This window comes from Trematomus bernacchii, unplaced genomic scaffold, assembly GCF_902827165.1.
Source record: "Trematomus bernacchii unplaced genomic scaffold, fTreBer1.1, whole genome shotgun sequence".
NCBI lineage: Eukaryota > Metazoa > Chordata > Actinopteri > Perciformes > Nototheniidae > Trematomus > Trematomus bernacchii.
Window position 1 is genome coordinate 1353140 of NW_022987567.1, and position 71623 is coordinate 1424762.

General features: G+C 38.7%; 7 protein-coding genes across 7 annotated transcripts; 6 read left to right on the forward strand and 1 right to left on the reverse strand.

Annotated features, from left to right (window-relative positions):
• Positions 1–3385: 3385 nt before the first annotated feature.
• Positions 3386–10163, forward strand: prkab1a (protein kinase, AMP-activated, beta 1 non-catalytic subunit, a). The gene is made up of 8 exons (XM_034126062.1): positions 3386–3490; positions 5281–5465; positions 6046–6215; positions 6513–6606; positions 6827–6941; positions 7642–7775; positions 8264–8332; positions 8853–10163. Exons 2-8 carry the CDS (start codon positions 5316–5318, stop codon positions 8928–8930), a joined length of 810 nt encoding a protein of 269 aa, XP_033981953.1. The 5' UTR covers positions 3386–3490; positions 5281–5315; the 3' UTR covers positions 8931–10163.
• A 3203-nt stretch (positions 10164–13366) lies between these two features.
• On the forward strand, positions 13367–14280 carry LOC117478949 (phospholipase A2, minor isoenzyme-like). Its single transcript, XM_034125924.1, has 4 exons — positions 13367–13458; positions 13552–13699; positions 13792–13919; positions 14162–14280. Exons 1-4 carry the CDS (start codon positions 13410–13412, stop codon positions 14278–14280), a joined length of 444 nt encoding a protein of 147 aa, XP_033981815.1. The 5' UTR covers positions 13367–13409.
• Positions 14281–19809: 5529 nt separating this feature from the next.
• Positions 19810–20742, forward strand: LOC117478948 (phospholipase A2-like). The gene is made up of 4 exons (XM_034125923.1): positions 19810–19878; positions 19973–20120; positions 20203–20336; positions 20444–20742. Exons 1-4 carry the CDS (start codon positions 19830–19832, stop codon positions 20560–20562), a joined length of 450 nt encoding a protein of 149 aa, XP_033981814.1. The 5' UTR covers positions 19810–19829; the 3' UTR covers positions 20563–20742.
• A 2870-nt stretch (positions 20743–23612) lies between these two features.
• LOC117478946 (phospholipase A2-like) lies at positions 23613–24820 on the forward strand. The gene is made up of 4 exons (XM_034125922.1): positions 23613–23804; positions 23898–24045; positions 24137–24264; positions 24507–24820. Exons 1-4 carry the CDS (start codon positions 23756–23758, stop codon positions 24656–24658), a joined length of 477 nt encoding a protein of 158 aa, XP_033981813.1. The 5' UTR covers positions 23613–23755; the 3' UTR covers positions 24659–24820.
• Positions 24821–29312: 4492 nt separating this feature from the next.
• LOC117478987 (phospholipase A2, minor isoenzyme-like) lies at positions 29313–30254 on the forward strand. Its single transcript, XM_034125980.1, has 4 exons — positions 29313–29373; positions 29468–29615; positions 29698–29831; positions 29942–30254. Exons 1-4 carry the CDS (start codon positions 29325–29327, stop codon positions 30067–30069), a joined length of 459 nt encoding a protein of 152 aa, XP_033981871.1. The 5' UTR covers positions 29313–29324; the 3' UTR covers positions 30070–30254.
• Positions 30255–34668: 4414 nt separating this feature from the next.
• si:dkey-242g16.2 (uncharacterized protein LOC336380 homolog) lies at positions 34669–36648 on the reverse strand. The gene is made up of 3 exons (XM_034125883.1): positions 36565–36648; positions 36364–36454; positions 34669–36246 (listed from the first exon to the last, which is right to left on the reverse strand). The coding sequence occupies exons 2-3, from the start codon at positions 36375–36377 to the stop codon at positions 35208–35210; spliced, it is 1053 nt and encodes a 350-aa protein (XP_033981774.1). The 5' UTR covers positions 36378–36454; positions 36565–36648; the 3' UTR covers positions 34669–35207.
• Positions 36649–46132: 9484 nt separating this feature from the next.
• On the forward strand, positions 46133–47586 carry LOC117478944. Its single transcript, XM_034125920.1, has 3 exons — positions 46133–46213; positions 46325–46414; positions 46538–47586. The coding sequence occupies exons 2-3, from the start codon at positions 46401–46403 to the stop codon at positions 47127–47129; spliced, it is 606 nt and encodes a 201-aa protein (XP_033981811.1). The 5' UTR covers positions 46133–46213; positions 46325–46400; the 3' UTR covers positions 47130–47586.
• The last annotated feature ends 24037 nt before the right edge of the window (positions 47587–71623 follow it).

Genomic DNA, 71623 nt, shown 5'->3' on the forward strand with positions numbered 1-71623 from the left:
GAATGTCTGCAGTCTCACACACGGAATACTCATACAGTATACTGTACTGTGATTTACCGTACATTGTGACCGTACATATACTGCATGTAGCTAACGAGGCTAGCTGTATGCTAGCGCAAAACAATGTATTCATGCAAGTTACATTGTATGACCGAACGTAGCAGAATACCCGTATACGATTGCAATTATAAACACGTTATTGCTAGCCTAATATGAACCACTAGCTTTTGTTCATAGTAGTTTTATTACACTGCATTATAGTTGCCTTTCCTCCAAGCTAACGTTCATATCGTGTTAGCTACCAAGGTAAACAAAGCTAGGTTAGCATATTAGCAGGCAAGCTGTTCATTACACAACTACTACTAACGAATCTAAAACAACTAAGTTTCTCTAATATTTTGTGATTTGCATTTGATTTCGTCCAGCCAGATCCTGGCGGACAATCCATGACGGGGAAGGGATTCTACTACTACTGAGGGTGCTAAAAGGCACCGCACCGACTGTGCGCAGGCAAGATGCGAGGAGGAGGAATGGATGATATACCGTGTATATATGTATATTTATGTTCATTTTGTACATTTCTAAAAATAAAGTTTAATGGAAATACTTAGTAGGCCTATCCTTTCTTCCCTGAATTCATATATAGCAAACCATGATTTGATTTCTCATCAAACAGTAGTAGTTTATAACGGGTAAAAATAACTTACTCTTTGTTATGAGAGTAGCTCGTAGGCCACAACGGAAAGGCAAGGAGACATACACGAGTTTACAAAACCATGGCACATTTATTGTAGTAAATGCAGAGACAGGTGGTCGAGGGGAGAGGGTCGCTCAGTTCGTCCTTCTGCAGCCGCTTTGGAGAGAGACTCCGGGCCGCTGGGATTAATAGCACCGGCTACGGAGGTGTCCGTGATCGCGCTGATTACCCTCTTCAGCTCCACCCCACCGTAAGACAAAGGCCCTGAGGCCGTCACACTCTTCTATAACAACAGTTAAAAATATATATGTATATAAAATATACCGCTGTACCGACGCCATGATAAGACTGATGTTACGCTGAGAGCAGCCGGGAAAAGCACTGACATGGGCGCAGCCTCTCTGGTGGTTGACTAATCAGAACGAGTGGCCGAGCTGACCAATCGGAGCACACTAGGCTCACAGGGAGGGGGGGGCAAGAGCTCCAACGAGTCGTTTAGTGGAGAAAGTGAATACTGCTGAATACACATGCTTGACAGAGATGCTGTATGCGAAACCAATGTGAGTTTGGAAAATTGCACAGTATAAATCTATTTTAGTATACCTCAACAATGTAATTATGATCAGTGGAAATGGCCATGACATGGGCCCTTTAACACAACTAATACGTTTTTTCAAGCCTTTACAAAGAGTTCACTTTCACAACGATAAATAGAACAGTGTTATACATGTGTTGTTTTGGGAGTCAGTGTCAATTTATTTATTCTAATAGATAGGTGGAATGTTAATGGGGGCTCTATTCACAATCCATTAAAACCCAAGAAAAGACAGCTTTTGAAGTAATAAACTAATCCAAGACAGGGTTAACGCACTCCCACCTCAGTCCTTGTTCTACCATTACCAACTGTTTATCAACATGCCTTACCATCTTGCCAATACATTTTTAGATCCACCTCCACATGCAAGCAAAAAACATCACATCCCACCTCCACCAGCCAGGCTGACTTCATTCTTAAAGCCCACTCTCTTCTGCTGTCGTGACCCAAACACAGCCGTCTGGTTTGTTGATGGCCGTCTACCATGCCTTGCTCTCGCAATACCTAAGGGCCCTTGTTAAAGTTCATACTCATATACAACATGCACATATACATTTGTATCAAACATAAACTGACCTCTTGATTGCATATATGTCATAAAAGTGCTTTTTTATCCCAGATAAGAAGCCATCTGAGGTGAGGCTATTACTAAGCATAACGGCTGTGGAGGGAAAAATTAAACCTCTATAATTGAACAGCTGTCGTGGTATAACATTTGCGCACTGCAATCGACTGTGACCATGCCCATAATTTGGGTCTGTGTTTGCTCTGACACAATAGATAATAGGGCCTTCTGAAATGTAGTTTCTTCTGTTTTCAAATGGTCCAGTGAAATCCAACGGCCATGCAGTGCACATATCTCTGCTGGACACATTTTAATTTAGCTCCTCATTATGTGCCAGAAGCTAGCTGTGCCTGGAGGTTGTTGGAGTGCCGTTTGGGGGGTGAACATCATTAGTTGAATAAAATCTGTGGCAAAGTTAGAGGAATGGAGAATCGGCGCAGTTAGTAAGCGAATGGTGAGGGGACAAAACAAAGATAAAAAAATACATTGCTGCCGCTCAACACGACTCTGCAAGCTGAAAACACAGTTCACACGTTCCCAATAAGCTGTTAAGAGAACATGCTGGTGGCTAAGCATTTAAATAGAGCAACAGCTACGTGTTGTGTGCTGTCTTGCACTTGACTTAGGATCAGATTTTGCTTCCTGACATAAGACTAAATAATGTGCTTCATCATCTTGTCTCTAGAGTGTGATATTTCAGGAACTCATAGTGTGGCCTTATAACCTTATAAGGCATTGTTACAGCTGGACCTCCACAGTTTAAAGGCCACGTAGAGACCTTTTATGTGAATGGCAAGATGCACTCATGCTAAATGTCAAGACTGACGCAAAGCTGTTGTTTTTTCTTTGTCCATCTGAAGCCTTAATTAGGATAAAAATACTATCGGTAGCTCAAATAAATCATTAATGAGTGGCATGACATTAAGAACTACAGACCCTAATATCAAATAATTGTTCAACATTACTAACGATCCATTGTGTACAATGTTATAGGCCTACATAACACACAATAACCTATAATATGTACAGTATGGGTATAAATGGATATTTACAGGCATACCATTATCTCAATTTTCCTATGTTCTTCATCCTATGCCAACATTTTCTTAGCAGAATTGACACATTTCCTGACTGATTTTTTGTGGCTGTGTATGTAGATCACATTAAGAAAGTGTGCCAATGTATCATATACATTTGTTTGGATGCTATTTGTAACAATGGCATTTTTACATTTTCTTTGAAGTATCTACATTAGAAATTAAGGCTTTTATCTTCACCAAACACAAAGAGCTGTACATGATCACTCTACCTATCCCATGCATCCACCTAGTGGCCAATATATGCAATTACATGTCAGTGCTACAGCCCTTCAAATATAATCATCATTAAAATACTACAGCCAGATAGGTTAGCTGTTTAAACAAAAACAAGTGCATATGGTGAAAAAATATATTGTGTGAGAATTCAGAAGTCACATGTTAAAGTGTACCATGTTTATTTATTGTCAATCCACTGCGCCTGCGCACACCAGGGGGAGGGGTTAGGGTTATTCAGTGTGACACATGTTTTGTTTTCTACCCATAATAAAATGGGACAGTTAAGCTAACAAGGATACTCTCGAAAAGCTTCTCAGGTAAAAAGCTCACCGAATACGAGTATTTATCATTGTGCATTCGTTGTTTTCGTTTGTCAAATGAGAATTAGGCCTATGTCGCAGCTAGTATCAGCAGCTTGTATGTTTGCGTTAGCAGGACGTCCAGCCGCCTGCAGAACACACTGAGGCTAGCTGCTAGCTGTTGTTAGCTTTAGTAAACAACACGGTACCTCCTATTGCCTCAGATATGAGTCAAACTAAACAACCTACCGTTTAGTAGTTACATGCTAATAAAGCTATTATTCCCAACCAGGTAGTAAAATAGGTTATTTTCTTTAATATAAGGTTTAAAGATGAGCAAATGTAACGTTAGCCATCCGGGGGTCCCTACCTTTAGGGGCTAACGTCAACATCATTTTGCGTTGCATGTTCAATTGAAATGCAGTCCACCAAAGCACTATAAAGGTAGATAATAACAGTAATTTAAAGGCTGCATAATACAACATGTGGTTATATATTATCGTCTCACTCACTAAGATTGTTATTACACCATTACTAGTGGTTAAAACAGTACTCACAGATTATATCAGCAGTGGAAAGTAGCCTTCAACAACAGGAATGCAATTAAAGCAACACCGTTACATATTCTTAAATTTGACTATTGCCTCAATGTTAAACCTTTAATTGACTTAACGCCAAGGGCAAAAGAACATTACAGGAGGAACTAAAAAAGGATAATTAAAGGCAGAACTGTTTTTGATTGTACTAAATTGTACATATGCACCTTATAAAGTGGCCACTAAGTGTTATACTGTATGCATACAGTGTTTGAGCCAGATTAAGACACTGAACTCCATTTAGGCTCACATTTAACTGATTTCATGTAGTGACACATTGATCACATGTTAACCTATAACTGAACAAAATATATCTCAACAAGTGTGTGTAAATATGCTGTTGCTGTTAAACAGTGCACCTTCCAGTGAGTTTTCAATGTCACCTACTTGGTGTCGGTATGAAACTGAATTCCGCTGACTTGAAACGTCCTGGAAATAGGTAATCCATTACTTTAAAAACCATGTCTGCCTTTTTTTTGTCAAGGTCATGTTACCATTGCTTAGTACCGCAGCTGGTAGTGCAGCAAGACGTTTTACATGGAGCTGTAACACATAGAATACAAATATAAGCAATATAAGAATAATAAAGCCAATTCCCAGTAGGAGTTGATTGTGAGATATGTTTTTTTTGCTCAAAAAAGGTGTTTAGTATAGAGATATATGTCTAAAGTGTAAATCACTTCAAACTTATTCTCTGTCTTATTTATCTTTTATGTATATCATTCTATGCTGAAAATAAATGATATGTGAGGATAATCTTGAGCCTTACACAACCAAACAAAAACACATGTCCACACTACTTTTCAGTTTCCTGTTGCAGAGATTGTTTTATGAAATGCAGTATTTTCTGTTTATAAAGCCCCATCCTGCAAACACGTTTTAAAGGTAGCTGTCAGATGATGTAGGGTAGTAAAACGGGCCACGTCTCCTCTGAAGTGGAGTAAATCATAAACCTGTCAAGTCCATTTTACATGGTTCCGACCCACTGCTGCTTGTAATTTGCTATCCACTCATTTGACTGAACCTATTCTGCTGTTCCACATTGTAAATCACTCTAAATAGTGCCCAAGGTGTAACACTTTTTTTATCTTTCTTACGTGAGTGATGAGGTCTTAAAAAGAAGCGTTTGTAGCTGGTTCTCCAGCAGCAGCTATTAATGATTAATGACCTTATTTAAAAAAAGAATGTGTTCTCTGTTTTTTCCCCACACAGTGACCTTGCTCCAGCCTCCTAGAAGACACATCGCCATGGGGAATACAAGCAGCGAGAGGGCGGCCATGGGCCATGGGGAGAAGGCTCAGCAGAGGGACAGCCGGGGAAACAAGGAGGGAGGCGGGCCAAAGATCCTGATGGACAGCCCGGAAGACGCAGATATTTTTCATGGTGAAGATATGAAAGTAAGTTGTCTGAATAACCTGTTGTGAGGACTTTAGAAAAGGTCATAGAGCGGCGCAGTGTTGCCGTGTTTTTGTAAACGAAGCCGGAAGTTAGCATTGCAAGAAAACAACAAAAAGCCAATAGGATTTTGGACTATTGCAGAAAATAAGATCTATGGCAAACACACATTTATGAGTCTTACACATTTTGTTCAGCAGGAAAATCTCCACATATTAACACCTCTTTTATAGTTGTTAAAGCATAAATGCAATAGCCAGAAGAAAAGAGCTAAAGTCATGATATTAAAGAACTACGTCACCACTGCTAAGATAAAGGAGTGTAATGTTCAGCGTTATTACAGTTAGTAAACATCTCATTTGGTCACTTTTTAGCATCTGCCTTTTTTATGACACTTAAAGGCTTCAGGTAAAAAATCTTGTATTTAACTACTTTCATGCATCTGATAAAAAAACATTGTTAAAAAACACATTGACTTCAATACATGGGAACCCGGAAGTACAACAATGCTAACTCAGGTCCAGGTTAAGGACTCATTCCTGCACCACTCTATTAACAATGGTGGTTTTATGGGTATTTTAGGCTCCGTTAGAGAAAGAGGAGTTCCTTGCATGGCAGCAAGACTTAGAAGCAGATGACAAAGGGCCAACTTTAGACCGACCGACAGTGTTTCGCTGGACCGGAGACGGCAGGGAGGTGTACATCTCTGGATCCTTCAACAACTGGTCCAACAAGATTCCCCTCATCAGAAGGTGAGGGGGGCGTCATAAACTCCATAGTGTAGTGTACTTGGGATGTGGTTGAAATATGTGTTACATTTCCTATATTGTAGTCTATATTCATTACTAGTTAATCAATGGAAAGATCTTTACAGTTTTTAGAATACAGGCTAGCTCAGATTTTGTTGGTGCCCAAAATAGCACATTGTATTGTTACTAGATTAAGTTTGTTGTATTAATAGCACCTTTATAGTGCTTATGAGGTTGATGTTTTAAAGAGAAGTACTGTGTTACCTCACTAAATGTTCCCTCCTGTCATCTGTGTCAAAGTCAGAACACCTTTGTGACTATTGTTGATCTACCTGAAGGGGAGCATCAGTACAAGTTTTATGTGGATGGCCAGTGGACCCACGACCCGACCGAGGTCAGCATTACATAAGAAACTATAATGGACTTGGTGATCATTTTTTACAGTCATCAAATAAGAAATTGCGGAGTAGGAGACAGTTAAATGCCCTGCTTATTTATCTGCTATTGTTCAATGTTAACATGTTATTTGCATGTAAACATGTTTTTTTGTTTGTATTAAACTAGTTTTTCATCATAGAAATGATATTGTGTCTGGTCGTTGTGTTTCCTCACAGCCTGTTGTAACCAGTCAGCTTGGGACAGTGAACAACCTCATCCAGGTGAAGAAAACAGACTTTGAGGTGTTCGACGCTCTAATGGTGGACTCGCAGAAATGCTCCGACATGTCAGGTGAGTGCTGAAAAAAACACATGTTGAAATTATTATCTAGTTATTACAGTAAAGAGGATTCCAATATTTGTTTATATGTATTTCTCTCTAAATACATGATCTATTCTATCATTCAAGAATATATTTTAAATAGTCATAGTACTTATAATGAATTGTTTATGATTTGTAGGCTGGAAAATCTATGCAGCATCACAATAGTTATTTTAGAACAGCCCTACCAGCCACTATAAAAAAAAGCTTTTGACACAGTGGATCATGCCTTACTGTCACAAAGACTCTTTAGTATCGATCTTTCGGATAGTTGGTTCGAGAACTATTTATCAGGCACACAGTGTGTGTGGGCAGAAGGTATAACTTCTACATCTCTTCATGTATCCCAAGGGTGTGCCACAGGGATCAGTTTTAGGACCATTGTTATTTATTATTCATATAAAGAGTCTTAATAACATTATTTGAAATGCAAATTGTAATTTTTATGCTGATGGTACACTAATTTACTGTTCTGCGGCATCCCCAAATCAGTCTCTTTGTCAGCTCCAGACTGCTTTTAACATTGTACAATCTAACCTCTAAACCTCATAGTTAACTATTTTACCATGATCCTGGAGTTCTATAGAGATTAAACGTTTTCTAATAGGAGTGTGGAAATGTTTGAAAGTTATTATCTTCGGTCTCATTTAAACTTTTCCCCCCTCATTAGACCTCTCCAGCTCTCCTCCCGGGCCCTACCATCAGGACGCGTATGTTCCTAAACAGGAAGAGAAGTTTAAGTCTCCACCCATACTCCCCCCCCACCTGCTGCAGGTCATCCTCAACAAAGACACTGGCATTTCTGTGAGTAACTGTAAAAAAAAAAAGAAGCTTATTCCACTCTGGTACTTTTAGAAATACGTGTTCTCTATTTTGTGCTGTTACTGTTAAATCCTTTTAGATCTATAATCTTCAAATATGAACCTTTCCTTTGTTGTTTGCCAAGCACAAATACATTTGTATATTAATGGTCAAGTGCCAAAATGATAACAAAAAGCATCTATGGCAATTATTATGATTACATTTAATTCATTATAATAAGTGCAAACATTAGATAGACAATAGACAATTGCTAAGCATCAAACAGTGTTTATACTTGAGCCACAGGCTACAACAACCAGTATTCAATTAAAAAATAAACAAATATCTGCGACATCTACAACATCAGAAAAATATCTACAGAATATAAAATAAATTCAAAAATAGCTAACATAAATTTGACAAGTGTATAATATGAAAATCACACATAAAGATGAACAAATATGTTTTCCTTTGTTTTTTCTCATATCCAGTGTGACCCTGCATTACTCCCAGAACCCAACCATGTCATGCTGAATCACCTCTACGCTCTCTCCATTAAGGTACGTTATAAAAAAAAGATATCGCTATCTTCCAGCATTATGTTCAAATGTGGCACAACCTTCTGCGGTGACTCAGCTTTGCTGATTGGATTGGAAACTGTGAGCGGCTGCAGCTGTTTGCTTACACAGCAGATTGTATCTACGGAATTTCAAGAATGATAACGATAACGAGATGAAGGACAGATAAATTACCCTTTTTTCCACATTGTGTCAGGAAAAACAAACAGAACATGCACGTAAGGATATAAATACCAACATCACTGTCAGACTTCATGGGGGAAAAAAACAAACATGCATATATGTAATACTTGTAACCGACCACACTAGAATCTAGTAGCGTTGGATATTCATTTTCCTCCTTGTTGTTGAGATAAGTGAGTGCTCGTTAGTGTTCCTCCCACTTATTTATGTGGTTTACAGCTCTGCACATAGTATGATTGATACCACTCTTCCCGTATTTGTCTGTCGTAAATGTATGCATTGCATTGTTTGAATTTTCCCTTGTCTGCTTATGTTACAGGATGGAGTGATGGTGCTCAGTGCGACACATCGCTACAAGAAGAAATACGTCACCACCTTATTATACAAGCCCATCTGACCGCGCTTCAAATCCTTTTAAAGAGTGTACAAAATATTAGCTCCGTAACATAGAGAGCAGGGAAATCCAGGACTTATCACCTGGATGAGAATCTCCCATTTAGCTAATAAGAGGCTAACAGCTCTGAGATGATATTTTGTACACTCCGTTATTGTACACTCCAATCCTACATAATCTGCCTATATTTGTTCACTGATAACCCTCTCTAGGTTTCATTTTTGCTATAAGACATTTAGAGAAAGGTTGTTTGTGGTAAAAAGAGACAGAAATGACACGAGGAGGAGTGGTAATGGTTCGAAAATGTGACTGAAAGTCCTCAATTACACGAGGTCGCTGTAGCGTTTCCCATGATTGAGACAACAAAGGTACAATCAAGAATGTGAATGTCGAGGTCAAAGAAGAATTAAATGCACTGCAGTAGTTTTCCACTGTTTATCATAGCGTTTTGTTCAGTGTTAATCATAAAGCACACAGTAGATATTTTCTATCATTTGTGAAGTTTTTTTTGATGATGTGGTTTGTTTTTGACTTGCGGTGGTAAGTTAGTTTTTGACCAAAACGTAACACTTTTTTAATTTTTAAAATTAGCTTTCCACTACAAGAAGGTTCATTTCTAATGTAGAATATGCATACAGTGTATGTACACTTGCAGGACAACGATGTATCAGAAGAAGAATGCTAACCCTTTTTAATTTATTTAGTGGTATTTACACTAAAAAACATCATTTTCATTCATTTTATAAAAGTGCATTCCAGAAATCAATTGTCAAAACAGCTTTGAAACTGTTTCAGAATGTGATGAAACAGACATATAAAACAGGAAAACAAAGATATATTATTAGAAATAGCAGAAAAAAGACTTGATGAAGGGACCAGCATTGGATCATGTGACAGTCGTACCGTTAGTGAAGTTAATAATTATTTTTTTATAGTTAACATGTTTGTAATGTTCATGTATTCCATGAAGTTTGAAGGTCCTGAATGTGTTTTAAGTTTAAGATAGGATTTGTAGCATCTATTTGCATCAATGTATCATAAACAGGCCAGTACAGACTGACAATCTCCTTTGTTTTTGTTACTTCTGCTTTTGTTTTAGATCTAACATGGTGATCATTTATTCATTTCAAATGCTAGGTTTTGAAATCATTTTATATCATTTAAAAAAAGTGTTGCTTACCCTTTGAACCAAGCTGATGTGTACACTTTTGTATTAAATATTCCGTTACAAATTCATAAGCAGTTTGTTGTGTTTTTGAATGTTGCAGTAGCTATTTAGGTTAAAAGATCTCTACATAAGTCATGATTACAAATAAAGTATACATTAGAATTAAGTAAATGTCAGACAGTTCCATGTGAAGAAGGTCATGTTTTTTTTTTTATTCAGTCCACTTTTATGATGGACTAGACCAAGGTTTTTTAACACACATCATCCATAACTGTTAAGTGCCGTAGTGTTTGTGTGTCTTTCTCTCTCTCCCTCTGATTCCCCAGGTGCAGCCTGATTGTCCCCAGGTGCAGCCTCTCCCCAGGTGCTCCAAATTCCCAATCAGGGCCTCCTTAAAGGACCTGAGGAAGGCTGCAGTGGCCTCTCTCTTTCTCCTCTGGCTGCACGGGTGCAGCACGGCGTTTTCGTCTTTGTGTGGGACCTGTTTGTCTATCATTGGTGGATTAAATCTCATTTTGGTGACTTCAGAGATCAGTTTCCTCTCTTTTTTCTCGTGCTGGTCGTTCTGTGTTTTGTTACTCCCCTTCGTACCCCTAGATTTTTGGAGGGAACGTAACAATAACAAATGGCATTATCCCCAAGTGCTCAAAATTAAAACAAGTAACTGAAATAAAAAGATAAGACAATGAAAACACACACTATACTAAATGGTCATTATGAAGATGTAATTGAATCCTTTGGAATGATGTTCAAAGCAGCTTTTTGCCAATAAGTTGAACATTAAAATCAAGTTGTTGCCACTTAAAGCATTTATTTGAAATATGCCTGGCAATAAAGTACTAAAACACCATGTGGTGCTTGAGTTTATTGCTAGAGTGAGTGGGGATTGGATCATAACGCAGTTGCCGATATAAAGTTAAAATGGCGATAAAAAAAACAAAACACTTTCAGTAGGTGTATCGCCTAGAGTCCTCTGCAAACTAATGCTCAGGTAAAAACTTCTCAACACACAGGCCTGCCTCAATTTTGTTGCAGAGTGACAAACAGATCACCCTTTTACTTCCTGTTACCTGATGATTGTGGCCAATCAGGGAAGACCTCTGGAATTAGTGACACAGGTGGCATCAATCAGTCCTCGTTTGGTTATCATTTGAAGTCGATTATGCTTGGCCTCTCAAAAATACATCCATGTTGTTAGTACAGTTTAAAAAAAAAAAAACATTCCCTTATTTTGGAATGGTTAACATTTTAGCAGAATAAATACCTATAAAATACATATTTAGTGTGTGGTCTTTCTTTTTAAATATTCATACCAACGTTGATTCAAGGAGAGTCCATTAATTGAGTAGAGAAAATATGCTCCATTAAAGACCGTAAAATATTCAATATTCAAATGCTTTATTGTCATATTTACTCGGCTTCAGAGTAGTTTGGCAATACAAAGCTTAAAGGTCCCATGTCATGCTTTTCCGGTTATTACCCGTCCCCTTGTGTGTTATGAAGGTTTTTCTGCATGTAAACGGTCTGCAGAGTCACAAACCCTCAAAGTACACCCTGTAGCGAGTAAAACTCTAACACAAAAAATACCTGTCTATGCTGCCCCAGAACGCCTTGTTGTAGATTTATCTTTTTCCATTTGTTTCTTCCGGGAACCGCATGACGTCATGCGGTTCCCGGAACCAAAATGGACCAATCCGCGGAGCTCCTCACACATCAGGACCTTTAGCGTAAATGTTCAACTAACAGGGAGTCCCATTGACTTGCATATAGCTCCCTGGTTGGTAATAGACGAGTTGGGAGAAATGCTCTCCGCAGACCCATTCTCACAGCGTTTATAAACCTTTTTCTAACTCAATATCAAGCCACACTTATTGTTTTTACTTCGGCTGTGAGTGTTTGTGTGTGCTCAGGATGAGTTTCGCTGTGTCTCGCTGTATCGCCGACCCGGAAACCACACCAGTAAGCCAGCTCACTGAGCAGCGAGCCTCGCAACGTCCCGACCAATCAGAGCACACTGGGCTGACAGGGAGGGTGGGGGCAGGAGCTCCAACAAGCCGTTTAGGACAGAGAGTGAATAGCTGGTGAATACACATACTTTACAGAGATGCTGTATGAGAAACCAATGTGAGTTTGGAAAATTGCACAATATAAATCTATTTTAGTATACCTCAACAATGGAATTATGATCAGTAGAAATGGCCATGACATTGGACCTTTAAGTCCCATGCTCCTCCGACAGTCCAACATACAATTTACTTAAGACATCAAAAGAAAAAAATAGTGCAAGAAATAGTGCAAGTGGCACAATGGTAAACATTAAGTAACATTACATGAGATGTAAAAATAAATACTTTACTGTTGAATAAATGACTACTAATATATAAAAATGTGGACTATAAACAAAATGTTCAGTACAGTCCCAGATTTAAAGTTTCATTGTGATTGTGGCTGATAAATAAAAATAGAAGATTACCTAATGTGAATTCACAGATGTGCTGGGACACTTTCTCCTGCCTCTGTACAGTACATGTACTTCTGAACACTCTGATCCCAGTGCTCATCATATCATCAGCGTTCATATCACCAACGCTTTTAACTCTGGGATTTCCCACGTCTCTGTACATATGTCAACTTGCAGACCGGTCCCATGATTATCTCTATATTGGACATTAGGTCCGGGGTACATGCTGCTTGCTGTGTAAAATAAGACATTCAGTGACATAATAATGTTAACACATGTTAAGAAAAAATTGCCGAAAAAAATTGCCGAAAAAATTGTTGGTTTTGCATACAGAAGAATTATCAAAATAGTTTTTCAATAAATGTATTGTCAATCAGTTAATCTGCTTATTGTTTCAGCTGTTCATTTTAATAGGTTTTATACAGTGGCATGAGAGGAAAATACTAAAGTTAATGACAACCTCCAATCCTTACATTCCTTTATATTGTGAGTACCAGTCACATCCTACCAATGACTCATCATGTAGAGACACAAATACCTTTTATAAAACACAGCCCTCACGAGAAGCTGTTGATATATTTCAAGCCTTTAAAACATAACTAAAACTCCTATTGCCATATCTACTGTTCAGCCCTGCACATGGATCCATAAGCCCATGCTGAGGAACTCTAGTATAGACAAATCACCAACAAACCAAACATGGGTCAGGGTTCAATAAGTGTGAGAATTGTACATGCTTTAACATATGCTGTGTAGATTAGGGGAGGAGACAGGCCCTATTTACTATATATATACGAAGAAGGCCCAATGCAAGAGTAAGTGTTACTCTGTGACCTTCCTGCTGACTGACAGGATGAATACCCTCCAGGTTCTGTTTCTCGTGGCGGCCGGCCTCTCTGTCGGTGAGTACGACTCGACATAAGCTGTTCATCTCGTGGTTGTGAATAGATGTCTCTTGAAGTTGAGTATTAAGGGGTCTGCTTGTTTTACTTCAGTCACCTCAATGGACTACAAGGCCTTGAACCAGTTCAGAAGGATGATCCTGTGTGTGATGCCCGATAGCTCTCCAATTTTCGACTACGCTGACTACGGTTGCTACTGTGGAAAGGGAGGCTCCGGCACACCTGTGGATGATCTGGACAGGTCATTATTCACTTTGCTTTTGAGTCAGACAACACTTAAAAAAGACTAGTTTTGTTCAGTCTGTTTCAACTTCATCTCGTATGATTTTTTAGGTGCTGTAAAGTGCATGACAAGTGTTACAGAGATGCTAGGCAACACCCTGAGTGCTGGCCCATCCTTGACAATCCCTTCATCGAATTATACAGCTACAGCTGTGACAACAAGAAGGTCTCCTGCGGCAGTGAGTACACCCAAACAATGTGAATTATCTTCTCACGTGATCTTTTAAAATTGTACATTTACTATTAAACCTGCAGAAATATGACTTCCCCCACCAATTGTATCACTATACTATATGTTAATTTCTTGGGTAATTCTAACAGGGGTGACATATTTAAATGTCAATGAGAATACATTTTTTTAATTCAATACTTTTTTAATTATTAGTTGGCTTTTTGATAACCTTTTCTTTATTGTCCATAGGCAACAACGACGAATGTGAGATGTTCATCTGTGAGTGCGACAGGAAGGCCGCAGAGTGTTTTGGCAGAAGCCCCTGGCTCCCGGAGAACGAGCACCTTCCTAGCGACCGTTGTCAGTGACAACAAACAACTGGAAAATGTTTGGATTATTCTCTTTGTTTAAGCCCATCTTCTTCTTCTTCGATATATATATGTAGAAAGTACATTGAAAGGGGTTGTGACCGCAAAAATGAAAATGGCAAATGAAATAAAGGCATGTTATATTGTTTTTGTGATTTATGTGTACGTCAGTAGGTGTTAGATGTTTTTTAGGTTTAGAGTTTGGGTCCTTATCAAGTATTTAAAAAAGGTTGATGAAGTTATATCACTCATTTTAGATGATACATGACATGTACTAGTACTACGATTGCAACTTATAACTGTAACGGCTTGGCTAATGTCTCTAAAATATATTAAGTTTTTACTTGGTTGAAAGATAAAAACAATATTCAAATTATTTGTGTGCAGGAAACGCATTCTAATTTGGAAAACGAGTTGAAATGGAAATCAGAACGGGGTGGAGATATGTATTTCAGTCATGGCACTACTAATAGTAGGGGTGTTATGATTATGTTTAAAAAAGAAATTCAACACTTAGTTCATTCTGTACAAATTGATGAGGATGGAAGGTGGATTATGTTAGAGGTGACAGTGGATGACTTGCACGTAAATATCATTAATATCTATGGACCAAATGATGATAATCCAAACTTTTTTGAGTAGATCCATAAAGTTATACGGTGTTAAACATAAGTAAGGATCGTACAGGTACTCATTCTTTTAATAATCACCCACAGGCCTTAAATGAAATCCAACAACTCAAGGCATCCTTAGATTTAGTGGATATTTGGAGACAAACAAATCCAAATTCAAGCAGGTATACATGGCGTAGGGAACAACAAGCTAGTCGCATTGACTACTTTCTTATCACCTTTTCCCTGGTTCACAAAGTATTAAAATGTAGTATTGGTGACCGATTAAGATCTGACCATGCCATCGTAACACTGCAAATTATTACAGCAGAATATCCCAGAGGGCGGGGGTATTGGAAATTCAACCTATCACTTTTACATGATACAGATTTTATTGAAAAAACGAAAGAACTAATTAAAGATTTTTTTCAAATTAATAATAATAATTCATCGGACCCTCACAACGTCTGGGAAGCCTTTAAGTGTGTTTTTAGAGGACACGCTGTTAAGATGGGGTCATGGAAACAAAAACAATATTTGATAAAGGAGAAGAGTCTAATAGAGGAGGTAAATGAATTGACTAAAACGTTGGATGAAAAGCAATCGTTATGCATAGAAACAACTTATTTGATAAAAAATAAACAACTTGAACTGGAACATTTATACTCTGAGCGTGTGAATGGTATAATTTATAGATCCCGTGCCACATGGATGGAAAAAGGGGAAACGTTTTTTAAGACTCAACCAAAGAAATTCTGCCAAAAAAAACCTTATGAGCCTGTATACTCCAAATGGTATTCTACTTACATCTCCACAGGAAATATTAGCTGAAGAGGTGGATTATTTTAAAACCTTATATGCTCTGGCTCCAGAGTCTCTTGTAGGATCCAATATTGAGTTATTTTTTCAAAAGAATTATGATCAGATACTGTCAGTAGATCAGCAACTAAGTTGTGAAGGAAACATTTTAGAAGAAGAGTTACTGGATGCTATTAATTCCTTCGCTCCTGGTAAATCACCAGGGATTGACGGTATACCTGTTGAAGTTTATAAAACCTTCTACACAGACATTAAAAAACCTCTATTGGCATCCTTTAACTACTCCTTTACACAAGGAATATTATCAGATACACAGAAAGAAGGCATCATCACATTGTTACTGAAGCAAGACCCAGAGGGGCATTACAAGAATCCTGTTCATATGAAGCATTGGAGACCACTGACTTTACTTTGTTGCGATACCCGCATTCTGTCCAAATGTATTGCACGGAGAATCAAAATAGTTATTGGGAATATAATAAAACATGATCAAACAGGTTTTATAAAAGGGCGTTTTATTGGAGATAATATTCACCATCTGCTTGATATGATAGATAATCATGAAGAGGATGGAAAGCCAGGGCTTTTATTTATTGCTGACTTTGAAAAAGCCTTTGATACAGTAAAATGGGATTTCATTCAAAAAATATATAAATTCTTTAATTTTGGGGAAACCATTATACAGTGGGTGAAGGTTTTATAACCTACCAGTAAAATAGTTAATAATGGATATTTATCAAAAAGCTTCAGCCTGTCCAGAGGCATACGTCAAGGGTGTCTACTGTCTCCATATCTGTTTCTATTATGCATTGAAATTCTTGCTATCAGAATTATAAACAATTCATGTATAACAGGCTTAAGATCAAATGGTATTGAAACAAAAGTGACATTATATGCAGATGATGCAACTTTCTTTCTACAGCCTGAAAAAACTGCATTAGATGCCCTCATAGTTGATTTAAATAACTTTTCAAAATTAGCTGGGCTAAGGCCTAACTTTGATACTGTAAATGCTGTATTATGAGAATAGGAACATTAAGAGGCACAGATTTCAAGCTACAATGCTCAGCTCCAGTCAAATGGTGTAATGGTTCAGTAAATGTTCTGGGAATTCATATTCCAGAAAATCAAAAAGATCTAGTTAAGGTCAATTTTGAGCGAAAAATGCAGAAAACTGAGAAAATAATTCAACCTTGGAAAGGGAAAGCTCTCTCATTACAGGGAAAGATTACATTAATTAATGCTCTTGTGATTCCACAGTTTGTTTATCTCTTAATTTCACTTCCCTCCCCCTTCTTTAAAAGCTTTGAACAACGAATGTTTAAGTTCATCTGGAATAATAAGCCTGACAAGATAAAAAGGCAATACATATATAATACACTTGAAAATGGTGGACTAAACTTAAAACATTTGGCAGCAATGAATTCATCCTTAAAAGCATCTTGGATTAATAAGATGTATCATAATAGTCTTTGGAGAACAAGTCAGAACTTATTTTCAGGGCACTTCTTTTTTGACTGTAAACTGTTTCCCTTTTTCCAATTAGAATCTCACCACTGTGAATGGTTATTCAAAGAAATATTAGTAGAAATCTCACCATTTGTTAAAGATGCATTGAAGGCTTGGTTGAGTTTCCAGTATTACCCCCCATACACCAGAAGAAATCCAAAATCAATTAATATGGTTGAACTGAGAAGTTTTAATAGATGGAAAACCACTATTATGGGAAAGTCTCCTGAGAAAAGGAATTATTTTCATGAATGATTTACTAGATAGCACAGGTAATTTAATTTCATATCAGTGTTTTCGCTGTATGTATGGTCAGATATGTGATTTCCTTCACTTTAACCAGCTGCTTTCAGCTATTCCAACTAACTGGAAACGTAAATAAAAAAAAGATGGAAACCGACAACAGGTCTGTACACCTCATACAAGAAGTCAGAAATGGCTATCAAAAATGAAAATAAATAAAATAATTTATAATCACTGTTTACAGAGCAAGGGCCTTACTGCTTTTCCTCATGCGGTCTGTTCTTTCTGGGAAGAAGAATTTAATATTCTGATACAATATTGTCTGATACAAAACAACAATTGATTCCTATTCAAGAATCTTCCAACTGAAGATCTTTTACAAGATTATCGCTACAAAAAAACAACTCAACACTTTTAATATCGAACCGTCACCACTTTGTAGATTCTGTGAGGAGGAAGAGGAAGACCAGATGCATTTATTTTTTTATTGTCCATACGTTGCAAGACTGTGGACTGAGATTCAAAATTGGCTTAAGACACTTTATATTGATTTTGTATTTACTCCCTTTGGTCTTTTGTTTTGGCTTTTGGATGAGGATAATACACAGTTGATGAATACAATTATTCTTCTGGCAAAAATACTTATTTTTAAAGCTCAATCAAGGAACAATCTGAATTTAAGGTGTGTGAAAAGTAGATTCAAAACACAATTTATTTTGGAAAGGATGATTGCCACAAAGAATCAAAGGGTGGGTCAACACACCATGAAATGGGAAACAATCAGCTCTAGCGCAGAGTGGGATAAAAAGGAATAATAAATGCTTTTGATGATATTGGACTGTCAACCTATTTTTTTGTTTATGAAATGTTGAAGTGACAAACTGACTGTATTTTATTTTTTTCTGTTTGTTTTTTATTTAGTTTTTTTGTCTGAGATAGGAATGTCTCATTTTGTTATTGTAATGTCCATGTTTTGTGTCTGTAGCCTGTACAATAAATACATTTAAAAAAAAAAAAAAATGGAAAATCAGGAATTCATGCTTCATCATGAAATATCAACATTTCAGTTTTCACAGGTCACAGATCAACTTGCTGAGGAGACTTAGCTAATTAGAAAATGATGAATATAACCTTTATGCATTCACAGATGCATGTATCATGATTTCTGTATATACATTTGACTTTGGTTACTTATAGACATCCATCATTACCTCAATGTACTGAAATGCTGTTGTTTGTTTCTTAAATGTAAAGTTATCCTCTAATAAACACAGTTTGAGCTGCATCTCTTATTTTAAATGCTGTTTACTGATGGCCACTTATAAAAAGGACTATAATCAAGAGTCACCCTCTGGGTCTGAAAAGTGAAACCAAAGGGAAAGTGTATTCTCTCTCAAAGCCAGCAGGGGGCAACTTCTCTAGATCAGTAGTCTGATTGTAGAGAGTCTATGAGGAAATGACCCTAATTGGTATGACCTCAGTAAGCGTTGTTAACAATCGCTTGTTGAAAGCCTCTTAACTACATAATGATGTTCATTATATAAATGATGGTGCCATTGAGAGTACAATAGACAATAAAGCAATAAATGCTTTTAGGGTTCGGCAGCCTTGTGTTTGACAGGTCGTTACCATGGTGCCGTCCAGTTTGGGTGCTCTCCGTGGTTTCGTGTTAGAAATTTGAATTTCAGTTTGTAGTATATGAAATGTAATAGTACATTAATGGACACCTTAACGTTTTTAGTTCACTGTTCGTTTGGTGATATTTATTCTCACTCCCTTTTGACGCATCTGGTTCCAAAATAAACACACTGTTATCACCAAGATTAAGAAGAAAAATGACAAAGCAAAACATACAATATATGTTAACCCTAACCCTAACCCTAACCCTAGAAACACAATTTACAGATTTCTAAACCTTTTCCGACCCACGACCCCATGTTTAGGGCGGAAGTTGAAATTAAAGTTGTCAAGTGTTTTATGAAGCAAAGCATTGATTTAAAGCATGGAGGCAGAGCAAATATATTACATAAGGGACAAGAACGTTCTCAAAGAGCACATTTTTCAACCAAGATGTATTTAGAAACCTTTTTTTGAATGAGTCTTGAAGATCACAACAACTAGCATCCCTATACTGTAGGTTATACAAGCTCCCCATGGATCCCTCACCCCAAGGCCGAGCAACTCTAGTTACATAACACAGGCTCAGAGTCCAAGGTTTAGAGGGTGTGAGAATTTTACCTGCCTTCGTGTTTGAAGGCGTGAGACCCTGCGTAATATAAACAGCTGACAGAGCAGCCCCCGAGGTCCCATACTTGATATAAAAAGAGGCACTGATGTAAGAGCGAGAGTTTATCTGTGACTTACAGGATGAATACCTTCCAGGTTCTGTTTATCTTGGCTGCAGGCCTCTCTGTTGGTGAGTACAACTCCACAAAAGTTGTTCATCTTGGTGGTTGTGAACAGATAGAGCTTGTAGTTGAGTAAAACTGTGTCTTTTTGTTACGATTCAGCCCACTCACTGGACTACAGGGCTCTGAATCAGTTCAGGAATATGATCCTGTGTGTGCTGCCTGATAGCTGGCCTATTTTCGACTACGCTGACTACGGCTGCTTCTGTGGAAAGGGAGGCTCCGGCACACCTGTGGATGATCTCGATAGGTCACGATTCACTCTGTGGTATAGTCAAGATATTGAAAAAACTACGTTGTCCAGTCTGTTTAATATTCAACTTGACCCATAGGTGCTGCCAAGTGCACGATCTGTGTTACAACGACGCAATGCAACACCCTGAGTGCTGGGCCATCGTCGATAACCCGTACTCCGAGTTCTACAGCTACAGCTGCGACGAGCCAAACAATAAGGTCTCCTGCGGCAGTGAGTACACCAAAACAACAAGAATGAAATGACTCTCTTGTACTTTAACCTTAGACTGTTTGTCTGCCTTGTGATACTCAGAATGCTCTCTGTTTCATTATCCTTAGGCGACAACAACGAATGTGAGATATTCATCTGCGAGTGCGACAGGAAGGCCGCCGAGTGTTTTCGCGTATCGCCTTGGAACCCTGAGCATGAGCACCTGCCCAACGACCGCTGTCACTGAACAGAAAAAGTGATCCATTTGTTAATTTGTTGATTTCTTACTATAAATATTCACCTTATACATTTTCACGTAAAGTATATGGTGATGTATACCAATCCATTTATCCCAACCTTTGCTGATTACTGTAATTGTGTATGCAATTGTAAGGATATCCTAAAAATAAAGACACATTCATCTGGATCTCTCATTATAACATCACATGGTATTTAGGGCACTATAGTCTACCTTTGGTTTTCAGCATTTAAACAGCAGTACAGTACAGCATAGACTCAGAACGTTTGACATCTTTCTGTAAAAGTCCCAAAATGTTATATTGGCTTGTATATATATATATATATATATATATATATATATATATATATATATATAATATATATATATACAAAAAAACAGTATTTTTTGTTGCAGAGTGACAAACAGATCACCCTTTTACTTCCTGTTACCTGATGATTGTGGCCAATCAGAGAAGACCTCTGGAATTAGTGACACAGGTGGCATCAATCAGTCCTCGTTTGGTTATAATTTGAAGTCGATTATGCTTGGCCTCTCAAAAATACATCCATATTGTTAGTACAGTTTAAAAAAATAAGAACATTCCCTTATTTTGGAATGGTTAACATTTTAGCAGAATAAATACCTATAAAATACATTTTTAAGGGAAAGTGTGGTCTTTCTTTTTAAATATTCATACCAACGTTGATTCAAGGAGAGTCCATTAATTGAGTAGAAAAAATATGCTCCATCAAAGACCGTAAAATATTCAATATTCAAATGCTTTATTGTCATATTTACTCAGCTTCAGAGTATAGTTTGGCAATACAAAGCTTAAGTCCCATGCTCCTCCGACAGTCCAACATACAATTTACTTAAGACATCAAAAGACAAAAATAGTGCAAGAAATAGTGCAAGTGGCACAATGGTGCAAGTGAAATGCAGCGACAAAAACATTAAGTAACATTAAATGAGATGTAAAAATAAATACTTTACTGTTGAATAAATGACTGTACTAATATATAAAAATGTGGACTATAAACAGAAGTATGTTCTACAAGCAAAACAAAAGTATATATATTCTTACAACTAATACTAAATACAGTCCCACATTTAAAGTTACATTGTGATAGTGGCTGATAAATAAAAATAGAAGATTACCTGATGTGAATTCACAGATGTGCTGGTACACTTTCTCCTGCCTCTGTACAGTACATGTACTTCTGAACACTCTGATCCCAGTGCTCATCATATCATCAGCGTTCATATCACCAACGCTTTTAACTCTGGGATTTCCCACGTCTCTGTACATATGTCAACTTGCAGACCGGTCCCATGATTATCTCTATATTGGACATTAGGGTACATGCTGCTTGCTGTGTAAAATAAGACATTCAGTGACATAATAATGTTAACACATGTTTGAACAGGATTTCTCAACATTTCCTGACCTATGACCCCATGTTTAAGCTACAACCAGCTTTTGAGTGGTTATGTGAATTTAAGCATTGTAAACATTTATATTTTCCAGAGCATTAAAGCAGATCATATACATACCAAATTTCAGACAGCTAAAACCTGAACTAATGATATTAACTTTGAATGCTAGTTTTTTTAACTCTTAGATGCACGAGTGACTGGACCCTACACTCTTCCATAAGTGGGTCTAAAAGGACCCGTATTAGAATAATATGTGTTTTTATGCAATTTTTGTCCTTTTGGTTAAGAAAAATCTCTTGTATAATATTTAGTATTATATTTTGGTTCACACTAGAAATATTTTATATTTAATTTTTCACTATTTATAATTTTAGAAATGTCTTTTACATTTTGAAAAAAAACGTTTTCCCATAGGATTCCATAGAAAATGCATGCGGGTCAGTATTGACCCACTTATGGAAGCTTGGGGTACTAATACAAAAACTACAACTTCTTAAAATGTAAATTAAAAATGTGAATGGCATGATATCCAAAACATGTTTTTTGAGGAATAGCTGGAATATGAAATGATAGATTTTTTTAATTACAAAGATACTTCAAGAAAACCACCTCACCGGGTCCAAAAAGACCCACTAAAGCTTGGGGTAGTAATACAAAAACTACAATTTCTTAAAATGTATAAAATGTAAATTTAAAATTAGAATGGCATGATATCCAAAACATGTTTTTTGAGGAATAGCTGGAATATGAAATGATAAAAAAATGTAATTACAAAGATACTTCAAGAAAACCACCTCACCGGGTCCAAAAAGACCCACTTATGCATCTAAGGGTTAAGTATTAAAATCTAATAATGAAAACTGTATTTAAATACTTAAAAGTAGAAGTACCCAATGCAGAGAAATGCCCCCTGTGAATAATCATTATTACTAATAAATGCATGTCTATAAGGGATTTTATATTTGATTTGGCATTGGTTGAGGCTGGGCTCATTTTAACAATGCATTTCCACTCATTTTGCACAAAGAACTGCAACCAATGTTAACCTGAATTAAGGCTTAGTCTGTTTATTTTAATGTTTATCAAATGTACAATAGTGAGACATTATATCATAATTAGCTACAGACCAAAGTTACAATGCATATGTATGTCTGCTTGCTTAAAGACCTACTATGGTTGCAGAAAAAATTGTTGGTTTTGCATACAGAAGAATTATCAAAATAGTTTTTCAATAAATGTATTGTCAATCGGTTAATCTGCTTATTGTTTCAGCTGTTCATTTTAATAGGTTTTATACAGTGGCATGAGAGGAAAATACTAAAGTTAATGACAACCTCCAATCCTTACATTCCTTTATATTGTGCGGTACCAATCACATCCTACCAATGACTCATCATGTAGAGACACAAATACCTTTTATAAAACACAGCCCTCACGAGAAGCTGTTGATATATTTCAAGCCTTTAAAACATAACTAAAACTCCTATTGCCATATCTACTGTTCAGCCCTGCACATGGATCCATAAGCCCATGCTGTGGAACCCTGGTATAGACAAATCACCAACAAACCAAACATGGGTCAGGGTTCAATAAGTGTGAGAATTGTACATGGTTTAACATATGCTGTTGGAATCCTAGAGTCCATACATTGCAGGGCCCCTGTGTAGATTAGGGGAGGAGACAGGCCCTATTTACTATATATACGAAGAAGGCCCAATGCAAGAGTAAGTGTTACTCTGTGACCTTCCTGCTGACTGACAGGATGAATACCCTCCAGGTTCTGTTTCTCGTGGCGGCCGGCCTCTCTGTCGGTGAGTACGACTCGACATAAGCTGTTCATCTCGCGGTTGTGAATAGATGTCTCTTGAAGTTGAGTATTAAGGGGTCTGCTTGTTTTACTTCAGTCACCTCAATGGACTACAAGGCCTTGAACCAGTTCAGGAGTATGATCCTGTGTGTGATGGCCGATAGCTCTCCAATTTTCGACTATGCTGACTACGGTTGCTACTGTGGAAAGGGAGGCTCCGGCACACCTGTGGATGATCTGGACAGGTCATTATTCACTTTGCTTTTGAGTCAGACAACACTTAAAAAAAACTAGTTGGTTCAGTCTGTTTCAACTTCATCTCGTATGATTTTTTAGGTGCTGTAAAGTGCATGACAAGTGTTACAGCGATGCTATGCAACACTCTGAGTGCTGGCCCATCCTTGACAATCCCTTCATCGAATTATACAGCTACAGCTGTGACAACAAGAAGGTCTCCTGCGGCAGTGAGTACACCCAAACAATGTGAATTATCTTCTCACGTGATCTTTTAAAATTGTACATTTACTATTAAACCTGCAGAAATATGACTTCCCCCACCAATTGTATCACTATACTATATGTTAATGTCTTGGGTAATTCTAACAGGGGTGAAATATTTAAATGTCAATGAGAATACATTTTTTTAATTCAATACTTTTTTAATTATTAGTTGGCTTTTTGATAACCTTTTCTTTATTGTCCATAGGCAACAACGACGAATGTGAGATGTTCATCTGTGAGTGCGACAGGAAGGCCGCAGAGTGTTTTGGCAGAAGCCCCTGGCTCCCGGAGAACGAGCACCTGCCTAGCGACCGTTGTCAAACAACTGGAAAATCAGGAATTCATGCTTCATCATGAAATATGAAAATGTCAGTTTTCACAGGTCACAGATCAACTTGCTGAGGAGACTTGGCTAATTAGAAAATGATGAATATAACCTTTATGGATTCACGGATGCATGTATCATCATTTCTGTATATACATTTGACTTTGGTTACTTATAGACATCCATCATTACCTCAATGTACTCAAATACTGTTGTTTGTTTCTTAAATGTTATCCTCTAATAAACACAGTTTGAGCTGCATCTCTTATTTTAAATGCTGTTTACTGATGGCCACTTATAAAAAGGACTATAATCAAGAGTCACCCTCTGGGTCTGAAAAGTGAAACCAAAGGGAAAGTGCCCTAAACCTGTATTCTCTCTCAAAGCCAGCAGGGGGCAACTTCTCTAGATCAGTAGTCTGATTGTAGAGAGTCTATGAGGAAATGACCCTAATTGGTATGACCTCAGTAAGCGTTGTTAACAATCGCTTGTTGAAAGCCTCTTAACTACATAATGATGTTCATTATATAAATGATGGTGCCATTGAGAGTACAATAGACAATAAAGCAATAAATGCTTTTAGGGTTCGGCAGCCTTGTGTTTGACAGGTCGTTACCATGGTGCCGTCCAGTTTGGGTGCTCTCCGTGGTTTCGTGTTAGAAATTTGAATTTCAGTTTGTAGTATATGAAATGTAATAGTACATTAATGGACACCTTAACGTTTTTAGTTCACTGTTCGTTTGGTGATATTTATTCTCACTCCCTTTTGACGCATCTGGTTCCAAAATAAACACACTGTCATCACCAAGATTAAGAAGAAAAATGACAAAGAAAAACATACAATATATGTCATATCAAGGATTACAAAACTAATGTCACAACAGGACTTAGAAAAGCTTGTCCATGCTTTTATCTTTAGTAGACTCGACTACTGCAATAGTGTATTCACAGGGCTGACAAAAAAATCCATCAGAAAGATGCAGCTGATTCAGAACGCCGCTGCACGTGTCCTCACTAACATTAAAAGAGTGGATCACATCAGTCCGGTTCTGAAATCTTTACATTGGCTTCCAGTCGGCCAAAGAATTGATTTTAAATCATTACATGGTTTAGGACCAAAGTATATTGCTGATCTCCTACATAATTACGAACCATCAAGGTGCCTCAGGTCTTCTGGGACGGGTCTGCTAACGGTTCAGAGAGTAAAAACAAAACATGGAGAGGCAGCATTTAGCTATTATGCCCCGACACTCTGGAACAAACTACCCAAATCATGCACGTCTGCAGAAACGCTTACTATTTTTAAATCGAGACTGAAAACATATCTCTTTGCCGCTGCTTTTAATTGAGCTGCTCATATTCGCACTACAGTATGCCATTTAAACATATATTGTATAACTGTGGTGTTTATTTTATTATCTTTGCTTTTTAATGCCTGTTGTAAAATGCCATAATATAATGTGTTTTTACTGTATTTATTCCCAAAAAGTATTTTTATTTGTTTTGTAAAGCACTTTGAATTGTCGCGTGCTGAAAAGTGCTATATAAATAAACTTGCCTTGCCTTGCCTAAAGGTCCCATGTTTTGGCCATTTCTACTAACCTATTCCCATCAGCGGCGGTATTTGACGCTCATGGAAGCACCGCATCCGTTTATGTCGGCGGCTGTTTAAAGGCAATGTGAGCGTCCATTCCCATTGGATAACGGAGGATTTTACACCCGGAAGTAACTATTCTCCTTACTGTCGATTGATTTTACAGTGATATCTGCACTACTCATCAACTCAAAAACACCAGATTATGTGCAATGCTTTTGTATTTTTCCCCTTCGATTCGGAAAAACTAATATTTTTTCGGAGTTTAGGATGGTAGAAGACACTACACTACCCAGAATCCTCAGCTATCGTTTAGGACTACACCATGTGCTTTGTTTGACAAACCCCGTGATTAGTTCTCAAGCTCTGTGATTGGTTGACCTCCAACTGCATTCCATATGAAAAAAAAACGTTTCGTAAAAGATAAAATCATACTTTATTCAGCAGTGCTTGCTTTACTCTTTGAAAGTCATCACATGAATGCATTGTAATGAATGGTTTGGCTGCATTAAACATTACACATCTGTCGTAGTTCTTTATTTATCTACAGAGATCGGGCCTCAGAATAGACCGGAAACTATTCTTTTACCGTTCTGTTTAATTTCACAATAAAGTTAGTAGTAATATTTTGTTTTGATATTATTGTTTTTTATTAACTACTAGACCGCTGGGTCATGTTAAGACCATCTTTTCTGTGTTGCTGTGGGTTTTTTACATCGCTTTTGTGTTACAAATATCAAAACAATAACAAAATATATCCGTCGTAAACTAAACCGGTAAAAATACCAGGTTAACCTTAACCCTTAGATGCATAAGTGGGTCTTTTTTGACCCGGTGAGGTGGTTTTCTTGAAGTATCTTTGTAATTACATGTTTTTATCATTTCATATTCCAGCTATTCCTCAAAAAACATGTTTTGGATATCATGCCATTCACATTTTAAATTTACATTTAATACATTTTAAGAAATTGTAGTTTTTGTATTAGTACCCCAAGCTTCCATAAGTGGGTCTTTTTTGACCCGGTGAGGTGGTTTTCTTGAAGTATCTTTGTAATTACATTTTTTTTATCATTTCATATTCCAGCTATTCCTAACAAACATGTTTTGGATATCATGCCATTCAACATTTTAATTTACATTTTAAGAAATTGTAGTTTTTGTATTACTACCCCAAGCTTCCATAAGTGGGTCAAAAATGACCCGCATGCATTTTCTATGGAATCCTATGGGAAAACGTTTTTTTTCAAAATGTAAAAGACATTTCTAAAATTATAAATAGTGAAAAATTAAATATAAAATATTTCTAGTGTGAACCAAAATATAATACTAAATATTATACAAGAGATTTTTCTTAACCAAAATGACAAAAATTGCATAAAAACACATATTATTCTAATACAGGTCCTTTTAGACCCACTTATGGAAGAGTGTAGGGTCCAGTCACTCGTGCATCTAAGGGTTAAAGAAAGCCCTCAGGATTATAAAAGACCCCCATCACCCCAGCCACAAACTGTTCTGTCTGCTGCCGTCTGGCAGGCGGTACCGCAGCATCCGGACTAAAACCACCAGACTCAGGGACAGCTTCATCCCACAGGCCAGAAGACTATTAAACACCTGAACTTTGAAACAACATCCATAACATTCATCTGGCTGCTACTTAGAAATTATTTATCTAATATATCATATTCCAATCACTTGTATATAGACTCTTATTGCACTATTTAACTTTTTACTATTTTACTATTTTTCTTTTTGTATTTTTCTGTGTATCTGTTTTATTGTGTTGCACTGTTGGAGGGGGGGGTGGGGGGGGGGGTAGGACACGTTCGAGTCTTGATTTGGATAGTGTGCCATCAATGGGTTTCATTCCATTTCAAAGTGCTGTTTGACGCGGTGTAAACTTCGCGCACTGCCACTCCAACATCCAATCACAGAGCTTGAGAACTAATCACGGGGTTTGTCAAACAAAGCACATGGTGTAGTCCCAAACGATAGCTGAGGATTCTGGGTAGTGTCTTCTGCCATCCTAAACTCCGAAAAAATATTTGTTTCTCCGAATCGAAGGGGAAAAACACAAAAGCATTGCACACAATTTAAACCAATCAATGTTGTGTAATTAACAAGGATAATCTGGTGTTTTTGAGTTGATGAGTAGTGCAGATATCACTGTAAAATCAATCGACAGTAAGGAGAATAGTTACTTCCGGGTGTAAAATCCTCCGTTATCCAATGGGAATGGACGCTCACATTGCCTTTAAATGCCGCCGACATGGACCGATGCGGTGCTTCCATGAGCGTCAAATACCGCCGCCGATGGGAATACATTGCAATCAGTTGAAAGCTCTTTGCGTCCGTTTATGAAGCTGAAGGAGCCTCGGCGCGTCCCAACTGCACGCCATAGGACCCTGACCAAGCGTCGCTCCTGGACGTTTAGGGAGTGAGAGTGTGTTGCTTAGACACGTCTTTTCTGTGTTAGAGTTTTACTCGCTAAAGGGTGTACTTTGAGGGTTTGTGACTTTGCAGACCTTTTACATGCAGACAAAGCTACATAACACACAAGGGGACGGGTAATAACCAGAAAAGCATATGACCTAGGGACCTTTAACCCTAACCCTAACCCTAGAAACACAATTTACAGGTTTCTAAACCTTTTCCGACCCACGACCCCATGTTTAGGGCGGACCATTGAAATTATAGTTGTTTAGTGTTTTATGAAGCTAAACATTGCATTTAGAGCATGGAAGCAAAGCAAATGTATTACATAAGGGACAAGAACGTTCTCACAGAGCACCTATTTTAACCAAGATTTATTTAGAAACTTTTCTTTGGATGAGTCTTGAAGATAACAACAACTAGTATCCCTAAAGGTTATTCAAGCTCCCCATGGATCCCTCACCCCAAGGCCGAACAACTCTAATTACACAACATCAAACACAGGCTCAGAGTCCAAGGTTTAGAGAGTGTGAGAATTGTACCTGCCTTCGTGTTTGAAGGCGTGAGACCCTGCGTAATATAAACAGCTGACAGAGCAGCCCCTGAGGTCTCATACTTGATATAAAAAGAGGCACTGATGTAAGAGCGAGAGCTTCTCTGTGACTTACAGGATGAATACCTTCCAGGTTATTTTTCTCTTGGCTGCAGGCCTCTCTGTCGGTGAGTACAACTCCACAAAAGTTGTTAATCTTGGTGGTTGTGAACAGATAGAGCTTGTTGTTGAGTAAAACTGTGTATTTTTGTTGCGTTTTAGCCCACTCACTGGAACACAGGGCTCTGAATCAGTTCAGGAATATGATCCTGTGTGTGCTGCCTGATAGCTGGCCTTTTTTCGACTACGCTGACTACGGCTGCTTCTGTGGAAAGGGAGGCTCCGGCACACCTGTGGATGATGTGGATAGGTCAAGATTCACTCTGCGTTATACTCAAGACATTAAAAAAACAACGTTGTCCAGTCTGTTTAATATTCAACTTGACCCATAGGTGCTGCCAAGTGCACGATCTGTGTTACACCGACGCAATGCAACACCCTGAGTGCTGGTTCATCATCAACAACCCGTACACCGAGTTCTACAGCTACAGCTGCGACAAGCCAAACAATAAGGTCTCCTGCGGCAGTGAGTACACCAAAACAACAGGACCAAAATTACTCTCTGGTACTTTAACTTTATAGGACTGTTTGTCTGCCTTGTGATACTCAGAATGGTCTCTGTTTCATTATCCTTAGGTGACAACAACGCTTGTGAGATGTTCATCTGCGAGTGTGACAGGAAGGCCGCCGAGTGTTTTGGCGTATCGCCTCGGAACCCTGAGTACGAGCATCTGCCCAGCGACCGCTGTCACAGCTATTATTGAACAGAAAAAGTGATCCATTTGTTAAATTGTTGATTTCTTATTGGAAATATTGACCTTATACATTCTCACGTAAAGTATACGGTGACCTACTGTATACCCATCCCTTTATCCTATCCTGTGCTGATTACTGTAATTGTGCATGTAATTGTGAAGTTATCCTGATAATAAAGACACATTCATCTACAGTAGATGTCTCATTATAACATCACATGGTATTTAACTACAGAGGGCACTATAGTCCAATAGTATGACGCTGAACAAATGTATTTTGTATGTCAGATGTAAAAAGATAGTCTTTTATATTTGTCTTATCAAATTTGACATACAAAGTAAATATATATATATATTGTAGTAAGAATGATATAATCTATTTATAATTGTAAATGTATATTGTATGTAGACATACATTTAGATGTATATTTTGTTAAAAGAAAACAAAAATGTTAATTTAGTTTTTGGGAGAAGGGGTGGGATTAAATACGTGTAAACTCCTTCCCACGCCTTTTGGGATGTGTAATTAGGTAGATAATTTGTTTATACATAATTTGTAAGTCAATAATATTTAGTTTATCAATTTGATACTGCTTACGTTTCTACAGTATCATAATTCTCTTGTTTCATTTCATGATTATAATATTTTTTTTTTGTATTACACGTTCGAAATAAATCAAATCAAATGTGTCTTTGAAGAGGTGCTTGATTACTCAAAAACAAAAACAACTGTTAGTGTGTTTATGCACCTGGCTGCCAAAGATAAACATGCAGTTTGACCGAGAGGCATTTCAGTGCAGAATCAATTTTTATTTATTTAGAAGACGGGCACAATTTCCACACTGAGGATTCTTGAGGCGGGGTCTGTTGTTCCCTCAGCCACCAGAAAACAGCTCCAGCTGCAGTACCCCGGGAAGCCCTCTTCGGAGTAAAAACCCTCCAAGATTCCTCGCCGTCCACTTCCCCAGTAGCCTGTGTCAATGTCCTTATAAAGATGGTCGCATTGAAAGCACCCTGTTTCATTAAACAAATAAACAAAAAGGCTAACAGTTGGTTTTGCAGCGAGTCTTCATAGGCTAACAGATGACTCAATACACCAGAATAGTTGTTAACTTTAAACAAACAACACGATTCACATTACTCACACTATTACTGTAATTAGTGATTAAATCAACAATTAATGTAGGACACCTAGTTGGGCTTGCCAAAATCACGCTACGGTTTCATTAAAATCTTGATTTGATTTGATTTGATTAAACAAATAATCAAATATGCTAACAGTTTATTTTGCCGAAAGCAATAGCTAACGAATAATTGTTTTTCGTGCCTTTAATACAGTTAGAAGCTATTATAAGCTAACAGATGATTGTTTGTATTGCCTTAAGACTATCATAGTTAACGTTAGCTAATCACACTTCATTTCAAGACACCAGAATTGTTACTAGGCGCGTTCACACCAGAGTACTTTTCCCCGTACTTTTCCCGTTTAGTTCCGTTAGTGCCTGAAATGTTGCGTTTACACCAAAAAGAGTATTTAGTTCCGACAACTTTTACCCCCATTTTTAGTGCCTGCTAGAGAGGTGGTACTATCCTGGGGAGAAAAAAGTACCAATTTCGATTGGCACTAAGTACGGCAAAATACTTGGTGTGAAAGCGGCTATTAATGTCAAACAAATAAAACTTTAAAAGCACTTCACATTACTCACACTCGTTGCGTTGTCATTCATATTCATGTCTCCTACTCGCTAGGTGGCAGTGTCATGAAAAACTAGGGTCCGAGGAGTGCGGTCCCAGGACTGGGGTCCTGAAACTGCAGTCTCCGACGCTGCAGCTTCATGCTACTCCTATAGTCTACCTTTGGTAGCATTAAAACAGCAGTACAGTACAGCATAGACTCAGAACATTTGACAGCGTTTTGTGAAAGTCCCAAAATGTTATATTGGGTTGTGTATATATATAAAAAAAACTGCATTTAAAAAAAAAATGGTTATTTCACACAATTAGTCGATATATAGTAGCCTTTCCCCTTTTAAAAAACATGCATATTTAGATACTTTGATGCCTTGTAAACTTTATCTTGAACACAAGGCACTTTTTCAGATAGCATGTAGTTTATTTCTAAATGATTAAACCTAAATAGAAATAATACAATTTGCAAATTTGAAAGATTATTTCACCAAACTACTTTGAGGGAACTGTTTCTCCAAAAATATCAACAAATAGTTTGTAGGGCTGGCAAAGTAGTTTCATATCCCGATAATAATTGATTCTACCATATAACATGTTTCTGCCCTGGTTTTTATTAAGTTTGAAATGAACAAAGCAGTTTTGCAGTGAAGGTTTTATATACCTACTATGTTTACATGCACAATTTACATAAAGGTTGCAGAAGCTTTCGAGTAGGGTCCAGTTTGTTAGTCACATTCAGATCTGGATGCTATTTTGTTTCAACAAAAATATTTAGATCACCTTTGTAATTTTGAATCAATATGTGTTTATTATTGTCATCAATTTAAGTAATGTAATGTTTCACCTCGAAATATAATTTCATCATAAAACGGTTCCATTTGTTCTATTGAAGGACAGTGAATCATCATATTGAGTTTTGACCCAGCCCTAGTTTACAATATGCAAATCAACCATACAATGGCTGCCATTGTACAGTTAGGGAGGCTCCCTTTTAATCATGTACTAATCCTGCCAGGAGCTACCATTTTTGGCAATAATTCAAGCCATGTTGGGTAACAAAACAATCAATTTCAACTGCTTTTTAAGGTGATCAACACTTGTAATTGCTGTAATTATTTCCATAATGTGTCCTTTGTTGCTTCACACAACTGATGTTTACAGGTGAATTCAGTCTCTGCAGCTTAGTGTCTTATTTTGAGCTAGCCACCACTGTGTGCTCGTACTGTTAGCCCCCTCTTTGTGTTCACAGCTGTGGCTGCAGCACACTGGATCGGTCCGCAGGTTATTGTGCAGACAGCACTCAGCAACAGCACTGTAAGGGTTTTTCCCCCTTGTGTGGTCATATATGTATGTACATTGCTGTTGTTATGATTGGTAACACTATGATGCCAAAAAAGTGTTTAAGGGGGAGGATGAGTGAACTAATAACCCTTATTCAGCAAGGTATAACTTCTTTAAAATGGATTTATTTTACTTTTTTATTTGTATTTTTAGATATTGTTAAGAGTGCATTTGTTACTTTTACTTACGTTTCAGTTCATACACATTAGGTATAGTTGTATAGTTATTTTGCATCCAAAATATATCAAATAAATCATCAAACATTCTTGCAGTAGTATAAAAAAGCCACTTTGCTTTAACTTTTGCTCCAGATGATTTTATGATTTAATTAATGTGATGCTTTTGTCAAATTCCTCGTACGTGTAAACCTACCTGGTAATAAACCTGTTTCTGATTCTGATTTCTGATTCTTTTGTTATTGTTTGTAACTTTTTCTCATGTGTTAATTAAGATCTTGATCTTGATGTGGCTTTATTAACATTAAAAAGTAAAACATAATTGGTTCGGTTAGTTTGTTTTTCAGTTTTAAAAAAACGACTGTTCCGATTATCATTTAACTTGGTGAAAGGTTGAAACTTTGGAAGAGGAAGAACCCATGCCACTTTGGCACAAGTCCGAAGCACCGGCCATATCAATGCATTATTTTGTACACGTATGGAAACAGCCTTAGCAAAAGTATGCTATCTCAGAGTACTCTCCAGTTTCACTTTATAGACCGAAAAAATACTTTTTAATTGGGTCGATACCAATACTTTGGTAAAGTGTAAAGGATGCAACTATCTCAAAGCTACATCAAAATGCTAGAAATAGACTAGTTCCATGGCTGTTTATCCTATCATTCATTGTAGAGGGAGGACATCTAACACCTTGCACCAGCCCAACACTGTCTAGCCGAGTGAATACAAAGTGTTTTAGGGTACAAGGGTACAAGGGTACAAGGTGTGTAAAACTGCTACAGATACATTCCAGCTTCCATTTATGGTGCATCAACTTTAGTTCACAAAGGGCGGTCCAGGGCGGACTCTAGCCCTGGAGAGAAGGTTGTGGACAAAGAAACAAGTTTAACAGAAACATGACTAAGACAGAAAGGAACAGAAAAAGCAGACAGACCAACTTTCTCAGTGTCTAACAATGATGACTCCACCCTTGGGCGTGTAAACACAGGCCCACGCTTTTATTCTAAAGTATGTCCCGGTGCTCATGCTGCCATGGTTATTCAATATTTGCCATACCAATCTCAAACAGTTTGAGAGTAACAGTTCCCAGCATGTTAATCCAGCTCTCACAACAGATAAGGGAGTGTCTAAAACAGAATGTTATATGCAAATCATGTAGCACATGAAAAGACGCATCAGACATTTGAGCTTGAGCCAAGAGAAACAAAGTTTGCCGGGATGTAGTGTAGTTCATTTTCTACTTTCGCTCCATGGCCTTTATATCCTAATCAGGGACTATGTGTTCATGCAACACTGCAAAACATAACATTGTAAACTATAAGCTGTATTTATAAAAGGCCATGTGTTCGATGATTAGGATGTAACCTCTGCACAAGGAAGAGAAGAGAAAGAAAAGTTTCTTTACAAAAATAGATTTATTCAGAACAATATTGCATACTTCACATTTCAACAGGGTATGACCACAACCTCTTGACACAACTCATTGTTGCTGGCACGTAATTGCAACACGTGCCCCCGCCACAGTTACTGAAAATGCAAATGGTAAGATATTTAGGATCTTATTTCATGGTGAACACAAGAAATCCCAGGTACAATATGGGTACAGTTGGGTAGGATGAGTCAAACTAGGGACTTTCAATCAGGGAACTGCTGTTTGTTTCACGTCTAGAACCAAAAGTCAAACATACATTTCATGTCATTTATAGAACAAAGATATTTATTTTAACATTATTATCCTTTGTCCCTTCATCAGGTTATGTGGTGTTAAGAGGTTGTGGTCATTTCAAGTAATTATTTGTGATCAAATGCTTGGCTTTAGACCAACCAACACTGGAGATTTTAGAAAGTCCATGTATGCTTAAAAAACTTAACTCTAAATAAATATTAAATAGTGGCATTATTTACATGTTGTCATAGTTCTGTTGAGGGGTTGGGCTGATCTCACTGCCTGGCCGAACCCTTTGCTCTCCACTCTCTGACTCTGCCTGATAAACCCCTCTGAAGAGACTGTGAATCTAAATAGTTTTGGATGTCGATGGTCTTCCTCTGTGAATCAGTAAAGTTCTGATTACTGAGGGTCGTGTGCATCGGCCGATATTGTGAAAGTGTGGTGTAACCACGGAAAGCATCCTCTTGGTGACCATTGGATCCATCCGTTTCCACGAACACCCTGTAGTTCTGTCCCTGGTTATTATCCCAGTGTAGTGTTGCGCCAGGTCCAGCCTTGAAGTACACAAAAAACTCAGCTCTCTCCTTCGGATCTATGTTCTTTGGCAAGCTTAGGTCAAAGGCGCACAAATTCAAATCAGAACCCCCATAGCGCTGCTGCTGCAGGAACTTGCAGGGGATGTCATGGTGGCTTCGCCAAGAGTCAAAGGTCACCCTTACTTGTACAGCCTCATCAATGCCGACATGGGAGACGAGCACTTTGCCGCTCAAGGAGTTCTCTGAGATGTTGCAGCTCTCCAACTGCACACGCAAGCCTCGTGTGAGGAAGGCTTTGTGGTCGAACTGAGGCTGAGGGAAACCCAGGCGCAACTTGCAGCGCTGCAGATTGTTTGATGGCGACTGTTGGCCTTGCAGTCTAGCGAAGGTGGGCTTTATCAGCACTTCTGAGGAAAGGGAAGATGGCTCAGAGATAAATAGGCGTACAGCAGTGAGAGCCAATCCAATGGCGTCTGCGAAGACCACACGCTTCTTATTCAGATAGCCGCTGTCCCTGCGGAAGCAGCTCCGAGGCTCTGAGGACAGAGGAGAGGGGGGCTGCGAGGAGGATGCAGCGAAGGGGGAAGAGGAACGAGGTGAGTTAAGGCCGCTCCGTGGAAGAGAGTTGGTCGGCTGATAACGGCGCTGTGCGGGATTCAGAGGAGTCTTGGACAGCAGCTGATAAATATGTTCCCGATGGCCGAGACTCAGACATGCGGCAAGGTCTGCTGGCATCGCAGTGGGCTGGGTATGACTCCCAAAAGCATGGAGAGCTCTGAAGAAGAAGACATGATGAGGTTAGTATAAGACCTATAGTCAGAAGTACTCAGATCTAGTACTCAAGTAAAATAAGATATACTACACTTAAGCGAATGAAAGCACGGGAGCTTACCTTGCACACTTCATCTTCAAAGGACTGAATGTGTTACGCTGTGGTGTAGTCTGTTGTCGTTGCCAAATGGCTGTGGATAATTCAAGATTATCTGTAAAAGGAAATAATATTTAATGAGTAAGTTAATATGATCTCTGAATTGAACACAACTATATTAAAATACAAATGTCAGGGTGATGTTTCAATGCAAAGTATACTTACAGGCTGGAAGCCACCTTTGGTTTAATCCGATCAGTGAAAGAAAGAAGGATTGTGATTCTGATGTGTCTCTGTTCTCTCCGGAGCTTATCTAAGGAGTTTAGAAATGGGGCTGAACATCTTGTGAAATATGTGGATAGAGTTCAGCCAATCAGGTAAAGCTCCTTCGTTTATGTCCAGCCCCCAAGGAAAATTTGCATGCAGCCTTGAAGATTTCCTTTCATGGAACACTGCTTTCATGATGATCAGGAAGTACTGAATGTTTTATTCACAACAAACTCAGAGCCCTTAATAAAGTTGAACACAAACACAAATTGTGCAAACATTTCAGACATGCTTTTTTCATTTTTATGATTCGTATTGACATGTATTTCTGGTACACACATGCCCCACACAGGGGCGGACTGGCCATCTGTAGAATCTGGAGAACCACAGAACGGCCGGTCCTCAAGGGCCGTTGACGGCCGGCCGGCCCTTTAAAAAAATTGTTTAACGTCATCATTTAAGTTGCGCTGACGGCCTTTTTCTCATAGTGTTACTGTTTTCGTTACCATTTAAATATTGAATTCTATTTATTACTTTTATTTTAAATCAAATCCACCTGTTTTAGATAATATATTTATTTTGAGGTTGATTTGCAGGTTGGTTGTTATTTGTATTGTTACTGTGTATTTTATTATATTAACTACTATTTATTGCTATTTATAAAATACTGTTATGAACACTATACAATGTCTTTATTTTTGTAGATACCAGAATACATGACACAATGAATCTTTGTAATATATTTATGTTCTCTAGTTTAAATAATCATACCAGTATTTAAACAATGTATGCTGGTCACCTGGCATCCTGGTAAGCTTCCAGCATGGTATATTTAATACTATTATTTATTAAACATAAACTGGTGATAGATGGATGCTGTTTTTTTTAGCTGGCCAGGATGGCTGGTTTAGCTGGTTTAGCTGGTTTAGCTGGTTCAGCTGGTGCACCATCCTGGCCAGCTAAAGTGTCCAAAACCCCTCTAAACCAGCCAGTCTGGTCAACTCAGTTGGTCAGGTTGGTTGACCAGCCTGACCAGCTAAGTTGGTCGACGCTGTTTTTTTCAGCAGGGTAGACGCCGCGGCAGACAGGGAGAATGAAAAAACATGGATAAAAATCAGAGAAAACGAAAAGAGGGGCTGAGAAGGCAAGAGAAAAAAAAGGTGAAGTCACTCGCAGGTGAAGCATATAAATGTCGCAAATTGACAGACCTTTTTGGCAGCTGCGCTGCTACAAGCACTATCATCAGCAGAACAAGTGCAAGATGATGAAGAGAATGATGAGGGCGCGAGTTCAGATATACAGCCAGCCTCCTGCGTTCATGATGAGGGACAGACAGTTGAGTTGGTGGAAGAACCAGCTAAACTGGCACATACAAGTGCAGGGCAAGAGCAAGAAGTGGGTGACAATTATCCCTTGAACTGCATGAATGCAGCCTAATAAACAGCTGATTTCTAATAACTAATAGTACTGTATCTTTTTTTCTGATGCCCCCCCGTTGACATTTCATGTGGCCGGACTGGGTCAGTTTCCAGGGCTGAATTCTAGTCCCAGTCCGCCCCTGGCCCCACATGTACTGTATGTACCACAAATACAAGTCAATACGAATCATGCATTATGACAGATTGTTATTCTGATTGTGAATAAAACATTCAGTACTTCCTGATCATCATGAAAGGAAATCTTCAAGGCTGCATGCAAATCTTCCTTGGGGGCTGGACATAAACGAAGGAGCTTTACCTGATTGGCTGAACTCTATCCACAATCTGTCATAATTCATGATTCGTATTGACTTGTATTTGTGGTACACACATGTGGGGATGCAATAAAGAAATGCATAACAAACTGGCAAGACAAGTCAGAAAATGTAATAAATGTATTCCCTGAAAGGTCAAATTACTGCTTTAACACATTAATGAAGGCATATGAAAAATACTTAAAATAGCAGAAAACTTGAACCTATTAATCCAGTATGATCAAACAATTGCCAACACAGCTTTTCAAGTTGCTTATTAAATACTGCATTGTAATGGTCATTACAAAGTTGCAAATGGCACTATAGAACAAACAGGCCTTGAGATATATTTCAAAATGATGGACTTTATTTTTGTGGTATTGCTATTTTTCTAGGAATCATTTGTATTCCCCCGGGCCGTAGACAGGCTAGTGGTTGAAGCGGTGTAGGAGTTCTCCTCTTGCTGCACCCCATGCAGCTACAACGCAATATTCCTGATTTCTGTAACATTGTAAATAGGATTGGATGTACCGGAGATAGATTTTAAACGTGCCGACTTAGGTTGTTTTTAAACTGGCTATTGTACTGGAAACAATCTTTTTGATACATTTGTTCCAGATGTTTTGTTTGAGCACTTACTGTGAACGTGTGGCCTTACTGTCAAATCGTCCTTAGCAGATGGTGTTTCTTTATATATATTTTTTTGTCCAAATCACCAATCCATTCACCATTTTATCAGAAATTAAACACACATCAATCTTGTGTTTTTTCTTATTCATTTCAGTCTTACAAAATATATGTGCTTTGTGCTGCACAGTTGGACTTGCCTCTTCACATTTTAAACCATTTTCCATATTTCAGGGATCTGAGCACATAGTAAATCTGAAAATGATTGAGCTGTCATGAGATAAAACAGTTGGAGAGGCAGATAGGACAGCGGTTTTTTAACAATGCTTTACATTTGTTTCCAATCTTCGTCAAATGAGAAAGCATTTAAATGACATTTGCAATTTTTTTATTATTTTAATTATTTTATTTGCTTTGTAATGTTCTTCTTTTGGAAGAGATATGCTCCAAAAAAGATATGATAAAACATATATATATATATATGTTACAGTTTTTTTAGGAAACGTATTTAACATCTCAGTTATTCTATATATAAAGACCTTTTTTCTTCTGTCTTTCAGGAGTAACTGGTAGACATACTTGTTTGTTCAGAATGTCTGGTGTGCTCTTCAAACAGACTTTCACACGGAGGTGAGGTCAGGGCACAACGCAATGACGAAGACACATTCCTTACTCTGCAGTCAGTGTACCTGCCCTCTGTTCTGTCTGTACGCCAGCCTCATGGGGGGCAACATATAAACCAGCTCCTAGCGACAGCAGACAAATAACAATACAAGCATATTGGTGTGTGTATAAGTGTATGGGGTAATATTTATTTTTATTTGGTGTTTTTTTGTCCCACATTCTCTCTTTCAGGAGGCTCTTTCACTGCTTAGTGAGGGTTTATATTGAAGTGACTGTTATTTTGTATATATTGATTGTTGTGTTTTATCTTAATGTGTCTGTTGATTGTATATATATAGGATATACATATTTTATACATATTTGTATATTTGTATTATTGTATTTTTGTATTCGGGATTGTTGGAAACGTTATTTCGATCTCTCTGTCTGTACACACAAACTGAAAGATTTACAAGGGGACCTATCATGCAAAATGCACTTTTGTACATCTTTTATACATGAATATGTGTCCCCGGTGTTCCAGGGAACTCACCAAGTGTCAGAAAACACAACCCTCTCTATTTTCCTCCATACCCAAATCTCTAAAAAAGGGGCTGCAACGGATCTGATAAAAACGGATCCAGATTTGAACACTGTCCTGACGTCAGGAAAGTGGCGCTACGGCTATTGGGCCAACTCCACCAATCAGGAGGAGACAGCCACGGCCATTGCCGTTCGAAAGCGCTGGAGACGCTGTAGTACATATGCCAGGCCTGTAGGTGGTGCTGTTCTCACAGAATCAGCCCTTGCAAAAACAGGGGTAAAATAGTGCACATTGAGCGAAATGAGGCATGGCTAAAATGCATGGTCTGTTTGGTATTTTGAAAAAAATAAAGTATAAATATGCCTTATAGGTATGGTCCTACACTATATTATTATAATATAGCATGATAGGTCCACTTTAAATTTGACTTTGACTTTGTTTATTTAAAAAAAAGGAGAAAAAGGGCTGCTTGCTCAAAGTACTCAATTAAACTACAGGTCATTCAAATAAAATGAGGTGGTGCACAAATACTTAACCACCCTTTGGTAGCCATATTGTGAATCTAAGGTCAAGTGTGTGGTTGTGAAGGAGTGTTTGTGTTCATTCCAAGGCTGGACACAGGGGTGTGACAGTGAGAGTGGCCTAATAATAATAATTAGGGGCAAACCTTGCAAACGGATTCCACCATGTCCAAACTAATGAACCGGTTTGTCATACACTCTTGTTGGAAACATCCTTGCAATCTTTGAAATTCCTTATACACTTCGGACACATGATTGTTGTACACTTGTTGGAAGTGTATGCATGTGTGAATTGATTTGCAAACATGGTCACAGCTATTGAAAATCGACACTTTAAAAAGATAAATAATACTTTAACAGTAGCAGGGGACATATTTCTGCATTCAATTATTATACCTTTCATACTTTAAGTAAATTGTAACTTATTATTTCACCATAGTCAGTGGCTTTGCAATCGGCATATATTTGTAATCATGATGTAACTTGAATCTTCCCTTTATCTATGAGGGCTCATTTCAGAATGGGAGTCTCTTCTAGGATCAGATCAAAATATAAATCCTCTTTAGCATTTTGATGAAATGCAGGTCGTCATGACGACCAAATTAATTTGAGATGGTAACCGGGGGTTGGCGTTTACCTTTACCACGCCAACAAGTATAATAAGTCTTAACCCAGTGGATAAACTGGATTTTCAAGTTTTGTTAGAGCTAGAAACCGATTTATTTATTACAAATATTAAAAAATGGTAAACAAATGTTTTAGCTGGTTAAATTACCTTTATCAGTTGTCGTTGTTAGCATAGCTTTGAAGTGGTTTAGCAGGCCGTTATCATCTATTGGTGAGTTGGACCTCCAAAGGTGACTTCAATTATATAACAATCTTGTTTTGACCTAAAGTATGATATTTTCCTTAACCTAACCAAGTTTGCTCCTCTAAACCTAAAACATTTGTTTGTTTTGATTTACAATGTTTGCCTTTTTACCATTTGGTGCATTTGGTGCTTTTTGGCGATACAAGCCATTTAAGGCAAGGCAAGGCAAGGCAAGGCAAGGCAGGGCAAGGCAAGGCAAGGCAAGGCAAGTCTATTTATATAGCACCTTTCAACACAAGGCAATTCAAAGTGCTTTACAAAAATGAAAGACATTAAGAAATTGGCATTTAAAAACAGTCATTAAAAGCAAAGATAATAAAAGAAACATTAAAAGAAAAAAAAATACATGAATAAAAAGTTACAGTGCAGTTTAAGATGTGAATAGTTCAAGTAAAAGCAGCGGCAAAAAGAAAAGTCTTCAGCCTGGATTTAAAAGTAGTCAGAGTTGCAGCGGACCTGCAGATTTCTGGGAGTTTGTTCCAGATATTTGGAGCATAATAACTGAACGCTGCTTCTCCATGTTTAGTTCTGACTCTGGGGACAGAGAGCTGACCAGTCCCTGAAGACCTGAGAGATCTGGATGGTTCATAATTTAGCAGGAGGTCAGAAATGTATTTTGAGCCTAAACCATTCAAAGCTTTATAAACCAGCAGCAATATTTTGAAATCAAGTCTTTGACACACAGGAAGCCAGTGTAAAGACTTCAGAACAGGACTGATGTGATCCATTTAAGGGGGTGATACGACTTAAAAAGCTATTTATTTATTTTTTATTTTTTAGTCAATTTATTGAACATGTCAGAAACAAAACATACAACAATAATAATAATAATATATATATATATATTCTTTTTTTTTTCCTTTTTTTTTTCTCACTCATAATAATAATTATAACAAACTACAAAAAAAAAAAAAAAAAAATAATAATAATAATAATAATTCTCAAATAGTCTCTGTCATGTTCAATGTAATAGATGCATTTAGTATAGTTTGAGTAAATATATTAAACAGTCATTCAAATCACCAAATGTGCAAATAATCATTTTGTCTCCATTGTCTGCATCTCCCCTTCCCCCCTTTTAATATAACACATTTCATATTGTAGCCTGGTATCATAATAACCTATAATTAACAGTCTGTAAGAAGAGCTTTCTTTTACTGTAGTACATGGCACTCTTGTCCTGACAAGTATTAGAAATGAAACGCTGCAAAGTTCTGCCAATTCAGCATTTCCAGTAAAGCTGTCAATGCTGCCATAATTGATATATCACATATTCTAAATACATCTTTCAGCCACAATTATCAACCTTATTTGACTGTCTGGATTTGTTTTTCTCACGTGAAATGTCTATGATACGTATAAACATCATGTCATGAATCCAGTAAACCATGTGATGAAATAAAGTGATAAAATAACTTCTCCAGGCGGGTCCTCCCCCCAGTCTATGAGAGAGTCACGACGCATATCGATTTTGTAGTGTCTGCTGTGTGCAGATGTTCAATGATCTCATATAGTATAGTCATATGTCATGCATCATTAATCTTAGTTTATAGTGTCTGTCTGCTTGTATTCCTGCTCCGCCTGTCTAGATTTCCTCTTGTGATATCTGTCATTACATCAGGCTCAAATTGATTGGAGGAGGACATTGGTGCTATATTTTGACTGTTGGAGTACCTCAGGGAACCATCTTAGGTCAACAGTTTATTCTTGAGACTAACTAAATTAGTTCCCTGTTTTCATGCTTTAAAAGACGTTTAAATAATTACTGTATGATCATGAAGGCATAGATGGTTGGAAATGGGTTTTTCAGTCGTGTATCTGCATTTTTGCTATATGTAAGGAAGGTATTGAGAGTCGGCCTCTCTTATATATTGGAGGTGAGTCAACAGTGAGTATTCACACTTTATGAGCTCACTCACTTGTGTTAGAAAGTTACTCCAGTACTATGAAATACTCATCTTGAGTACTTTTGTTTCATACTTCTACTCCACTTCAGTACATTTAATGAGCCAATATGGTTACTTTTATGTAGATTCAAATGAATAAGACAGTATAATTACGGAAAATCCATTTATATTATTACTGTATATCAATTCAATTGATTTCATCCTAGAGGGGAATTCACAAGCTACCCATAAGTTCTTAAGATATCATATAAATTGTGAAAAATTCAAATTAACCCCAACCTTTTCTGACTTAAAAATAAACTCACACAAAGTCACATAAGTGATATACGTATAATATCACGTAACTGGCCATTTTGCAATATAATATTTTGATTACTTTTGTACTTTCCTTGAGTGAAATGTCTCTTCATTCCTCACTTGTTTACAGCTGTGTTGAACTACTTCTGATGACCTTAGGCTTGAGGACTCGACATTCCCTCACGTAGCGCTTCAAGCCTCGACAGGGAAGTGGAAAAAACATTCATAACAACACACAGCTTCCTGCCAAAACATCCACATTTATGTAAATTAAAAAAACAAAAGAACAACTTGCAGGCAATGACGAAGGAGTGCAGAAGGTTTGCATATTATAACTCTGCTGTTTCTTACTTGTTGCATCATGTCATTAAACAAGGTACAGTCTGCTTCCTTTAATTTGTTGTTGACTTCAAATGTTTTTTTCTTTTGATCAGATTTTTTCACCGCACTATATCAACACTACCTGACACCTGGACTAAAATGGCTGTCGTACCACACGTACGAATAGTTTTCTTGGAAACAGACAAGAAAAGATTTCAAAGAAAAATATAGAAAATAATTGAACTAAAAAAATAAAAGAGTGCTGAGAAAGAGTGTCGGCTAATGACTTTGAGGCTCTTAAGAGTAATATTGATCATATGAAAATCAAACACTAGTTGAGCATTTTCTTCCCCTTCTGTGCAAAAACGTGCACACTTCTTGCAAGTCTTGCAATGAAACTTATACAAGAGAACTGACTGGCTTCATTCAAACGTTGATATTGTTTTAAATTAACCATGAACAGTGACATCATTCTCTCCTTCAGCAGCAACACAGATTAATGTTGGGCCATAACACTTAATGCCTTGCAATTTTCTCTATTGCTTTTACTGTTTGATTCCAACTTCACCATTAAACACGTTTAATGGGTAACATGCAGATTAAAATGTTTGAATATTAAGTTAATTGAACGTTGTATCTCGCCTTATCTCAAACTAGGCGAAGAAGTTACATTTTATTAATGTATTAATGCTTGGGATACATTTGGAAACCTTAAAGGTCACCTATCATGCTATTTTTAGGCAATAGCAAAGGTCTCAGATATATACAAATATATAAAAAACATGTCTATAAAGTGTTTTGCTCAAAATACCAAACAGATCACCCATTCTAGCCATGCCTCATATCCCTCCATTTCACTTCCTGTTTCAAAAGTGCTGATTTGGGGTATAAAGCTTTAAAAAAAAAGATTCTACCGGCAGATAGCCTACTGTCTAAACTAAATTATGCGGTGGTGAAACGCCATATCATGGATTATCAAGGATTATTTCTGAAACAGTATGGAGCTCAAAGGCTTTCTCTCTTGCCGGTTATACCACAAGGTGAGTTCCTTTATATTTCCTGCTTCTTCACACACATGCTCTGTGCAGTACAGGTTAGCTCTGAGTGTTAGCGATGCTAATGTAAACATGCACCGACCATATTACGTCCAAAACAGTCGGGCATTGTTTCTGATAGCAACGTTTCTGATAGGGCCGTGGGTGTAAAGCCAGCCTACATTTCCGATATTACGTCATATCGGACGCAAATCTGAATCAGCTCCGTTGTAGCCCCGTTTTTAGAAATTTGGGTACGGAGGAAATGAGAGAGGGTTTTATTTTCTGACACTGCGTGAGTTCCCCGACACACCGGGGACACATGTTTATATATAACAGACATCAAAAAGTGCATTTTACATGTTGCATGATAGGTCCCCTTTAACACGGTAAAAAAAAGATTCATGCCAATTAATCACCTTACCAAGTTTCAGCCAAACCTCCTCTCATACATCTAGTGCTGATGATTGCTATGAATCACATGGCATTGAACAGGCGTAACCACATAACTGTTCCATGATGTAATGTCATGGAGACTGCACTTGTTTTACAGTATGTGTAATAGCAGACACTGTCCCCACTGTGGGAACAGATAATGTTCTTAGTGCTTGCAATATGTGTAGTGCACATTATACAGAACAGGATCACAACAAGTCTTTATGCCAACAGCTGTTTCCTTTGGTGTCGGACACATGTTTGATTTCTGAATTTGTTTGCAGGAAGGAAAAAAACCCTCTGATTTCTCTAACCAGTGTGTCTTGCACAACACTAGTTAAATTGTATGTCTCAAAGTGTAAGGTTATGTGTTTGTACAATATGTTCAACTTAGACAATTATCTCTGGTCTGCTAAGTGCTGTGAGTCTGCAGTGGATACAACATTTAGTTCTCACATATTATTCACCTGGATAAACTGGATTATGACTGCAGAACTCCATGAAAGGAAATCTTCAAGGCTGCATGCGAAATGGGGGCCGGACATAAACAAAGAAACTAGTACCTGATTGGCTGAACTCTACCTGCATGTGTCACAAAGGGTTCAGCCCAGTTTCTAAATTCCTTAGATAAATTCCGGAGAGAACAGAGACAGACCAGAATCACTATCCTTCATTCTTTCATTGATCTGATTAAACGAAAGGTGGCTTCCAGCCTGTAAGTATATTTTGCTTTGAAAACATCACCTTGACATCTGTATTTTAATAGATTTGTGTTCAATTCAGTGATAAATTGGACTTATTCATTGAAGATGATTTCCTCTTACAGATGATCTTGAAGTATCTGCAGCCATCCGGCAACAACAACATACTACACAAAAGGGAACACATTCAATCTACTGAAGATGAGTTGTGCAAGGTAAGCTCCTGTGCTCTCATTTCACTATATTTCTATGCAGGTCCTTTACTTGGGTTTTGCTAAACTGTCGTATAACTTCTCATGATAAGTCTCGTTATAACCCCATCATGTCTTCCTCCTTAGAGTTCTGCATGCCTTTGGGAGTCACACCCAGCCCTCTTTGATGCGAGCATACCATGCCCCATGTCTGAGCCTCGGCCAGCACCAACCTCTTTACCAGCTGCTGTCCAAGACTCGGAAGCTCTCACAGCGCCGTTATCAGGCGGCCGACTGTCTGCCACGGAGCGGCCTTCACTCACCGCATTCCTCTTCCCCCTTCCCTGCATCCTCCTCACAGCCCTCCTCTCCTGTGGCCTCAGAGCCTCGGAGCTGCCTCAGCAGGGACGGCGGCGGTCTAAAGAAGAAGAGCGTGGTCTTTGCAGACACCGTTGGATTGGCACTTACAGATGTACGACTGTTCGTCTCAGAGCCATCTCCCCTTTCTTCTGGACCTGGCACAACGCCACACCTTGACGACAACCAGGGGCAGAACGATAAGGTGTGCTTGGAAACAGATGGATCCAATGGTCACCAGGAGGAAGCTTACCGTGGTTACACCAGACTTTCACAATATCGGCCTTTGCACACGACTCTCTGTATTAAGAACTCTTCAGATCCACAGTCTGTTCAGAGGGGTATCAAGAGTCAGAGAGTGGAGAGCAAAAGGTTCGGCTAAGCAGTGAAATGAGACCACCCCCTCAACAGAACATAACATGTAAATAATGAACTATTTAAATATTTATTTAGAGTTACATTTTTTAAGGGTGCATGGACTTTCTAAAATCTCCAGTGTTGGTTGGACTGAAGCCCACCATGAAATAAAGTATGTTTGTTGTGTAAATTACAAATGTATGTTTGACCTTTGGTTTTACACATGAAACAAACAGCAGTTTCCTGTGTGACAGTCCCATGTTTGACCTTCTCCATATTGTTCCTGGGAATTTGTGTGTTCACCACGAAACAACATCCTAAATGTTTTCCATTTGCTTTTCCATTTCCGAGGTGGTGGCATGAAATATGTTGAAATTACCACCAATGAGTTTGGTCAAGGGGTTGCATTCATTTTCTGTGAGATCAGATTGTCTCAAGCCTATGTGTGAATAATAAATGCAATATTGTTCTGAATACATCTATTTCTTTTCTTTCTCTTTGCTTTCTTGTGCCTAGGTTAAATCCTAATCATTTAACACATTGCCTTTTAGAAATGCAGCTTGAAGTTTACACATTTGTGTGCATTGTAGCATGTCCACATAACCCTGATTAAGATAGCAAGGCCCTTCAATGTTTATTTTTATTTTTTTGCATGATATATTTCCACAATGACATTTTTCCTTTCGCTTAGGCTTAGATTTATGGTGCGTCTTTTCAGGCTTGTATGTCCAAAACTGTTGCCAAAGGTTGTTATGGTCCAACTGACTTGATATAAATGACCTGCAGTACATTACAATTATTTGAAGGGACCCTATTATGTGTTTTGGGGTTTCCCTTTCCTGTAGTTTTAGATATACTCTCCCAAACACTCTGCCCGAAACGCCTCAATTGGACTTTCTTTTGTAACATAATGACATCACTACGTAACACTTGCACTTGTATTGGCCAGCGCTCCAACACATTGTTAGTGATAGGCTAAGGCAGGGATGTCCAAACTTTTTTCACCGAGGGTCACATACAGAAAAATATATGAAGGGCTGGGCTGCTCACTAGAGGTATTTTGCAACTTACATTTGTTAGAAAATGTTTTCAACTTTAAAAACTGTGCTAACTAACACATGAATACTGTGCGATATATTTGTACGTATACATTTAAAAAGTACAATATAAGACAAGCACAAGTTTAATTTGTGGGCCATACTCCAATATACTTTTTGAATTTGCTGAGGGCCGTTTCAAAATGTCTCGCGGGCCGCATTTGGCCCCCGGGCTGTAGTTTGGACACCCCTGGGCTAAGGGGTGGGACAACTCTAAGTGGTTGACCAATCACAACAGAGCCAGCCAGCTAACCAAGCAGACTGGGCTCTGGTTTCAGACAGAGCGTGAAAAGAGGTGCTGCAGCACAGGCATTATGAGAAAAAGAAAGTCCTTTTTGAACATTAAAGCATGGAGACATCTCACATAGAGACAACAAATACAAATTAAAAAAAAACCTGCAAATCATCCAATTTAAGAAGTCTGAACCATGAAAGGTATGTATCAGAGGTTTGATATGCACACACCTCACCATGATGTATTCTATAAACTGAATTAAGGAGGACCTTGAGCACTCAGCCCTTTTTTTATGTTAAAGCTACCATGTCATGCTTTTCCGGTTATTACCCGTCCCCTTGTGTGTTATGAAGGTTTTTATGCATGTAAACGGTGTGCAGAGTCAAAACCCTCAAAGTACACCCTGTAGCGAGTAAAACTCTAACACAAAAAAAATACCTCCCCAAAACGCCTCGTTGGAGATACGTCACTGTCCATTTGATTCTTCCGGGTACCGCATGATGTCATGCGGTACCCGGAACAAAATGGACCAATCCGGAAGAGCTATGCTCACACCCAGCGGCGCTGGCCGCACCCTCTGCCAGCCTAACATTTACTGTTGGAAGCTCTGGTTCAGTTCACAATCGATCCAGTCATGCCAATGCAACACAGTCTCACGGCATTTCGTGTTATAGTCACGAAATTAATCTATTGATTCGTGTTCACCAACACGATTTCGCCATTTTTTTCGTGTCACACAGAACGATTTTAAAAGCAATGTAAATAATAACAAATTAGAAGGAAAAACAGATTAAAAAAAAATACAGATTTCAATATTCTGACACAGAACAATTTTAGAGGCAATGTATTTCTATTGGTAGTATGTTTCGTGCCTGCACCAAATAATAACAAATTAGAAGGAAAAAAAGATGACAAAAAATACAGATTTCAGTATTCTGAGGCTCTTTGCCCCATTTCTTTTCCTCGTGGACGGCAAAAAAAACTCCCACATTATACAATTTAAAATAAAAGGGATAGGGTTAGGCTTAGGGTAAGATATTGAGTAAGAACATGTTTTTATGAACCACACAGCTTCTGGTATTCCAAGACGCGACCGGACAAAAAGACGTGTTGCAGGCACGAAACATACTACCAATAGAAATACATTGCTTTTAAAATCGTTCTGTGTGACACGAAAAAAATGCGAAAATCGTGTTGGTGAACACGAATCAATGAAATGCCGTGAGACTGGGTTGGCCAATGCCAAGGACCTGTTTCCTGAAATGTGAGGAGAAATCTGAGCTGTTTGTCCTACCGACGGAAGAACCACGACGAAGTCAGTGGTTGAAATTTCTTTTTAACACTGTTCCTTCAGAGGTTCGAAGAACGTTAACTGTGTGCGCGGCATTTCACAGACGAAAGCTTCCAAAACATTGCCCAGTTTGAGGCCGGATATGCACAGCATTTGAAACTGAAGGACGATGCTATTCCTAGTTTGTTTGGACCGTTTGGAGCAGGGGAAGATTCGGGTACACAACCTGTAAGTTTGCATTGTTATTTGTGTATTTATCAAACAAGACTGTTTAAATGTGTAAACTGTGTCGGACTGCTAAGCCATTGACACAGTGCTAACTGTGCTAACTAAGTTGCTAGCGTTTCCATATATCAACTCTAATATCAGCAGATGGCCTTGCATACATGTATCTCATAGCAGGAGAATGTCTGCATTCACACACGAAATACTCATAGACAGTATACTCCGGGTGATTTGCCGTACGGTCAGTCGCGAAACGTAATTACATTATAGCTGGCGTAGCGTGTATGCTACCGAGCTAACCAACGGAGCTAGACATGGGTTTGCTCGGGAAAACATTTTTGTTATGCCAGCTACAATGAATGTAGCAGACTACCCGTATAAGATTGCAATTGTAAACACGTTCTTGCTAGCCTAATATGAATCACTAGCTTTTGTTCATAGTGGTTTTATTACACTAAACAAGCCCAGCTTACTGGGCTAACGACGTTGCTAGCGTTTAAATATATCAACTACAATGTCAGCAGATGGCCTTACATGTTTGTCATGGCAGGAGAATGTCTGCAGTCCCACACGGAATACTCATACAGTATACTCCGGGTGATTTACCGTACATTGTGACAGTACATGTACATACTGCATGTATAGCTAACGAGGCTAGCTATACATGCTAGCGCAAAACAATGTATTCATGCCAGTTACAATGAATGACCGAACGTAGCAGACTACCCGTATAAGATTGCAATTATAAACACGTTATTGCTAGCCTAATATGAACCACTAGCTTTTGTTCACAGTCGTTTTATTACTCTACATTATAGTTGCCGTTCCTCCGAGCTAGCGTTCATATCGTGTTAGCTACCAAAGTAAACAAAGCTAGGTTAGCATATTAGCTGGCAAGCTTACTGTGTTGATGAGATAGATGGATTAGATAGATCCACACTCCTACCACAACTACTACTAACGAATCTAAAACAACTACGTTTCTCTAATATTTTGTGATTTGCATTTGATTTCGTCCAGCCAGATCCTGCCGGACAATACATGACGGGACTACCACACTGATGCATCGTCCTAAAAAGCCCCGGCTGCGATAGGCAAGATGCCGACAACGGAGAGGAATTGATGATATACCGTGTATATATGTATATTTATGTTCATTTTGTACATTTCTAAAAATAAAGTTTAATGGAAATACTTAGTAGGCCTATCCTTTCTTCCCTGAATTATTTGCTCCTATAACATATCATTCATATATAGCAAACCATGATTTGATTTCTCATCAAACAGTAGTAGTTTATTACAGGTAAAAATAACTTACTCTTTGTTATGACCGGCTCGTAGGCCACAACGGAAAGACAAGGAGACATACACGAGTTTACAAAACCACGGCACATTTATTGTGGTAAATGCAGAGATAGGTGGTCGAGGGGAGAGGATCGCCGAGTTCGTCCTTCTGCAGCCGCTTTGGAGAGAGACAGGGGCCGCCGTGTGACTCCGGGCAGCTGGGCTTAATAGCACCTCGGCTCCGGCCAGGTGTCCGTGATCGCGCTGATTAGCCTCTTCAGCTCCACCCCATCGTAAGACCTGCAACACACCTGCACAAAGGCCCTGGGGCCGTCACACTCTTCTATAACAACAGTTGTAGGTACAGTTCGGTTAGTTAGCGTATAAAATATACGGCTGTACCGACGCCATTATAAGACTGACGTTCCGAGAGCGAGCCGAAAAAAGCACTGTTAGACATGGGCGGAGCCTCTCTGGTGGTTGATTAATCAGAACAGAGTGGCCGAGCTGACCAATCGGAGCACACTAGGCTCACAGGGAGGGGGGGGCAAGAGCTCCAACGAGTCGTTTAGTGGAGAGAGTGAATACTGCTGAATACACATACTTTACAGAGATGCTGTATGCGAAACCAATGTGAGTTTGGAAAATTGCACAGTATAAATCTATTTTAGTATACCTCAACAATGTAATTATGATCAGTGGAAATGGCCATGACATGGGCCCTTTAAACAAATACACACCTCCTGCAGATCCCTCTCACCTTTACAGACAGACATACCAATATGTTATTATGTCTGACGTTATCAGGGGCTGATGACTTAGTGCGTTGTGCTGTGACACACCTCCCTGTGAAAGTCACACCAATTAATTTGTACCAATTGGTATGTACAGTATACATGTTAATCTTCCTGTGACCCAGATATAGGGATGCAACACATAACAAAAGAAACATTTACAAATCATTTATTTTACATTGTTTCCATTGTAAATAACATTATTATTATGATGTGTTTTGTTTGTATTTCATATTTATTTTAATGGCTTAACATTTTCTTTTTTTCCTCCATATAGTAATGCATTATGAAAGACGAATACTAAAGAAAATTAAAGCTGCAAGCAGCGTTGAGCGGGTCTTCGACGCTCCGCAGGCTGTAGGTGTCTCGAGGACTCGGCCGTTGGCAAACGTGGGAAGTTTCAGGCCGATCGGACAATGTACATACATACGTACGAGTTACAGCAGTATCATAAACATTGTGTTTGATGGCGAGTGATCTGTCGCCATGGCAACGGAATTTGATGACACCCCATAATACGCCTAGATGTGTTGAGGGATGCATCGTTATCAAACCTGTGAAGTTTTGGGCCGTTTGGAGCATGTTAACTCGAGTTATGAGAAAACCGTGTTTCATGGCGACCATTTTGTTACCATAGCAACGACATTTGACGAAATCTCAAAACTGACACATATATGTCTCGAGGGCTTGATGGTTAGCACACATGTGAAATTTGTCACTAAAACTCACTATTGTCATATTGAGGTGTTGAGGGCCGGACCATTAACTGTCATCTGAAGTCTGGTGCAGTTTGGACCATTTTCCATCGAGTTATGACAACACTGTGTTTTTTGGCGAGGGATCTGTCGCCATGGCAACGGCATATGATGACATCCCATAATTGGCGTAGAGCTGTTGAGGGCCAGACCATTAGCCATCATCTGAAGTGTGGTGCAGTTTGGATCATTTTCCATTGACTTAAGACAACATTGTGTTTTTTGGCGAGGGATGCGTTGCCATGGAAACGGCATATGATGACACCCCATAATGGACTTAGAGCTGTTGAGGGCCGGACCATTAGCCATCATATGAAGTATAGTGCTGTTTGGACGATTTTCCATTGAATTAAGACAACATCGTGTTTTATGGCGAGTGATTGGTTGCCATGGAAACGGCATACGATGAGATCTCAGATTTCACGTAGAGCTGTTGAGGAATGGACAAGTGATATAAAAGTGAAGGTTGGGGGACGATGGGACCGTGTCCATTGGAGTTACGGCGACACCGTGTTTTATGGCGAGGGATTCGTTGCCATGGTAACGCCATATTAAGTAACATCAAATTTGACGTAGAGCTGTTCAGGGCCGCAGTGTTAACCATCATGTGAAGTTTGGTGGCGTTGTGAGCATGTCAGTTTGAGTTATGACATCATTGTATTCCATGGCGAGGGATCGCCTAGCATCAAGCGAACGCGAACTTTGGCGCCAAATCACGGCTACGCCGTGCGAAAGAAAAAAACTTCCGTGATAACTTTGAATTGCCCATGTCTCGAGACGCTACCCGACGAATTTCGAGTCATATGGATAAAGTCCCTGGGAGAAGATAGATTTCGTGCGGAGGACGAAAAACGCGATAAATCGCGTTTTTCCGACGCCAAATTCAAAATGGCTGACTTCCTGTACGTTATTTTATACCCCTCCAAGAGGCTTTTTTGTTCGTCTCTGCACCCTAGATATGCGTAGTTATGCGTAAGTTTCGTTCGTTTACGTGAAAGTTAAAGTGGGGGGCGTTTACGTTAAAAACGGAAGTGGGCGTGGCCTACGCAATTTTTTACGCAAAGTTCCGGAACCAATTACATATCGCAAGTTGCAACACTTCTGACGCGCGTGCAACATTTGGTGAGTTTTCACATATGTTGCGGGGGTCAAAGGTTTATCGGTCGCTGCACGACCGATTTCAATAGGGTCTTCGCCGACCTAGGTCTCAGACCCTAATAATCACATTTACCATATTTGAAAACCCATGTTTCTGAAAATATAAAGCACTTAAATACACTGTTGGAAACCACTTTGTTCGATGTTCTTCTTAAACACCTTTGAAGTGTTTATTTTGAAATCTGAAACGCCTCGAACCCTTTTTAAGACTCAAGTACGTTCCGGGGAAATACATATATGGCTATAATCAAAATAATAATAATAATATCTTCAAAGTCAAAACTTTATTTCTTTTGGGGGGTAGAAATAACAATCTTCAAAGCCAAAACTATATTTCTTCTGGCAGAATGGTTAGGATTCCGCTTTTAAGAGGCATGATGAGGGAGGCTGATGTAAGCTTGCAGGGGCAGAGCAGAACATTGAAACCCCACCCTCGGCTGGGTGGAGATGGCACCCTGCAGGATCTCCATCTTTGTGCTGACTCTCCCTGCAGCTGGAGGAATGAGGGAGGAGCACCCTCCTGTGGGGAAAGAGGGGAGGGCCAGGCTCACTGTTGTGTTTATGTAACAGGAAAATAAATATGTCTCCAACTTCTCCTCGAGATGATGTCGGAACACAAGTCATGTATAATCTACAATATAGCTCTCAATACAATAAGGTTTCATTGACTTATTCATCAAATTCTGAGATGCCCTTTTTGCCAACAGATTGTGACATATTTAAATGGTAAGTCCTCCAGAATCTAGTGTAATCAAGTTTTAATGGAAATGTATGATAGGGTTAACATCTTTGATCATGAAAAATAACTGGGTTTTGTGATATAGCTGATTCCCTTTTTCCACCAAAATATGTGTATACTGTATGCAATGTTTGTCGAATGCATCATCCCTAATTTGTAAGGGATTATAAAATGTGCCTACAGTTGTTGGAAAGTTACCCAAAATATGAGTTCTATTGGCCTATTTAGTCAATGTGATCGTGTTATACCTTCCGATTTTATAGCAGATCTGCTGTAAGCTATCTAACCTAGCTAACCTAGTCCTTTTAAATATACTGACGCTTTTAGTTAAAGCGCATGTTCCATCAAGTTTGTGAAGATGTTTCTTAATTTGCAGTGTTTGAGCGCGTTTGCACCTGTTGGCCACCGTACTTTACTGATACAATTTCTCTTTTAAATACTCAGACAAGCGTTCGTGATTGTTAAAACAATGACAAGACTTAAGTTTAATTTTAGTTTCTGTTTGAATAAAATGTTGTTTAACAATAATTGGTAAGGTTACAAATGACATTTGATGATTGTTGATGGCTTTAAAAAGTGCATAATGATTATATGTTTTGTATGTTAATTAATTGTAATAGTTTTCCAAATAGGTGATTCTTTCACATAACTTTATGCTTTAAAAAGGGTTGATAATTAGCATGCCGTTTGTAGCAAGAGCTGTTAAATGATGTTACTACTACAGTCTTTTTCCTGAGGAATTAACATGCCGATTATACCCCTTCCAACTGAAGACAACATCTACATGTAAGTGGGTCTGCAAATAAACAGAATATTGTCCATTTCTATTGTCTATTTTATGTCAGTTTTGAGCCAATGTTTCAGTAAAAAGGGTAAAGCCTTGTCTGCTTTCCATGCAAACTGTTTCCAATAGCACATCATTTGAATACAAAGTACAACTACACTTTTATACTGACTGTAGTTAATAAAAGACAAAAACAAGTCTTTATATATTCTATATCTGCTCCATTAAACCCAAGGCCTTTCCAGCTTTTACTGACATGAGGGAAAATGATATGCTCTCTTTCAAACTATAATGAATAGCTTAGAGGAATGTCCTGATATACTATATGAATATCTTGAATACATTCAGCAGTGCACAGTGAATTTTGTCCTGATGTCATTCTCACTCTTATAATCATACCACAAGGTCTGTGTGTCCTTTTCAAAAGACATGACTGTATAGTACATCTTATGTGTGCCCATGCACTGCCTCTTTTTAAAGGGTCGTTCACATATTAATGGCATACAGATGATTTGGATTTTTACTGAGCTATGAGCGATTAAGTGCTATGTCCCTTTTAATCAACAAATATGTAGCCCTACTGTATTTAGGGTATTGAGTGATTGGATTGTTTTTTTTGGCTAAGGAACATAGGTGTTATGGGCAGAGCTGAATCTCAGATATATCTTTATATATTCATGTGTTTTTACTTCTCAAAACCCTGAGCCTACTTTTCCCACAAACTCAACTTGACTGCCAACAAGTGACATCACTTGGAGCAATTCATCAGATGTATGATACAAAGAGACTTTGATATGAACATTTGGTTTGTTCTGTATAATTTAGTATATGATTGTGGAAGATCTTTATTCTGTTACTTCACAATTAGGCATATCTTCTTTTAAGGTTATGTAAAAGGCTTTTGTTTTACATATCTATCTGTTGATGTATATTCAAAATGCTGATACGGAAGAAAGTGATACAATTATTGTTTTTTGTAATCACTTGAATCATCTTATACAGTATCTGAGGATTGTTTTGTTAAAGGGGCCATATAATGCTAATACCCAGGTTCATGTGTGTATGTTGTGCCTTTATTGTGAAATGTTTAGATGCTTTAAGGTTCAAAAAGTGTTTTAATTGTCTCATACTTCCTGTGCTGCAGTCCCCATTTTCACCCTCTGTCTGAAACCAGAGCCCCTAATTTTAAAGTTAAGAGTGCTTTAAAAGTTAACACAAGTTTATCTTATCTCATTTTATCTTTAGAATGTAAGGAGGCAAATGTTTCTTTTTTTCTTCCTGTAAAGATACAAAATAAGTCCCTGTGTTAAGTTACGACATTGTCGTTTTTCACAAGCATTGAAATCTACCACAAGGAAAAGTCTCATTTCATCTTCGCAAATAACCACATTATTGAAGAGTGGATCAAAACACAAAAGACTGCAGGCAACAAAAGCAGAAGAAATGACTTTCCTTTCAAGGTTCATGCAAGGAAGGACAAAACCAAGGATCAAACAAAGACTGAACTGGAAGTCCAGGACTCAAATACACATTTATATGATGAGGCGATGAAATGCAGGTGGAGAGAAGGCAGGAGAAGCTCAGGTGAGGGGTATAAGGTGATTAGACAGAAGAGCAGGCTGATTGGCTGAGAAACACTCTGGGAGCAAGGTGGGACTAACAAGGCTGATTGATGTGTAGAGTGCACAGGTGCAACAGTATTGTGCTGATATATGTTACACTATATTATTAAACATTTACGGTGAAGTGTTGATTTAATCAAGCACGTTTTAACTCAAATGACATAGACATGAAGTGTAACAAACTGTCTCCCTGCAGAGAAGGGAATCTAATCTAATAAATCTAAGATGTTATGATATTATTGTGTGTCATAATAATGTGAAGCTCAGTGGTAATCTCTAGAATCTAACAGATATGCTTATGGCATGTTAGCACACTGTTTGAAACAATAAATGCCAGCAATTTATTTTTACCTAAAAGATATATGGAATATCGAGATGAACTGGTGTGTTTTGAGTTTTTCCATGAATTTCACAATAGTTATAAGCTAACCAATATTTTATCTTTCAATGATTTTACTTACAGTATCTCAAATGTCAACTAATTTCAGATCTGAAGATATCGGTGAATTTATTTAAGGTTACGGTCCATTTCTTTTTGTCTGCCAGCAACTGTCACACTTTGCGTTTTAATTAGATGTCATCCACATTACAATACACTATATTCAAATATTGGACGCTCTTAACACAAAAAACAAACCTCTGGAGAGAAACAAGCACACATTTGTGGCAGCCTAACTTTGCCTATAATACACATATTTTAACGTAAAATTGCTTTATTTATTGTTTTTGCATTAGTTTAACCGGGAGAATTATATTGCAGTGACACAAATTCCGGTCACAACAACTCCCATTTTGACTACAACAAACTTCCTTTTCATTTCTGTTAGATTGAGAGCCTCCTAGTGGCAGAACATTACACATTGTGCCTTTAAACATTTACTGAAATCTGGAATATTAGATATATGTTGCAGCTAGATAATTGGGGTTGGTGCATGAATGAAGTAAGTAGGGATAGATAAGGGATTCTGATTCTGCAAAAGATTTGTGCTCGCTGCTATATGCGCGTTCACACCGGAGTACTTTACAGGCCGCAGTCAAGGCTTAGGCCATGGGTATCTATTAATAACAGTGTCATCCAACTACGAACATCAAGCACTGCATACAGTACTGCATGGTGAAGGGTAATACATCAGCAACAGCAAGGTTAACAGATAGGTTTGCAGAAACTGTACAGGGTTTTCGGAGGATGTCAAAATATCTCACACCCACTGCAACCTGTCTGTTTGTCTCGAGTCAATTTGAACGAATCAAGCATACCTGAAGAATTTTAAACAGCCTGCTTCTGTGCTTTGCGGCCAACCTTTCACATCATCATCATCTGTATATTTCCCGCGACCTTCCAACAGTAGCTCCTTATTTGCTCAGGGAATAGCAAACAGGCCCGTGTGAACAGAGTTGAAAATATTACCAACGTGGCTTTTGACTGAAGTGTTGTGTCAGTCACGACGCAGTCAAGCCAAGTGGAATATTTCTTGACACGAGTCAGAAGGCTGTCACTGTCGAGAGATTCATGACAATTGAAATATTATGTGCATATAAAAATAAAATCAGTGGAGCACGAAGAGAAGATGACAGATGGATCGTCTGACAGCTGCGTAGAAAGCGCTATGATGTTTCTTTCTGAAATCAAATCAAATGAAAACTGATAAAACACGAACCCTCCAAAGACACATTATGAAGTGAATCATGATTATTATGATGTGAAATGAAATATAAGATGCATGTATAATCCATAGAGACACTCATTAATACTAATGTACCCCAGAAACAAGCTTTTATATGTTAATGAGTTTCTATGGAGTGTCACCTTTGGGGCACTGGTATGTATTTTTTTTTTGTACCTTCTGTTCATACTCCATACTGCACAGTGCATATAAATGGAACAAGGAAGCAAGGCTGCATGAAATAAAAGTCCCATGAGGCATAAGCGTTTGCATGTGTTGTTTGATGGATAATTTTTTGATAACGTGTACCATCACTTGTTTCATTCCAACATACTGTATTCTAGTGAGGTACTCAATGCCACACATTACCATTGACATGTGTTTCGAGTAAAATACATTGACATTTATAGTTTCAAGGGCTTGTCAGAACGATCCCTAGGTTCAAAAAAATATAACCTCCAGCAGGATGAAGGGATTGGAAAGACTTGCAAAATGACACCTAAGAAAACTAGGATCACATGCCCCGGATCTTAAAATAATAGTGCTTTATACCAGTGGATATAATGAAAATGTTATGTATTTAGGCTCTAAAATGATTTTTCATCCAAGCAATTGATCATAAGCTAAGGGTATGTTTTGGTTGGGGTTTGAGGTTATCTTGTTAGGAATAGTTTGCACTGGCCTACCAATCTGTGGGTGGGTTGGTTTGTGTGTCATAGACTTGGAGTGGATTGCACCAACTCCTGAATAGTCCCAGCTGATTTGGAGGATGCGAATATTAAACCACTGTCAACGGTGCTTTATCCTACTGGACATCATGAAAGGGTTTACTTTTGCCCTAAAATGATTTTTTGTCCAAGCAATTAAGAATAGGGTTAGAGTTAGGGTTAGCAGTAAATACACGCCACAAGAACTACATATTTCCCAGTCTACAGCAACACCTGCCCCCTCCTTTGAAACAAGCCTGGACATTTTCTTTTCTTTTTTCTAGCACAACAGCCTCAACTTGCTGTCAGTCACAATGGATGCTGGGACTTTTCAGGACATGTAGCATATGTCCTATAAAAATCTATTTTTGGTGATTGATTATATTGCTCACTTACTGTACCCGAATGGCCTTTATTCCATTATTACCTGAGGGAATTGAAACACAGCATGGTCTTTAAAGGCTGCTACAAACTTTTGATGAGTTGAGTGTCACGGTGACCTTTTGCGAATCGGCGTCCTAAGATATACTTGCATCTGTGGATCTCCCATAACGGGTTTTGACTTTTATATAAAAGTTTTTTCAAGCAAATAGTTAGTTTAACAATAAGAGTGAATTTCAGAGCATTTTCTGAGGTCAGCCATATTGTAAAAAAACAGATGTGTCCTAATTCAAAGACTGCCGGACCATTTTGCTTAACAGCTGTGGGTAGAATAACATTATCTACGTGGTGTACTCTCGCAGCTGGGGAGGAAATGGAGCGATCAGGTGAATCCAGGTGAAAGTTACTGACCTTTACGCCGCTTTGTCTGTGAAATCCAAATGGCTCTTGATGGAAGATATTTGAATAAGATGGGTAAAAAATGGATCTTCAAAAGGTCCTGATTTTGGTTGATTTTCTGATTAAAACTGTTCATATGCAATGCTTTCGTGAATGCACATCATTAGATCCAATCGTCAACTAATATAAACATAAATAAGGATGAACAACATCTTTACTCCCCCATGTGTTATTTACCCAGAATTCCCTTAACTCTAAGCTCTTTTTTATGCATACTTCTTTGTTAAACATTAAGCTGTCTTTGGCTCTTTTCTGCTGTAACAAATGTACATTTCCCCTCTGTGGGACGAATTAAGGTATTCTGATTCTGATTCTTAAGCTCAAAGTGCTCCATTTTGCATGGATTCTCCTTCATCTCCACTTGATGGCAGTGCAGTATCAGTCACAGCGATTACACAGGGCCTCTGTCCCATTCTGCGTCATTAAGTCCCTATATACAATCCATAAGCAGAATACAAAAAAAGCACTGTACATTTCTTCATAATGAGCAACACACACCCAGGCTGGCCTGTAGCCCACAGGTGTGTTTGTGGCTCTGGCTTTGGCTCAATTAGCCTGATAGAGCCTCGTGAAATATACTTTCCACAAACGCAAGCACTTCTGTAACCTTGGACAGGATGGCAGCGGATGATGTATGAGAACTTAAACAACTGGAGTAGATGCTGCACTTCACAAACAGTTATATTCTCAGAGATGAAAAAGAAACAGCATCTTTTGAGTTAATGACCTATATGTTCTTCGTCTCATTGCCTAATTAGAAAACTCATTGAATAAGCTGAAAACATTAATACATTATGCAAACAGCCGAGAATGCCTCTCATATACTGTAGTAGAGGTTGTACAGTATGAGACATAGCCTGTGGTGCTGGAGTAGAATTCACAGTCTCAAGTGCATTTGTATCTAAGTCTAGCTAGCAGCGGTGAGTATGCACATACAGTATTTATTGCATGAGAGAAAGTTCCCAAGTGGTGGGCAAGTAAATAATGGATTCTCATTGCGGGCGAGCACCGGGAGGGATGCACAGTCTCAAGTGCCATAGCTCATTTCGACCCATTTCGCAATTGCATGATACCGTATGTTGACCTTGCAAATTGGGAAAGTTTATTTCCTATAATGCGTGTCGCGATCCCATAGGCGGTGGTTGGTGGAATCTTGAAGCCACCCGGTGGATTTCTGTATTAGTGAGAGGCCTTACATCAGTCTGGAGGACAGTGAAGTGGGAGGGGGGGGGGGGCTGTCAATTAAACACTCTATTAACTCTCAGGAGCCTTCGTACAAGAGCTGAGGTGTCACTGTTCATGCGAATAAATATTATTAATACAAATCAAAGTAAAAAGTGCTGGTTACACTTTCTTGTCATATATTGCATTATAAACACACTAATAATGCATTATAGCCACCCTATAGCAGTGTATAATTAAAGTTTTAAGACCTCATAAATATTCATAATGCTTTATAACAATAGTAACATTAGAACGTGTTTTATATAGCCATGGCATTAGGTCATAATACTTCATAAATGGTGGCTAATTGCTAACTTTTCAGAATTAGTGGTTTTATTTCTGTTATGCAGCAGCATGTATGTCCCCGTGAATTACTTTCTCATAATTTCATTAAATTGTATTGAATATTTAAATGGTTTAATAAGTTTAAGATGAAGGTCTCCCTTATCACATGAACACAGACAATTCAAAAGTTTTCCCTGTGGTTTCTTTTAGTACACTCACTGTATCTATATTCTGTATTTGACCATGTCCCCAGTGGAGAGTAATCAACTTATACCAGAACTGTGAGCCATAAAATAACATATAAAATACTATTATTTATTTATTTGACAGGCTATTAAACACGTTCTGATAAAAACCTCATTTGTATTGTTTTATTGCAGCATTTACTTTTGTGTCCCTGAAGACATTTTCCACACTGCTATTTAGTTTCAGATAAAAAGGACTACAATTCCATTGAGACCCGATTTGGTGCGAACACAGAGGAATAAAGTAGGGTGAACAAAACTTTCACTCCAATCTTTTTAACCGTGTTTATTGGTGTTCATCTCATCGTCAAACTGTAAAAGTTCCACCCTGTTATGAAGGAAGCAAGCTCAATAAAAAATCAACAATGTATTTAATAAAGTTGTAAAAAGTTTTGTTTAATGAAAATAAGGTTAGATGGAAAACTCTGGATCAATCACAGAGCTAAGTGTAGCTTTACAAATATTAATAGACCAGCATAAATCAATCCAACAATAATAATAATTATTGGAGTACCTTTCCGCTGCAGATAAGCATTTCACACGTTTTATATATTAACAAAAACATGTATAAAAAACGCATGTTTTGCATCTTTTCAAAAGTTATGATTGAGGTCCCAGTGCCTCCTGGGCATTGCCGTGGTGCCCTTGAGCAAGGCACCCCCCACCCCATTTCCCCAGGTGCTGTACTAGGATGTGTTAAATGCAGATGTCAAATGTCACTGTTTGTGCTATGCTGTGTGCATATACATGTGTGTGACAGATGAGGAAGTTTTAATCCTTCGATTCTAATCTTCTAATAGTAACTCATAATTACATTATGATGCATTAGAGAATTTGAACACAGTATGAGCACTTGTAACTATCATTATGCATTGCTAATGTATAAGCAGATTATGACCTATTATAAGTACTGTATGCTAAAATCGCATTAAAACATGAGCCTCCAACATCATAATACTATGGTTTATCCACTGTTATTTTAACCATATGTTTATATCCGAATAATAATAAAAAAACATCTGAAGACTGTGTTTCCTGCAACATAACCCCGGGTTGAAAAAGGAGGGATGCTACGGAGAGATGTAAGCAGCTGTGCAAAAGTATGTTGGAGCAGTAATGCAATCTGTTGAACTAATATATCAGATTTTAGAGCTCTCCATGTCAGTGCGAGTAAGTCATCCTCCGCCCTGAAAAGACACAGTCGGATGGGAGCTGCTTTGAAAAGAGTCGGTGAGTGAATTAGCTGCGCAGGTAGGCAGGGCGATATTACAAATTCTTCCTGTGCTTCCTCATTCCCTGTGATGCCGTTTGATCTCCCCCTTTTTATTCTTTGTACCCTCGTTCATCACCCCGTATCACTCCCTCTCATTCCCCTCTTTTTATCTGGAAAATAAATTCTCTGTACCTTTTGAATTATTTTTTTCTAGGGTTCCCAAATGGACTTTAATCATGCGAGGATCTCATCTCAGAGGTGAATTCTAGTTATACCCTAGACTTCTTTTGTTTGGTAATGGACAGGCAGAGAGAATTTAATTTCACTCTTGCCTGCCCTTTAAAAATCCAGAAAAAGGTGACGATGGTGATTATATGATACAGTGCTTACTTACAATTTACAGAAATTGTATTATCTAGTTATTTTGGATTGGGGAAACTCCAATCTGAGTCATTAATTGTAGCTAAATCGAGAATCACTAACTGGATTAATGATGGAACTCTGCAGGGAAAAACAATTAATCTTTTCCCAATGAAATTAAACAATAACACATTGTCTTTGGTTCATTTCAAGGTCAAGGTTCTTTATTAGTCATACAACCATAGCTACAGAGTAGTTATGTCGATGACAATTTTAAGTCACAGGCTTCTCCAACAGTGCAACACAATATTACAGAAAAACAGAAAAATATAGTAACTGCAAAAAGTGAAATAGTGAAATAAGAGTCTATATGCAAGCTATTTGAATGATATATTAGGTAAATAGATAAATGATTACTAAGTAGCAGAATGTTATGGATGTTGTTACAGCAGTTCAGGTGTTTAACAGTCTTATCGCCTGTGGGATGAAACTGTCTCTGAATCTGTTGGTTTTAGTCCGGATGCTGCCGTAACGCCTGCCAGACGGCAGCAGACAGAACAGTTTGTGGCTGGGGTGATGGGGGTCTTTGATAATCCGTAGGGATTTCTTCCTGAGCTGCTGGGAGTAAAGGTCCTCCATGGATGGCAGCTCCGTCCTGGTGATGTTCTGTGCAGTTTTCACCACCCTCTGTAAAGCCTTACGATTGAGGGCGGTGCAGCTGCCGTACCAGGCCGTGATGCAGCCAGTCAGGATACTCTCTAGGTGCACCTGTAGAAGTTGCAGAGTATCCTGGAATCCATTTTGAACCTCCTCAGCCTGCGGAGGAAGAAGAGCCGCTGTCAAGCTTTTTTGGTGATGGTGGTGGTGTGGCGCAGTGGATAGAGCCTTGGTGTTGGGATCAGGGGGTCACAGGTTCAAACCCCACTGCAGTCAGCATGTCGTTGTGTCCCTGGGCAAGACACTTCACCCCAAATTGCTCCTGTGGGGATTGTCCACTGTATTGAGTATGTAAGTCGCTTTGGATAAAAGCGTCTAACAAGTGACATGTAATGTGGTGTGAAGAGTCCATGTCAGGTCCTCAGTGATGTGGACCCCAAGAAACCTGAAGCTGCTGACTCTCTCCACCGTAGTCCCATTGATGGCGATGGGGGCGTGTCCCTCTCTCTGCTGCTTCCTGTAATCCACAATCAGCTCCTTGGTTTTGCTGACGTTGAGATGGAGGTTGTTATGCTGGCACCAAGATGTCAGGTTTTCGACCTCCTCTCTGTACGCCGTCTCGTCGTCGTCTGTGATCTGGCCGATGACGGTCGTGTCATCAGCAAACTTCACGATGGTGTTGGAGCTGTGTGTGGCCACGCAGTCGTGAGTGAACAGGAAGTAGAGGAGAGGGCTGAGCACGCAGCCTTGAGGGGCACCGGTGTTGAGGATCAGGGTGGAGGATGTGATGTTTCCCACCCGCACTGCCTGGGGTCTGCCCATCAGGAAGTTCAGGATCCAGTCACAGAGGGCTCTGTTGAGCCCGAGGTCTCTGAGCTTGATGGCCAGCTTGGAGGGCACAATGGTATTGAATGCTGAACTGTAATCAATGAACAGCATTCTCACATATGTGTTCCTGTTCCTCGGGTCCAGGTGTGAGAGGGCAGTGTGGATGGTGAGGGCTATGGCGTCGTCTGTGGACCTGTTTGCTTTGTAGGCAAACTGCAGGGGGTCCAGAGAGTCAGGGAGGGAGGAGGTGATGAATGATTTGACTAACCGCTCAAAGCACTTCATTATGATGGAGGTGAGTGCTACTGGGCGGTAGTCATTGGGGCTGGTGATTATTGTCTTTTTGGGGACAGGAACGATAGTGGAGTGTTTAAGACATGTGGGGACAACAGACTGCAGCAGGGACCTGTTGAAGATGTCTGTGAACACCTCTGCCAGCTGACCTACACACACCCTGAGAACACGGCCAGGGATGCCATCAGGTCCAGGAGCCATTTATACCTCATTCTGAATATCCTAGCACGTATTAAAGTGAGAAATCCCTTCTGTTTCTTAACTTAACTCTTTGATAAAAAGCTCCGTCTGCAGACAGTATTCCTGTCCTGGAGGTATATTGTGTTTCTAAGATAACACTGTTATTTAAAAAAAAAAAAAAACCTTTGTTGTCCCGCCATGATTTCGGCTCAATTCAAGCAAATTAACTGTGAACATTTGCAATTTCCGCCTTCAAAGGATGAATCGTACCAAAAGCACCTCTGTGTCAGGATCTGGACATTTGCATTGATAAGGAAGTGGAACGTGGGATTGGAAAGTGCAATGTTGATACTTTTCTAACTCTTATGTGAAAATAAGTAATTGTTCGACAGCGGTGCTAAACTTTAAAGTGCAACTGTTTGACTTTGTAAACTCGTTGCCTACCGCATATCGGAACAAAAAGCTTAGGACTATCATAAATCAAAGAACAAAATATTGTTAAAAAAACCTGAAGCTATTTTTTTCCAGTATGAGAGCTCATTTTTAACCATTGCAACATAAGTTTGACAAAACAGTCCAAACTCAAGGTTCAACTACAAGCTTTTTCTTTGAAATGCGTCAGTTATTTAACACCAGGGACGGAGTGGGATTGAAAAAGAACCCCGAACTCTGACCCAGCTGATCAGACAATAATCATGACATGTGCATGCTAGACGATCAGGGTTGTGGCTGGTTTTTAATTTCAAATGTGTAAATTGACAGTTTTTAGGGAGAATTGGAACAGCAGGATAGTCAGTAAACCAGTCTGCATTGATCTATGACTGAATGTGGGTCTTTTTTACAGTATGTGCTTCCTATCGCTGCTTCATATTATAAAAAGCTCTTCCACTTTGTGAAATCCCTGTAGCATGTCTGGCGGAAATAATGATAAACCTGCAGCATCTGAGATGTGCCACGCCAGAGCGCGGTGCCATTTACGCACAGCCAGGTACTGTTAACTTCACTAGATCTCCTAAAAATGACAGCAGGCTGCTATGGTATAACAACTCCAAACTTCACACACATGGATTATTATTTAGCTTTTTTGATGAAGTATGCGGTTTACGTATGTGAAATGTAAATATTATTCTTCCTCAAAAAGAATCCAGCACTGTTGTTCCAGCGTGCTCCGGCAGGACTAGCCAATGGAAACACAAGAGCTAGCAGCAGTGACGTCACAATGCCTTCATAGTATTATTGAAGATATCTTAAATTAGCGAGTAAGAACCAAACTTAGCATCAGCGCTGTCGCCCCTGAGTGTGCAACCTAAATGATGATGTTTAAAGGAAAAATATTGAATTATAAACTCATGCGTATTTGCTGTCAGCCGCCCTGGAATACCAGCCGTTCATTCTCCAGGACTCACAGATGCAGTCCAACCCTGTATACCACATCTCATTGCCTTCATCCCTGTATGGAGGTTTCTCAGTCGCCATGCAGTTGTTTTATTGTTATTTTTTCTTTGTTTAACAGTCTCTTGATATTCTGCATGGAGTGCATAGGGCAAATATATAATGTAGAATGCTTACTTGAGGCTTTGTCAACCCCCAAGTATAAGCTATGGATGGATACAAAATATGCTCTGTTTGTGTATATTTGGAATACTATAAACGAGCAAAACTTTTAAATTCATCAGGTTTATGTTGTTAAAACTATAATTGTTCACCCTGGTCTCCATGAATAAGCCATTGTATACTAGTTGAAGTTCTCATTTCCAATGAATCTCATCTTTATTTGAATAGCCTGGAGCTGATACTCGACCTACTGTATTATCAATAGACTATATTGAATAATTTATAAAGGCCTGAGAAGCATGTGAGTTGGGGTCAAGTTGGGGTTAACCGGGTGAGGGATAAGGGGAACTCTCGAGAGATGCGGCAACAATTCGAGTGACAAACTTGCTGAATATCTTATCTGAATATCTATTTTTAAATACTTTGGGAATATAATAGTTATTTTTCCAAATTGTGATTCATCGCAGATCATTCCACTTGTCTGTTTGATAAAGGCTTAAGCAGTCATTATAAATAGAATTAACTACAGGTTTGATGTGCATGTGGGCAAATTGGCTTGATATGACAATGGCCAGCCTTCTATACTGCGGCTTTTTGCTGGATCAGAGAATCAAGTCTGCAAATCTTAACTCACTTTCAATTTTTCTGTGGCATATTGGCATTAGTTAATTCCATGCTTTTTCTCCATCTGAATTTCATTGTGTCTGCCTAATCAGCCAGAAGCAGAAATGATCTGCTAACATTTCATTTCTCCATGAATATTTGATTGTCAAAAATTGCCCACAGGGAATGAACTGGGCTCAGGGTTCGGTTTTGATTTGCGATTAAACTATCAAGAAATCAATTTCATCTGCTTTGAATAATTCAGGGTTTAATGGAATGAGAAATGGCGAAAGGGGCAGGGGCTGTGAGATGGTTTGAAGGGTGTGTGTAACTGTGTGTGTGCTGGGTGGGGGGGGGGGTGGTGCGTAATGTGGGGGGTTACGCCAGTCAAAATGAAAGCAGGGCACTGCAATGTGGTGCAGAGCGGCTGGGGAGCTGCTGTCATTTCACCTGTACTGCTGGTGCGGCATGTCAATAAGGTGTCTGCACCAGTCATTTGTCGGTAGCAAGGAGTCCAGTGGAAATATTTGAGATTACTTAGTTGGGCAAAGACTTATAGAGTCATGATTTATTGCCTCTCGAGTAGGAATTGGAATGGATCATGCAATTGGAACATTTTGTGTTAAATTTGTAATTACTCCCAGAAAAGCTTCTTCAGTCCACCAGTCACTGATCATTCATTACTACCCTTGATGCATTTTAAATGTTGATATTAGCCCCAAGTTAAGCCTCTAATAAGGAAAACAAGCATGACAGAAATCAGCCAGCATGAAAAGAGAAAATAAAGGGGTAGACTTTCCTCAGGGACTGAAAGAGGTTATTCATAGAGAAAGGGCAATTTTAGCGCATCTCCCAAATGAGCAACCAATGGCAGAGGTTCAGGAAGGCCTTTTTGATGTTGTCTATCAATGTTGCTCTGAATCCACAGAACCGTCCCACAGTGACGTGCACGAATATGTCATCGTCTGCTCTTGGCAGTTCAAAAAGGATGGCGGGGCTGGTGTTTCTTGACAAGACACAAATACATGTAGCTTCATGTGCATGCACCCCCGACTGACAGTTGGTGCATTAAAGAGGTGGCTGTGTTGTCAAAAGGTACCAAACTGAAGCCAACAAGCTTACTCTGCTGGAACTTGTCAAAATGTTACGTTTTTTTTATTTGAAAAAGTTGGCAAGCTAACTCCAGCAAGCTAACTTTAGCTACTGTTTGTCAGTCATCTTTACATCCGACTGATCTTCTTCCAAACTTTATTTTAGAAATGTATCACTTGAATCTCGATACAGAAGACCGATGAATGAATGTGATGTTGGCAGAAGGAGGACACTTTGAGAGGAAAATTACCAAAGGATCCTATTTTAGGGCTAATCAAGCCTTAGCTAGATGTCGTGTCAAGAGAAGTTGACATATTTTGGAAGCATCATCATAAGTGGGTTTCACTTGAAATACAGAAAGCACAAGCATTCCTTCATAAGTTTGCAAGCTATAGTTGACTGGAAGAGTTTGTTGACTGAGATAAGGTCGTTAGTCAATGTGTTATGTGATGTGGAGAGGTGAAGGTCACACTGCATTGGGTAACATGCTATACGAGTACATAAGTGAACCAGATAAATCAAACTGTCTTTACAGTATGAACCACTGAACCAAATCAGTTATGCCATTTCATCAAATAGATATTGAGATATGTCCCTGGATAAGTTCAAACACTGACCATTGACCAAACCCATTATTATCCATCCTTTGGCCACAGCCAATAAAGACCAGTCAAAAGGCAACCACTTCATTGGTTTCTGGAAACTTTTAATTTAAGATGTTCAAATTCATGGTGGTGTTAAAGAAGGAAAGGGACTAAAGTAAGTATGATTCATCCTCTGGCAACCATGAATGTATGGACAATCTTTCCAAATGTTTATAATGTATTGGTCCAGACCAAAGTCATTCTCACCACTAAAGACATTACAAACCCAGTGAAGAAAGACATTAGAATGCTGTACATGTTCAAAACATATTACCCCATCTAACTGCCTTCCCATTGGTTCAATCCCCTACTGATGTGTCCTTGACCAAGACAGTGAATCTATATCTACTGACCTTTGACATCAATCCTGTAGAGAAAGGCAAAACAAAACTTCTCAATAAAGTACAAGACATATATATAAAAATACATTGCTTTTCCTTTGGTGACTTAACAGGAAAGGTGCAAACTTTTCAAAGTAATTTTGAGCGTCTGAACTTTATCTTGATCATGAGCTTGTGTGTTCTGTATATGATAATTGATGCGGAGAGATTTTGAATCCAATACTTCTGATGCTTTCCTAAGTCACTGAGAGATTTATGAAGTGGAGGTACTACAGATGCCAAAATTAGAAAAACAACGTTTTCGGCTGCCAGCAATGACAGCATGCAAACAAAGTTTTGGAAAACTTGCCTGAGGAGGACATTCTCAGTACCTGAAAAATGAAAAGAGAAGACAATATGGGGCAATAAAGAACTGGGCATATTAAACAGCAACTTAGTGTAACTTTGCGCATTTAATACATAGTTGTCTTCATTTACAGTAACTATACATACTTTTAACATTATACACTACCATCTGTCAACTGTCATTTTTATTCATTCTTCTGAGTTATTATCCACATTGAGTTATGCCTCTAAAAGTGCCTCGCCTGCTTTGACATTGCTTTGCTTCCTTACCCTTCGTGTTATGGCTGCAATGTATTAATAAGCAGTCCATTTTAGGCATATGCTGTGGGAGGATAACTAGCGTGTGTCTTGTTCAAATTACCACTTTTGGTAATATTTCCTAACTCGACTTGTGACCTCTTGTCAACCGTTTCCTCAATCTTGATTGCCAAGACAATGATTCAAATTGAGGAGAGAGTGCATGCTTTTTTTGGGCGCTGAGTATAAATACAAAATTAGCGATGGATCTCAAGAACAGTTTGGGAAATAGGACAGACAAGGAGTGTTGACACATCATCAAACTGAGACTGATTGCTTGAATAATTGGTTTGTACCTAATTATATTAGAGTGCCCTCTTGGGTGTGTGCGTGAGTTTGTGTGTGGAGCCGTTCTGTGTACTGGTATAGGAACTGGCCGGCGTTACTCCCAGGAATCGAGCGTATTTGCTTTCCAGCGATCAAATTCACTGAGCAATTCTCCAGAAGCGCAATTACATTTTAAAAGTTTACAATCACGTTAGGGAGCATTTGAGAAAGAGGGGAAGCGCTGGAAGGGCGACCCTGTGTTTTTTTCTGAGCTTCCCTGTGATAAGAAGGCAGCCTCTAAGTGAGTTAAATTTTGTCGGCACAGCTGTTGTTCCATTAAAAGCCCCCCTAGGAGGCTTTAGAGGGGGTCCGATACGGGCAGTGTCAGCAGGCATCACTGCATCTGATACTGATACTGATTCCTCGTTTGGTGACATTTTGTGTCATTTGATGTTTGCTCATGACCTTACCTTTATTTTAAAGATCCCCTATTATACTGTTTTTCATCAATATATTATAGGTCTCAGATATATACAAAACATGTCTCTGAAGTGTTTGGCTCCAAATACCAAACAGATCATGCATTGTAGCATCCCATAAACCCCTCTGGTTCATCCCTGTTTCAAAAGTGCTGATTCTCTGTCTGTTACTTTAGATGAAAATAAGGAGCCACTCCCCATGCCCCTCTGAGAGATATTTGGTTAAAAAGAACACAATGGTGCTCTAGGAGGAGATTCAGGTGATAAGGTGGGGGGGGGGGGGGGCGGGGGGGTTACCTTGGTTGGTTATTGGCTAATGGTTACACAAGCCAAAACATCGCTATGACATCCTAAAGTGGGCAAAATCTGATCAGCTCATTTTCAGACAGGTTTTTATATAAATGGATCAGGACAAA

Bases quoted from the DNA above. Each gene is read 5' to 3' on its own strand.
- prkab1a (XM_034126062.1), top strand. From the start codon at position 5,316: ATGGGGAATACAAGCAGCGAGAGGGCGGCCATGGGCCATGGGGAGAAG. The intron at 6,216-6,512 runs GTGAGGGGGGCG...TCTGTGTCAAAG, and splicing joins AAGATTCCCCTCATCAGAAG to TCAGAACACCTTTGTGACTA. The intron at 7,776-8,263 runs GTGAGTAACTGT...TCTCATATCCAG, and splicing joins ACAAAGACACTGGCATTTCT to TGTGACCCTGCATTACTCCC.
- LOC117478949 (XM_034125924.1), top strand. From the start codon at position 13,410: ATGAATACCCTCCAGGTTCTGTTTCTCGTGGCGGCCGGCCTCTCTGTC. The intron at 13,700-13,791 runs GTCATTATTCAC...ATGATTTTTTAG, and splicing joins CCTGTGGATGATCTGGACAG to GTGCTGTAAAGTGCATGACA. The intron at 13,920-14,161 runs GTGAGTACACCC...TATTGTCCATAG, and splicing joins CAAGAAGGTCTCCTGCGGCA to GCAACAACGACGAATGTGAG.
- LOC117478948 (XM_034125923.1), top strand. From the start codon at position 19,830: ATGAATACCTTCCAGGTTCTGTTTATCTTGGCTGCAGGCCTCTCTGTT. The intron at 19,879-19,972 runs GTGAGTACAACT...GTTACGATTCAG, and splicing joins GGCTGCAGGCCTCTCTGTTG to CCCACTCACTGGACTACAGG. The intron at 20,121-20,202 runs GTCACGATTCAC...CTTGACCCATAG, and splicing joins CCTGTGGATGATCTCGATAG to GTGCTGCCAAGTGCACGATC.
- LOC117478946 (XM_034125922.1), top strand. From the start codon at position 23,756: ATGAATACCCTCCAGGTTCTGTTTCTCGTGGCGGCCGGCCTCTCTGTC. The intron at 23,805-23,897 runs GTGAGTACGACT...GTTTTACTTCAG, and splicing joins GGCGGCCGGCCTCTCTGTCG to TCACCTCAATGGACTACAAG. The intron at 24,265-24,506 runs GTGAGTACACCC...TATTGTCCATAG, and splicing joins CAAGAAGGTCTCCTGCGGCA to GCAACAACGACGAATGTGAG.
- LOC117478987 (XM_034125980.1), top strand. From the start codon at position 29,325: ATGAATACCTTCCAGGTTATTTTTCTCTTGGCTGCAGGCCTCTCTGTC. The intron at 29,374-29,467 runs GTGAGTACAACT...GTTGCGTTTTAG, and splicing joins GGCTGCAGGCCTCTCTGTCG to CCCACTCACTGGAACACAGG. The intron at 29,616-29,697 runs GTCAAGATTCAC...CTTGACCCATAG, and splicing joins CCTGTGGATGATGTGGATAG to GTGCTGCCAAGTGCACGATC.